Source organism: Podarcis tiliguerta, assembly GCF_965153285.1.
Source record: "Podarcis tiliguerta genome assembly, chromosome: 7".
NCBI lineage: Eukaryota > Metazoa > Chordata > Lepidosauria > Squamata > Lacertidae > Podarcis > Podarcis tiliguerta.
Window position 1 is genome coordinate 45523972 of NC_139540.1, and position 66984 is coordinate 45590955.

The 66984-nt window shown below is 40.4% G+C and overlaps 1 long non-coding RNA gene across 1 annotated transcript; it reads left to right on the forward strand.

Moving 5' to 3' along the window:
- Positions 1 to 32512: 32512 nt before the first annotated feature.
- On the forward strand, positions 32513 to 58446 carry LOC310682015. Its single transcript, XR_014513729.1, has 3 exons — positions 32513 to 32616; positions 43826 to 43948; positions 58172 to 58446. It is a non-coding gene; the product is annotated as an uncharacterized lncRNA (long non-coding RNA).
- The last annotated feature ends 8538 nt before the right edge of the window (positions 58447 to 66984 follow it).

A 66984-nucleotide genomic window follows, 5' to 3' on the forward strand; every position in this document is an offset into this window, starting at 1 on the left:
TTCATAACTGTGATACGTTTACTTTAACGGTATGATGGTGCACTCTGCATTTGTTCCCTGAGGAGACTTGGATACTTTCTAAAAAGGCTGTCAAGCTCTGACATATCTATGAGAGATCTACACTATCTGCAGGGAACTGCTTTCCCATCATAAGGCTGTCAGGGAACATTATCGGTTGCTCCTTTGTTTGTTACCCACCTCAAGGCAAAGACATCCCTGATGGGACCGTGTGTGGTCCCAAGATTGGGGGAGCGGGAAATACGCCACAAAAGGTTTGTTTGTTTTCATTTTAGCTGTAACCACAAGCAAATCTTTCTTGCTAATGCGAATTGAAGTTGACTACTATTCTCAAAGGGATCAGACCTGTGTCTTCTCAAAGCCGGCTAAGAAATGTATAGCATAAGTGGCAGACTTACTGTGTGATTCAGGAATATTATTTCTTTCTTAACTCTGTCATGGTATCAAGTGATGCTATGTGGGGGATGCTGGCAGGCAGGCAGGCAAAAGAAATGCCCAAAAGTCACTGCTTTGGGAGCCTAAGCTGAAAAGTGGTTTCTAAATCTCCTAAATAAAAAAATAAAAAAATTAGGCATTGGACACTGAAGTGAAGGGTCATAGTCACTTTTTAAATAAGTAAATAAATAAACCCACTATCATTCACTTCAGGTTTTCGCTTTGGGCTGTGTATCAGTTGTCCTTAACCCAGGTTCCTCTCAGACACTCTATGAGACAGAACTGATTTGTGCTAGACACTGACTCTGTTTGCACACCATAGTAAAACCACAGTTAATAGCCATGTACAAAAGATGGCTGCTTCTTTGATCCCCCCCCCCCCCTTATAATGCAAGCAGGAGCAACAAACCATTGCAGAATTCCTGCTTAGGAACAGCCTCTTCCTGTTGTTCTCTGGCTGGAACATCAATATCTTCCTTTTCAGGACATTTTTTGACTTTTAAATGTTTGACTGTACAGCTTGGCCTTAGCATATAGTACTTCTGGAAATGTGAATCTCTCTCATGAATCTCTAAAATATACCTATACCTATACCTATTCTTGCTGATCTTAATTGTTTTTACTTACTAGCCGGTTTTCTTTTGTTGGTAGGTTTTTGGGTGGTTGGTGTTCCTTTTTCCAATTCTTATCTTAGCCACCTTCAACTGTGCAAAGTAAGGCAGTAAATGCTGCACAAAGTATTTAAATAACCAAATCTCACTGAAGCCTACATTACCGCTCATAATTCCTGTTTTTAAGAACACACTTAAATGTTTTGCAGTAACAAGGTTGAAAAGTTAATGTACGGCAAGATGATAGTTACAGAAGCAATGCGTAAAATGCATCCTGAACAAGTCATTTTCAGTTGTAACACTATAATATTTGCCTTTAAAAATATGAATAGGAATTATTGTGCTACTTATAGTACTGAATATAAGCTTTGCTTATAGTACTGATTGTGCTACACTAGTATATGCTGGGCCAGATTCCCTCTAACTGTAGATCATGTGAATAAAACCTGTAAAAAAGAAAGAAAGGTGGCTGTCTAATTTTTAGTGCACCAGTATCAATTGACTAAAATGGAAAAGGTCAGTGGTATTCATGCGAGTGATTAAGGATGAGTGCCAAGTAACTGCATTCTAAATGTAAGCTCCGTGAGGTTGTTTCAGAATCAAGCCTCTCAGTGCAGGGGAAGCTGCGGCAATGGGGAGGGGATAAAGTGCATTCCTGCCAGCCCCATACCCGACTACAGTGCTGTAAAGCAGAGAACATGCAGTTCTGGAGATGGCAAAGGCATCTCCCCATCCTTATTCCACCCTCCAATGCTCCCCCCCCCCGTTCCATGTTACTTAGAGGTTTCAGCAGGTCAGTTGCCTCTCTTCCTCTATCTTCCATTTTTAATGCTTCTTAAGAACATAACAACAGCCCTCCTGAATTGGACCAAAGGCCCATGTTGAGCTCAACAACCTGTTCTTACAGCCAGCCAGATACCTATGAGAAGTCTACTTGGTTGGTAAACTCACAAACTTGGTTGGTAAACTCACACACAGGGCCGTCTTACTCATAGGCGCTAGGAGTGTGGGGCACCCGGGCACCGGGCTTTCAGGGGCACCAGGCTGATAGTCTGGGGCCCAAGAGTTGAGCCCGGGGAAGAGCCCACCCGTCGGTCGAAGCGCTGTGGTGGGCTCTTCTGCTGTGGGCAGCTCTCCACCCCAACCCCCCACCCTCCTGCCCAGCGTCGTCAAAGTCTTAAGGTGCCGCAGTGCTGCAGGACCAAAGTGAGCGGGCACTCCGGGTCCCCCGCAGAGGCTCGCCACTTGGGTGCCTGGCGGCTGCCAGTCTTAACTTTCCTCCTTCCCTTTCTCTGCCTCCAAATTTTAGGTGCCTTGCTGGAGACAGAGGGCACATGTGAGCAGAGAGGGCAACAGAGGCGACAAAGAAATCGGCTCGGCAGAGTCCCTGGCCATTTTATTTGATTTGTAACCCCCTCCCTGTTGCCAACACCTGGCATCCAACTGAGCTCTGTCTGCAGAAGCTCCATCCACAAGGCGGGGGGGGGGCGCAAGAAGGATTTTTGCATCCTGGCACTGTTAAGTGAACATATCAGACGACACAGCGATTCTTCAAACAGCTCTTGTTTATTCAGAGGCCAGAACAGAACTGAGCTGAAGGACTCAGTCAGCCTGCTTATATAGAGCTCTAGTACAACGTTACTGTAGCAACTTTCTAAAACTATCCAATCACTGAACGTCACTTTCGATCCTTCATTTGCATAACTATCTATAGTATCCCCCTGCTGGCCCAGGGTGAGAACTTCAGTACATAACAGGCACCGCATATGCTTAAGACAGCCCTGCTCACACAAGCTCTCCCTTCATGCATCACCTCAATGAAGGTGGCCCACTCATCAAAAGGGTCATCGCACCACTGCTCCCAACCCTGACATTACACAGCTTCCCCCTATCCCATGTAAAAGCATACTGATTCCTGGACCGTCTGCGGGCCGGATTTAGAAGGCAATTGGGCCGGATCCGGGCCCCAGGCCTTCGTTTGCCTACCCATGATCTAGAACACCCCTCAAGCAGAACCCTCTGCCATTTTTTTTAATGTGGTCTCATTTTGCTTCCAAATCAGTCAGCACTAAGCCACCTAAATCGAATATGGAGAGAATAATTAAAACAATATTTACAATTTTTTTCATTTTCTTTATGGTCAAACTAAAGTTTCATGAGAGCATAAAGTAATTAAATCTCCTTTCCGTTTTAAAATGCCATTTATTTCACTTCAAAGATGTGTGCCTAAAATATTCATTTGTTTTCCTTTTACATGCTTCACAATGCATTTTGTGACTGCAAACATCTGTTTTTAAAACTTTTCTCAAGAAGTCCAAACACTTTAGAACAGCATTTAAAACTACTGCTGGATATAGATAAAGACGTATTGTTCCTTTGACATTCTAATCACCCTAAGAAAAAATACTCATTACAAGGCAGTCAATTAGCACCTGTTTCTATAAATACAGCTATTTTCATGGTTGTCAACTCTTGTGAATTTTTTTTTTGTGTGTGTGTGTCTCTAAATAATGTGATGTTATACAGCTTATTAAACTGGTAGGAAACGTGCAAGCCTTACTCTGTGCTCTAAGTTGTTAAACCTAAAAGATAAATAACAGAAATCCAGGAAGGCCATAATTTCACTTAGCAGATTACAAGCACTTAACTAAAACACTTAATAAGTCTACAGGTGTGTGTGCGCGTGCGTGCGTACACACACACACACACACACACTAGGTTTGGCTGAGGAAACATCCAGTTTCCTCTTCAATTTTGCATTCATTTTACTGGTAATCAGTGCTATTTTTCTAGAAAAAGAGGTGCCAGAACTCACCTTGTTCTCTTAGAGGTGCCAGAACTGAGCAAAACCATCCTAGCTCTGGGTTGTATTGCATTTACACTACAGTGGTACCTCTGGTTAAGAACTTAATTCGTTCCAGAGGTCCGTTCTTAACCTGAAACTGTTCTTAACCTGAGGTACCACTTTAGCTAATGGGGCCTCACACTGCCGCACAATTTCTGTTCTCATCCTGAAGTAAAGTTCTTAACCCGAGGTACTACTTCCGGGTTAGCGGAGTCTGTAACATGAAGTGTTTGTAACCCGAGGTACCACTGTGCTGTTAATATGCCCAGCCCTAAGTATTTCTATCACTGCATAGCAAGGTTTAGCAGCTAGTCATCCTAATTTCAGATAAATGATTGGATATGCCAAACAAAAATATAATTAGACTAGCCCTCAAACCAAGTATGATTGAAATTGGACTCATGGGATAGGAAAAAATCCTGTTACTATGAAAGTGATGATAACACTATCTTGATTCTTTTTCATGTTACCTGCAAGTGGCAAAATTGAATCTCCAAAATAATGGATGAGGTGTCTTTCCTGGAAACAAGTATTTCATTTTTCAATAAAAATGTCCTCCCACTAACTTCACCCACATCAAACAATCAATTGGAATGAAACCCCAAGCTGTAAAAGCTAAAAATGCAGTAGGCAGGTCTGCATGAAGTAAAAAAAAGTGGCAGGAGAAAGAGTGATAAAGGCTAGCTGGAATCTTAGTAGGAAAAAGGTTTCTTTTTGTATTTTTAATGTATATGCTCATTAGTAATTAGCAATACAGAGAGAGAGCGCGCAAATATTAAGAATAACATTAAAATGTTTTAATTTCCAGCTTTCAACCCATAGTTGTAAAATGTAAAATAATGAAAGCTTTTTTTTAAAAAGCATAAATTACCATGCTGCTGTTATTACCTCCCGCAATCTATTATACACTGGCATTGCTTTCCTGCTGATAAAGTAGATATCCTATTTGTGGATGAGTTGAGCATTACAATGGAGCATGGAGGCAAGGGAAAGGAGGAGCTAAAAATAGGACTGGGGCAATTTTGGGACCTTTCAGTAAAATTGGTCAATTTTTTTATTTTTTTTTTAAAAAGCTGTGTTCATAAAATAAGCAGAAATTGGGAGTTATCAGGGGGCATACAAAAATTGTACATTATTTATTCTCAAAGGGCAAGGGGAGTGTTACTGCTCAGTCAATATATACTTCCCAGCAATCAGCATGACCTGAGTGGCAAATACCCAGCAGAAAACCATGTGGTTGGCATCTGAGATGTCTTGAAGGGAACCTGGACACATCTAAAGGAAGCAAATGGCAGGAAGCTTAAAGGTTAATTTATGGAACAGAAAAGGGAAAAACATTTGCACAAATTTGCTGCAAACAGAGAGTGGCTGCAGGAGAGGGCAAAGGGGGTTGGCACAGCAGGTCCAGCATGATTGTCCCAAAACGATGCATAAAATACAATAAAAACAACAAAAAACAGTCACGAAACAGCAAAAAATAAACGACAAATTTAAAAGCAATACAAACTGAAAAACATTTCATCCAATTGGTAACACTTGTCTGAACAAAAATGCCTTCAATTTCTTTCTAGAAATTGCAGGTGGTGGGTGCCTGTCGTATCTCAGCAGGGTTCCACAGAATAGAGGTAGCCACACAGAAAGAGCTGCTCTAAGTTTCCGTAAAGTGGGCTTCTGATCTCTTGGAATAAAGGTGAAACTCTTCTGCAGAATGCAATCACCTACGGAGTATACAAGGCATAAGGTGCTCTCTCATGTTCCCTGGTTCTGAGCTGTGTTGGGCTTTCGTACCAGAACCCTGAGCTCAGCGCAGTAGCTGATTGGCAGCCAGTGCAAATCTGTCCAGACCAACTTCAAGGGGGTGCATTGCCATAATCGAACCTTGAGGTTACCAGTGCACAGAAAACTGTTGTGAAGCTACTCCAGTTCCTTCACATGACATCCTTCTTCAAAAACAATGTGAAATAATGTTGCGATCCTTTTACTGAGTTGATACTCATGCGCAGGGCGAGGAGAGTGGCTGAGTGCAAAGATCTATCCTAATGTGCTGACTACATTCACTGGGAGATTTTGAGCTCTTGTGTTCTTTGGGTTAGTGCCATCCCCTAAGTGAATGTCTGTATTGGCGTTCTGCCGGTTCTTGAAGATGCACCAATTTACACAAGCATCCCCTTGATCTCTTGACCCAGGTCTTCTGTTTTCATTGCTTTGTTTTAATGGGATTGTTTCATTGCATATTTTAATTACAAGTGATTACATTTTAAAGTTGAAATGAGATTGTTTTATTGTGTGCTTTTATTACAGTATAGTTTTTATATTGTGTGCTTTTATTATAGTATAGTTTTTAATTATGGTGAATTTTTAATAATGCAATAGGCTATTATGATTTGTAAGCGGCTTGGAAACTTATTTTGGCATTAAGTGGTATATAACATTTTAACAAGCTGTAGCACTCCAGTGACATGCTCCTAAGTAGGCTGAATTCTCCTAGTATTTTTCTTTTGCCCACTAGAGGAAATTAATTATGCTTTTCACACTAATAGGATGAATCTGCTATAACAGTATGATTATATTCTGTGAACAAGCACAAGAGATTAAGCAAGATAGCAGCCCCCCATTCCATGAAATCCGTTGTGCTTAGAATTTCAAGCACTGCAATATTAATGCCTGTCTAATTGGATAATTTATCAGTACTGCCTTGCCAGTAAACAGCCAGCCATCTGGACACAAGAGGTTTATGTGATCACTGTTGATTGTCAAAACAGTGGCATTTTACTGACCTTAAGAAATTTAATTTTAAAAATACTGTATTCCTTACTGCACAGTATGAGACACACAGAATATTCTAAGTGAGATTCCTTAGCAGGCTGCTGCTAACAGAATGTTAACAGAATGTGTTAACCAAATTTCATTTTAGATGCACTGATGTCAATATATATCTTAAACAGGATGTGCAACACTAAGAACATGGGTATTCAGCTGGTGGATCAGGACTCAGGCTAAGATCATAGAATCATAGAATTGTAGAGTTGGAAGGGATTGGCTAAAGATGGGCCAGGCCAAATACAAAACCATCCTTTTGTCTCCACCGCCCCTCCCCTCAAAATAAATACAGAGAAACTAAATGTTCAAACAAAAAGATGGTGGTACATGGAGAGAGAGAAGCAGAGAGGCAACTCCTGTTTGCTATGCTTGCCAAGCAGTCCTCCCTTCCCACTACTCTCCCTCATTTCTGCATTCATGGTAGCTCTTTGGACCTTCCCTATGCCACCTCTTGCCACTGCTGCCACTGCTATTCCAAGTGGTCCAGAGGATGGCTGTCACATCTGGGCGCCTTCCTCCTCCTCCTCCTCCTCCTCCTCCTCATGATGCTCTTACAGCTGCTCTTCATGTTAAGCAGAAGGGCTGGTCAGCTAATGGCCTCTAACTTGTGTAATATAGCTTTCAATCTGCTGCAGAGAGCAAGAAGATTTGTTAACATAAACTGAACTTCATTTCACTACCACTAATACTGCTCTCTCTTACTACCTTCATGCCCTAAAACTCAAGTAAATTGGTCTTATAAACAGGGTTCAGTGGAGGATAGATACACTGTTGATAATGAAATGAGAATTCAGTTATATGTCACCTAGAGCATTCCAACCAGCAATCTACTAAAACCTGAAACATATGAAGTCCCCTGTAGATTCCAATAAACTCCTGCTGTTGTCCTGTGCAAAGTGTCACCATTTGCACAACACTGAAGGTTATCGGTAGTTTTGCCTATGGTTGATAAAGATCCCCATATATACTCAACTGTCTCTTGTCTTACTGCCCAGGTGAAATGGAGCAATGCTACACCAATAGTCACTTTGCTGGCACTATATCTTGGGATCAGGCTGCTAGTTTTAAAAAAAGGATTCTCAGAAGATAATGAAGAATGTCCTGTTTGTGCTAATTGACTACTAGAATATAACTAATGGTGACATTTGGCTTCCCCCACCCTGATGTGACCAATTTGTACTTGCTACTCTTGACTGGCCAAGATCCGGAGCTCAACTAGGCTGGATGTACAAGCTTTACGTGAGCAGGAAATATTATATCCTTTTAAATACTGGAGATGCTTCATATATGAGCCACATCCTCACCTTCCCAAGTCACAGAGACATAAAATTGAATGAATGAAAAACTGAACAATTTAGAGAAACCAAAGAGTGATGAACATTTCTAGGATGACAATTCAGACTATGAAAATCAGATTTAAAAACCAGTTCATTTATGTAGTAGAGCAGTGGTGGAGAGCAGACACAGAAGGGATCTGTAGGGATCCTCTCCAGGGTTCATTCTGACCTCCTATCTTTGATTTTGTTTGATTTTGCTTACTACTAATGATCAAGAGAAAACATGTTTCTGCTGGCATTTTATATTTTCTTTCATCAAGTCATATTGATTTTGTGGCTTTATTTATAAAGCAAGGGCATTTTCAGTGATTCAGAAAGCTTCTGTGGTGCTTTCTAGCCTAAAACAAATCACACATTACTGATGGAACGTCCCCAAAATCAGGATGTCAGGAGGGGCACACTTTCTGGTCCGGCACTCCAGCGCTTGTCAGCAGGGTGGCACCAGAGTGAGCGTCTTTTGGTCTTTTGGACGGACTAAAAAAATGGGACATTCCAGGATCCAAACAGAAGAAGAAGAAGAGTTTGGATTTGATATCCCGCTTTATCACTACCCGAAGGAGTCTCAAAGCAGCTAACATTCTCCTCTCCCTTCCTCCCCCACAACAAACACTCTGTGAGGTGAGTGGGGCTGAGAGACTTCAAGGAAGTGTGACTAGCCCAAGGTCACCCAGCAGCTGCATGTGGAGGAGCGGAGACGCGAACCCGGTTCCCCAGATTACGAATCTACCGCTCTTAACCACTACACCACACTGGCTCTCGCACTGGCCAGGATTGGCTTCTATGATCCAGGATGTCCCACTTAAAATGGAACACTTGGAGGGTATAGAACAGGGGTGAGGAACCTCTGGTCCTTGGTCCGAATTATGCCTGCCAGGCTTCCCCATTTGGCCAGCAAGGCCGTTTTAACCATGCCACACTCAGCTGCCCCACATCTAATATATATGATGTCAAGTGTGAGACAAGTAAAGGCATGGCTGGGCCAAAGGGCTCCTGCAAACCCCTGCAAAAAGCCTTAGAGCTCACTTTCTGTCTGCGTCCAACCATCCTCTCTTTTTGCATTCTAAGCCTTTTGGTCTCCTTCACTGAGCAGTTCCAGGCACCTTTAATTGTCTTCTCACTTTTTTTACCCAGTAGCAATTATGCAGCTAACACTCTGTCTGAACCACAGAAGACATGAGATGTGGGAAAGGATATTTTATGGAACAGATGCAATAAACAAGAAAATTCTTAGAAGGAAGAAAAGTACTTAGTGAAAGAGCCACAACTTTCAGCAATGGGTCTCTGGAGGGTGATGTTCTGAAGGAAGCCTCTTGTGATGTAAAGTATTTATGTCCATCTAACTGGCATAATTTTCTTCCACAGAACTGAAAATATATTGTTTATGGAAACAGAACCTACTTATGCAGCTCCACTGGTAGCTTATAGGATACGAATGAATAAATAAATAGCTATTCTGGGATGACAGAGAATATTCACATACAGGAGTAGAAAATCATGGAACTGGTAATAGGGCCATCATACAGAATAGGGTGAGCAAGAGGCCGGGGGGGGGGGGGAGAGAGAGTAGAACCATATACCCAATGCATTTAAATCACAAGGGTCAATGCAATCTGGAATGGAGAAATAGCAGGCAAAGCTGTAGAAACAGGGTTAAGCCAAAGAGGGAACAGCCCAATGGAAGGTGAATCACCACATTTTTAAAATAATAATAATCATCATCATCAGAATACAGGATGATTTTGTCTTTGTTCATGGATGAGGGAAACTCCAAACCTTCAGACGTGGTACCTATGAGAGTGGAGAAGATCTGGGATCCTGGAGAACAGAAAGCTGGGCAGAAGTTTCTGAGAAAGACAGAAACTGTCAGATCTATTCCAAATGTCTAATTCAGATTTATACTACAATTAATATTGGCATGTTTACTGCAGTTTATCTGCCTGCAGGTTTATTGTAACATGACTGCCATACCACAGTACTGCATGTGTGACAGGATTCCAGAAATTCAGCAGCAGAGAAGCTAAATGTGCACTTACAAAAATGAATTCATGGAAAAGGAAGTCATTATACGCCATGTGTTACCTAAATGTCATGATAATGAAAATATTGATGTTAAAAGGGGAGAAATATAATTGATGCTTGGAATAAAACATGCCAATATTCTACCATCAACCTCTGCTATTGATATTTAGGATGACTAAAAAAACTGGCACAAAAGTAGGAACTCAACTACTTTAAATAAATTATGCAGTGATTTGCATATTCAGATGAAATCTACAGCCAAAAGCAAAATCTGATTTATGATTCTGTTTTCTTTAGCATTATTTTACTGTATGGCTGTATAAATATAAGCAAGATTTTTCCAACACTGCCATGTGAATGACATATTGTAAAATTAGATTTGTTCAGGGCTTGGAAAGCCAGTGAGACCAGAAGCAAATTAACTGGTGCTACTGTACAGACACATCAACTGCACTCAGTGCTATAATTAAAGATCTCAAGTTTACAGAAGTGTACTGGATTTTAAAATAAAAGAGACCCATCTTTGAAACCTCGCTCTAGAACAAGCACCCCAGGCATTCACTGTGTCCCTATCATTCAACTTCCATTCTCTGTCTAAAAAAATAAGAAATAATATTAATACTGGCTTCCTTGTGAGGGGTAAGAAGACAATGACAGTGATTTTTCAACCTCATTCACATGTAAGTAAAACATAAAGTAAAGTAAAAGCACTCCTGAGACAGAAAGAGAGTGAGCATGCACACACATAATTCTTTTTTCCAAGGAATCTGGGTAAAAATCAGATCCAGTAAATTTAATCTAAGACTCGAAAAGCACATAAAAATGCAAGAGGATGCATACAGATGCAAGATGCAATCAAGTCATTCTTCCACCTTCCTCATTGAGCTATATGTTCTTTTCAGGAGCAAAAGTACGTTTCTGAGCACAATTCAAAGTGCTGACCTTTAAAGCCCTAAACAGCCTTGGCCCAGTATACCTGAAAGAGTGTCTCCACCCCCATTGTTCTGCCCAGACACTGAGGTCCAGCGCCGAGGGCCTTCTGATGGTTCCCTCACTGCAAGAAGCCAAGTTACAGGGAGCCACGCAGAGGGCCTTCTCGGTAGTGGTGCCCGCCCTGTGGAACACCCTCCCATCAGATGTCAAGGAAATAGACAACTATTTGACATTTAGAAGACATTTAGGGAAGTTTTTAATGACTGATGTCGTATTTTTAATCTTTTGCTGGAAGATGCCCAGAGTGGCTGGGGAAACCCAGCCAGATGGGCAGGGTATAAACAATAAAATTATTATTATTGTTATTGTTATTATTGGTCTTCACCACCTCATGACTGAGGTGCCTCAGGGGCTTTGTAGCCACTAGAAGACGAGTTCAAGGGTACCATAGTGCCAAAGGACACCTTGTTGGTGGCTCGTGAGCTAGAGGAGCATTATATTTTCCTGCCACTGGCATACTGTCAGGCAACTGGGGGAAAAGGGATTTTAAGAAGCCTTTTGACACCAGTAACACACAGGATGAACCACCAGAAGTGTAATGCTTTACACCTGAAGGCCAATGTTTGGGATTGTCTCTTTGACTGCAGAGGTTAGGAAGACTGCAGGCATTGCCGGGATTCAGCCATCCGAAGCAGTGTCCGGGTGGAAATTGCTTAAATGTCCAGGGGAAAACCCACGTCGGAAGTAGCTCAGAAACTTAGATCAACAACTTTGACCAAAAAAAGTTCAACACAACAACTTTTGTGTCTGGATTTTCACTTTTTGAAATATGGCAACGCTAATTTAACACTGGTATGAGTTCTGATGGCCATTGGATGGATGCCTGGGCAGCAATCATCAGACTATAGGCTGGATTTAACTAACTGAGCCCTAGCAGAAGCCAGCACAAGGACTCCCAGCAGCAGAATGGACTTTCCCCCCTTCCTCCCTCAATCCACTCTGGAGGGTCCAGAGAACAGTACACAGGGAGAAGAAAGGGAGTGACACTTTGTCTAGCAAACAGAAATGCTTGCACTGGTGGAACAATCCTACTGGCACAATATTGCTGGCTTTATTCCATTTCCCTTTCAGTTCTCTACTGAGCAGACTGGCTAGGCAGTCCCACACTCATGGCCAAGCCATCTGCTATGACAACCCTTTTTGTGATTGCTTGGGGAGAGGAATGTTGGGTGTTGTTCTTTGTCTTCTCAAGCAATTCTTGAATCCAGAGAAATGATTCCCTTGCTCCAGTTTTCCCCTGCTGCCTATTCCTAGCACAGTAAGCCAACCAGCTTGTCTTTTCATATCGTGAGCAGCTTCAGAAACACAAACTGATATAACCTTTATTTTGGAAGTAGTAATAGAGAGAGTGATGGGAACGATATATATAGTTTATGAATATTGAGAATAACACAACCATGCAACATATTTGATTTTCTGTTATACAGTCTCAAATTAAATTGCTGTGATTCTAGATGCCTTTACTAATTTACTATAGGAAAACAGCAATACGCATTTTCTCTTTTCTACCATTTAAAGGGCAGTTAAAAATACTCTTCAGCTAGGATCCTAAATTGTTCTTCTGTTTGCTTAAAGCGAGGGGGAACAGACAATCCCACCAACTTCTTCCTTTATCTGCAGCTTCCCCTGCCTCCAATATCCCACACTATTCCCAAAGGCTCTCCAATCGCCCAGGGAAGACTTTCAATGATTGCAGAGGGAAAGGGGAGGAAGTAATGCTATGTTATCCGAAAGAAAGGAAGTTATGATCCAGGCCTATGTGTGTTTTTCCTCCCAACTTTTCAAAATAGATTCATGAGCTTTGCATGCCATTATAACCCTTCTATTTTTCAGGCCACTACAATGAATTATGGATACACTGCCACCGCCATGACAGCTGCAGCTCTGGAGTCTCCCTGCTGAAGCAACTCCATTGTTCATTTCAACTGAACATGCATTCGTCTGAATGTCCATGTTGCATACTATCTTTAAAATTAGTAGGGGAGCCCATGCATGTAAGAACTCCAGCACGGCCAATGGTCAGAGGTGATTTTATTCATATTTTAGGTTAACTTGTTTTTAACATCTCATTTGCATCTAAAATTTTATGTATATCTTATATATAATATGAGCTGATTAGAGGTTTTGATGATCAAGCAGCATAGGCTTTATATTAAGTAAATAAATTAAAAAACAGCCTTCAAAAGTAACAAAGGGTACTTTATCAAAGCTAAAACCTAAGGGTGACCCCCCTTAATTATTTTACATTGAGAACAGCCTCCCTCCCCGAACTCATCCTATGAAGAAATAATAATCCATTTTCACTCCGTGCCTCAGAGGCTGAGTGAAAAACATTGTTAATCTTTTGGCATAAGAAATGAAAACAAGCCTTGGGCATTTGCATGAAGTCTCCGTTCCTCAGAGTTTCCCATCCCACACAAGTTCATAATTCTAGCCAAGCAGCTCCAATTACTACCATATTCCAGAGAAAGGCTACATTTCTTCCAAATAATGTATCCGGTGGGTTTCTATTCATACTCCTAGTTGATTCCTAAAATAGCATCATATATGTGTGTCTCTGTGTGATGTTCTCCGAGTTGCTAATAAACAATAGCCAATGTACTGAATGCTAATATGAATCCCATTAACTCTTTGCAAGCAAGGTTTTGAAGAAGAGCTCATTGGTTTGAGTTTTTAATATTTCAAGGAACTAGATTAACATGGGTATTAGAGATCTAAAACAGACTTTGAAAACCACTGATAGAGAAATAGGTAGCAAAACAAAGTATTTTGCCGATGTGTGTTTTTGCTAGCTTTGATTGACTGTTCTAACTATGCTTTTTCAAAATCTGAGGCTTTAAACCACCGAGACTGTATCTGATATATTTCGAAAAATTGTTGCTTTGTTCATACACATTTGGACACTTCTTAAAATATTGTAACCAAATTTTGCATGATTGCTGAGACCAGGGGGCAGGTTTTTGTCTATGTTTGGACCTGAACACCATTTTGTATCATGATAGCAGACTGAACCTTTCAAAAGAACACTGTTTTTAACCACTGGTTTCAAAACTGCACTGTTTTTATCAGCTTCTTAGAATCCCTGAGCAACACTGGGTATGAGGCACCCAATGATTTATATACAGAGAATGAAAAGGCATTGTTACGCACCAACCTTATCTCTGAGCACTGAGAGATTCCAGGGGTTCCTATCGCTTACCCCGGGGTTTGTGTTTCCTTTGGCAATAAGTCACAGTGACTTATTTCACTGTGGTGTTTTTATGATGTATGGTTTATTTACACATATTCACAACCTGAGCCTATAATGGAGGGGTTCAAAGCATTATATACTCCCAGAGAGTCCCGTTTCTCCCACTGCTGCAGCTTTGGCTGAACACTTGGATAAACTTCCTAAGGACAGCTTGACAATGGAACCAGTAACTCGAGGTCTTCAAGCAGAGTTTGGACAGACCTGTTGAAGATGCACAAATGGAAGTTGAAAAGCAGCAGAGAAAAAGGTAATACAGCGCTAGGGTGTTTTATTCCCCATGTCCTCTTTTCCTTTCCTTTGTGGGATTTCCATTGTATGTTTCTTGCCCTTTTCCTTTATTGCAGCTGGGTCTTGCCCTCAGTTTGGCAGATCATGACACAGCTTTTCTGCTGAAATTACATTTATCATTGCACCAGCACTACCACTATATATCTTAGCAACTATGTACACATGGGCTTAAGTGAAACTGTCTTATATGCCTCCAAGTGAGATTTATTACAGCAAGCCTTTGAAATGCCTGTCTGTCTGTATTTCAATCACCCCATGTAAGACCAGGATAGTCTCTTATATTGAAGTGGCCAGTTAGTAAAAAAAATTCCTTTGAATTGAAGAAGTAACCACACAGCATACTTTCCCTCTCTCTCTCTCTTTCACACTCCTATATAATCCTAATAATGCCACTTGCTGATGGATCTATACCAAATAGGGCAGACATATTCAAAAGAGGGCAGGGCTCCTACACTTTATAACTTTATGACAAGCTACAGTATATCTGCTGAAATTCCCCTTTTTCATAACTATTTGTTGCACCTGGACACCCTAACACCACATGCCACTCTATGATTTTTTTTAAAAAGTGTAAGAAAATCTATATCTAAATATGTATTGTATTACAAAATATGAATTTAAATACATGTTTTATCTCAACATACCCATTATAAATATTTTTTTATCATGAAATACCTATTTTTATGCATTTTCATACATTACTGAGACGAAAATTGTATTGCAAAATTCAGGGAAATGTGAAATCTGAATGATAATTACATTCCAAACTGCATAGGATGGTCTGCTTAAAAATGTGGACTGATCAAAATTTTCCTTCTTATGTAGGTGGAAGCAACCTGTTGTTTCTAGGATGTTGCCAAGGCTCAGATCTCCATACGCTTAGAGCTCAGGGAAATATATGCTCAGGTCTCTACTTGACACTTGAAGGTTCCATGCTCAGAACTTTCCATAGACTACAGCGATGACAATATTCTAGAGAAAAGGGGTCACATTTTTTTTTAAGACTTCATTAAATTGTTCTATCTAAGTTATGCCTACTTATAAAATGAAAATATCCTGATTGCTATAAAACTGACATTATATATTGCTATAGAATAAAGATATAGCAAGTTCACAAGCACGGATACATTTTCCACAGAAGAGTTGGTGACAGCTGTCTGTATACTTGGACATGGAGAGTTATTATGCATCCATTATTTACAATAGACTCAAACTAATAATGTTAACTGTATAAAGAATACTGAGGAAATATTTACAATGCAATTGCTCTTCGCAAAATTAACTGTAACTGAAAGTGCTACACACTGAATTACAAAGTAAATCCTTTGGAAAACATCCCTTCCGTGTAATTTATATCATAGATAAAGTGGTTTATATTTCTTCATAAATATCACATTTATGCTACAATGGATGAAGAACATTCATGCAGCTGTCAAAGGGAGAAGAGTCAATCTTAATGGGTTAGGGTTTTATCCAAGTAACTTCTACTCAGGGTAGACCCAGTACAATTAATGGTCATTACTAACTTAGGCCTATTAATCATCAAAATCTTTATCATTTGTATGCCATCTTTCATTAGCTAAAACAATGCTCAATGAGGCTTATAACACAAAAGTTATACATATTTACAATATAAACAAAAGTAGTCATAAGCAAGAAAGAAAACATATCATGATGTCTGCAACTTGGTCGAATTCTAGTACAATGGTACCTCGGGTTACAGACGCTTCAGGTTACAGATGCTTCAGGTTACAGACTCCGCTAACCCAGAAATAGTACCTCGGGTTAAGAACTTTGCTTCAGGATGAGAACAGAAATCGCATGGCGGTGCGGCGGCCCCATTAGGTAAAGTGGTACCTCAGGTTAAGAACAGTTTCAGGTTAAGAACGGACCTCCAGAACGAATTAAGTTCTTAACCTGACGTACCACTGTATTTGGGTAGGAGTCAATTAAGTTCCACCCACTAAAATTAATGAACATGACTAAGTTAGGTTCATTAATTTTAATAGGTCTACTCTGAGTAAAACTTTGTTGAGTACCACCTTTTGTTTTGCTTGTTGCAAGATGTAGGATTTTGCTCAAAAGGCTCCGACTTCATAATTCATCTGATTTCCCACTACTATTTATGATCATGATTTAAACCAGGCAAAAAGTTATGTGAATTAGCTGTAAGCTAATTTAGAATGTAAAAAACAGTTGGTTTTGAGGACTTCTCCTGAAAGTTCAAAGGACATTTGTGAAATTCATATTCTGAGTCCCCTGCAATGCACAATAATGTGATACTGAATGATGACAACAGCTGCTTCCTCTGTTTTTGAGCAGATGGTTCCTTGAGTCCTTAGAACATTGAAGGCCAAACCTTTCCCTGAGGCTGGTGTTTGTGGGAGAAGCAATGGTCTTGTCTGCTCAACATTAATCATGAGGGCACACCAATGGAAATATTACTTTGTTCGTTCAAACAAAAAAGCAGGGCAGATCTACCACCCTTTGCTTTGAATTTTTTTACATTTCAGTTACAGAATTCTGCTCCTGTCTTGACCCTATAGTGTGGTGAATGGGGTAGTTTTGTGCCCCACTCCAAGGACAAAACAAGGCATTGGGGTTGGTTGAACTAAGCTTGAGCAGGGCAGCCAATAAAGCTAAAAGGCCAATCACCCCATGTCATTCTTCAGACATTCAAAACCCCTCCATACCTTCCTGTCCAGCTGCACCAGCTTTAAAAATCAGCCCCCCGACAGGAGGATGTGCAGGGATAGGGAGAGCTATTTTCAGCGGGTAATGGCTCCTTGCGTGCTGTGCTCCTGATAGCAACTGCCCTCTACCTTTGTAATTAAAGAAAATACACAGATGCACCCTTTACATTAAGTGTAACTTGTAGCTTGGTCCTTAAGAAAGCGAAGATGTCTCCCTTGCGGCTCCAGAGGAAAGGGCATCAGAACCCTCTTGGAGGTCTGCCACATTCACCCACCCAAAACATAGAGGACTGGAGTTCATGATCGGTGCAGGATTCCTTTGGCATATTATTGGATGCACAGGCCATGAGCAGGAAGGTGCACCTGCCAGTGCTGAGCTGAAAGTTCTCAAATGAGATATTACAGCCAAATTTAGTGGGGTTGAAGCAAAGCTGCCTCCACATTTCAGGGTGCAAAATTCAGTTACACAGATTTTGATGGAACTTACTGATACGTAAATCACAGCATGAGCAGCCTTCATGAATTACCGGTAGTTAAATGGATGTAACACACTGGCTTTACAAGCTCTGACCAGGACATGGGAGCATGCACATGTGTGAAAGCAACAGAGCCTGTACTGTTGGAGTTTTTCTTCCTCAATTCACTGTGGGTAACTGTCCTGATTTCGGACTTGACAAAGGCACAAATCACTGTTCAGTGCCAATAGCAGCCAGTCCCTTCTGAAGCAGGAACTGCTAAATAAAGGAGACAGTACCATTTCAGCAGTAGCCATGGTAAGTCTCCCACATGCACATAGTTGTTTCGCTAAAGCCCCAAGACCTAGATTTTGCTGTGGTCTGAAACTGTCATCATCCCTGACCATTGGGGATGCCTGACTGGAGCTGGAGTGTAATGAAGTCTAGAGGTTCACAGCTTCCTTACCCCCCCACCCAATGTTATTTCTGGACACACAACAGTAGTCAGACATCTGAATTGCACTGAAAGCATAGCTGTTAAAAAGTTTTCCTACAAAAGTCCCCTCTCAAAACCACAGGACTTCATGTAATTCATTGTAGTAGGAGTATGAGCCCAAACGTCTCGTACAAAGGACTGATTAAAACAGCATTAGACTTCTTACTTTGTGACTGTTGTTTTTTAATTGGAGAATGCTAGTTGTTATCTCCAGCTGCCCTTTTCAGCCACTGCCAGTGGTAAATATCAGCATCGATTGGTTGAAAACCTGTTAATTCTCCAAATCGATACTTCATTCACCCCAGGAATTTACTTGCTGCTATTCATTTAAATAAATGTCACTCAAGCCTTACTTTGAAAAGATCTGGAGAGTGCTGCAATGCTAAGGAAATACTACTAGGAGAAACTCCTCCAGACTTTCATTTTATGCTGTACACATAGCAGTAAAGGGATTGCAGTCTCTGTAAGTTACAACTACAGAACAGCAGCTAACATCTGCTCTATGGATTATGCATAAGAGTATTTGCCAGCTGAGATTTGGAAGTACTCTGTATTTTAAAACAAATGCTATATACTTAGATATTTAGTGTGTGCACACACACCATCCCAGGAGGTTGGCATGTGTAATAATACAAACCACAAATGATATGTATCAACTATGAAATCAAATATGAATGAAATATAAATTATGAACTAAAGCCATCGAGTGCCATTGTAAAACCCACCACAATTGTGTGTGGTTATTTAAATGCCATTTCCCTCCCACCCCACAGAGGTATCTTGTTTGCATCCATTACATTATTTACATGTACACCAACTCAGAACCTATTTATTGTGCAGCGCAGAAGGAAAGCTTCATAAACCATAGCAGTGTAAAGAAAAAAACCCTATATGGAGATCTTTTAAGCAAAAAGATGTCAACCTACATGAATGCTGAACAAATAATGGGTCACGTCATACTTTCATACTTAGAAAGAAGGCCATAAGGTCTGACCTACTAATGCCAATTCGAGTATTAGTATTTTTTAAAGAACCAAAAGCACTCTGGTTTTGACAAGCAAAGAAATCTACTTTACAGAATTGAGCATTGAATTTAGTTCATGCATTACATATGAATTAGAATATGCACTAGGACAAATTGGCTAAAGTAGGGTGCAATTTCCATCACCTATGATCTTTAAGAGCAGATTTGAGCAGCTTTTCCTTGGATTGGTTGAATTTACTGATCAGTCACTCTGGTCTGAGAACCAAGTTCATTTTGCCATGTATTCAAAGATAACCATAAGTCAAAATGAAGGTGGATTGTCCTTTAACAAAAATAGCTTTAGATACAGTTCTAACTTCAGATAGGGAATTGGGCTTGATACTGCATGGATTTCTCTTTCTACTTGATGCTGTGGTGCTACTGTTGTGGCAAGTACTACTGATGTCAGATACTCCTCTCCCTCCTCCCACTGGACCCAGATGTGTCTCCTAAAAAGGTGTCAATGTTGCTTTGTAACTGGGCCAATGTAATTGAACTATCTTAAATTGCCCAAAATGCAATGCTGTCATCACCCAAGCCTCTCACTTCTCAACCTCAGGGGGAAGGGGGCATGGATTAAACCTGGGCCCTGCTTCTGTAGAAGTTCCAGCACCAGAGAAGTCCATAATGCCAGATCCTCTCTGACCTAAAGAGGTCATATTACTTTCTTCGGACTATGAAGATTCCAGCTTAGAGACTGGAACCACAGAACCACAGTCATCCACTCCCTGCTGAAGTTAGAGCCATTTGGTGTTCTCCATGATGCTACCTACTCTGATTGTCTTTTGGATGCTGACCTCCGCCTTGCTGGTTTGGACTTTCCTTTGGCTTTATGTGACCTTGCATTGCTGGAACTTGACCCTTGCTCAGCATGATTCTGTTTCCTGGATCTGGAACTTGCACTAAAAGAATACAACCTATTTGGACTCTGCGCAGCTTAAGTCCCCACTTGAACTTGAGCAGTCCCCAGCTGGGACTACTACCTGGGACAGAACAATTGGCTGGTGTCAATTCCAAGCATTGCGTTTTGAGCAATGCAAGATGGCGGCTAGCCACTGTGTTTAAGAGTTGAGCACTGATTCTGTTTCCATTCAGAAGTGCTGCTGTCACTGCCACCACAGTTCAGGGCTACTTCCAAGGGGAGGTGAATACCTGCTGATGTCAGCATCAGGTGACAACCTTCAATGCAGTGCTGATAACAACAGCAGCAACACCAAACAGAAGCTCTGGTAACAGTGGCAGGGGTCTGAGCTCTGGGGTGTTGTCAGGTGGCTGACGCCTTCAAGGCCTGGCATGAACTTTTGCTCTGAATCTGTGTAAAGTTGATGCTTGCACTTGCAGCAAACAAAAACAAAGATGGGTAGAATATTCAGGTTCTGGTTTGATCAGATGCTGACAAGCAGAGGCATAGGAAGATCAGGTGGTACCTGGTGTGGAAAATTTCTTGTCACACCCCCCCCCAAACACACACACCTTGTTTTTATTTATTTATTTATTTTGCCTGCAAAAATGTATTTACGTTATTTCATATTTTCTTACAAAGGAATGTGTATTCTGAGCCTCCGATAACAAGCAGGCGACTATGGACAGATACTTAAATCTACAGGATGGATTGTGTTTCAGCTTGTGTTATTTTATTTATATTTATTGTTTATTTATTTAATAAAATTTATTTTAAAAAACCTGCAAAGTGGTGTACCAAAACAAAAAACAAAAAAACACCACAGCAGTAAAATCAAGAAAAATTAACAATCCTACTTTAAAACATACAAAAGCTAAAATATTAAGATTAAAATTTCTTCAACTTCCTAAGCATCTAGGTATGCTTACCTAAAGAAGAATGCTTTTAGCAGGTGACCGAAAAGAGTCTAGCAAAGGCATGCGCTTTGTTGAAATTTCAGCCTTCACGACATAGGAAAACAGGTGAGTAAACAGCTATTTTCGTGGAGGAGGGTCAAGATATTAACAGATATGCATGAAATTTCATATGTAGCTATATAATCCGTAGTGTAGTAAGATAGGACCTTTGGAGCAGGCATTTTTTTAAAAAAAGTTTTTTATGAACCACCCTAGTAGGGCAGTAATTGTTCCTTGATTATTTGTCACCTCCTCCATGATGGTACCTGGGGCAACCCGCCCCCCGCCCCCCTTTCCTATGCCCCTGCTGACAAGTTGAAATTTGAACCAAACTCAGAAAGATCATGTGGAGTTGAGATGAAGTTGGGAGAAACCAATTTTTCTGAAGCTTAGTAGATGGGGAATTTTAGCATAAGGAGAAAGGGGGAATAGAAAAAGGAGGGGAAAGCAGATGGCAATTGAGTTATGAACATCTAACATAATTTGCTACAGTTTTGTCAATTAAAGATTAGGCCTTGATGAGGAACTCCCTGGACAACAGGGCAGGTTTGCATGTTCAGTTGCTGAAGCCACAGCTTGAAATGACCAGAAAAGGCCTACTATTTGCTTTTGCCTGAAGAACTGGCCTGCCCCTTTTGCTGAAGGTGTAACTTTAGGTTGCAGTGAACCATCTTTGATTGGTATAATTATATCTTCTGTTGTGGTTGAAGCCATTCAGGCATTTGTTTTGAAGTGCCTGGTAGACTTGTGGGCATTCATAATTGCATTTGTAATCAATAAAACTGAGCTGTATCTTTTCATTTTGTGGTCTAGATTTCTGTTTATAATTACAAGGTCAGTATATAACCCTTGTTAATGCTGACCTGTATCACACGAGCCTGTGTCAATGCTTGCACTCTGACACCAGCGCTGTGTATTTTATTGGTGAAATGCAGTATGTGGTCAGAATCCCAGGAGATACTGCTATAAATAGCACATGTTTCTAGCTGTTCAATAATATTGTATTCTTTTCTATTGTATTATTATGGCTTAAAGCCTTTATCCCATTTATATGACTGCAGACTCTCATTCCTTTCACTCATTCTAGCCTGATTGGTGAGATGGAATCCACAGTTAGATACAAGGAGAATCAGTGGAGTCTGCAACTGGGTCATCTCTTTTTTTTTTTTAAGTTTTTTATTTATACAACAAGAAAGACAAACAAACAAACACCGAACACGAATACCAAACCATACACTAATCACAAAAACAACCATAGACACACAATACTCCTAGCAGACAATAAAACATCTATTGGTCTTAACACTAGTAATAGGGTTGTCAAATTTGCAGATGACACAACCGTGATTGGGCTCATCTCTGGAAGGGAGGGTGAAATGGATTATAGAGATGAGGTGGAGCGGCTGACAGAGTGGTGCAGAGCTAACAACTTGCTCATAAATACAAGGAAGACAAAGGAACTTGTGGTGGACTTTAGGAGACAGAAGAGCAATGTCCAGCCACTTTTGATTGATGGGGTCTGTGTGGAGAGGGTAACAACGTTCAGATTTTTGGGCATTGAGTTACAAGAGGATCTGTCCTGGAGTGTCAACACAAGGGGGCTTGTGAAGAAGGCGCAGCAGAGACTGTATTTTTTGAGAATACTAAGGAAAAACCATCTTCCGCAGAAACTGCTGCTTGCCTTCTATCACTGTGCCATTGAGAGCGTGCTTACTTATGGCTTATGTGTGTGGTACGGAAGCTGTACTACCCAGGACAGGATGGGGTTGCACAGGGTTGTGAAGGCAGCAGAGAGCATTGTTGGCTGCCCACTCTCCACCTTAGAGCGGATTTACGCCACAAGGTGCCATAGGAAGGCACTGGACATAGTAAAAGATCCATCGCATCCTGGTCACTGTCTCTTCGAGCTCTTGCCGTCGGGACGGAGATACAGGACGATGAAGACAAGAACAAGCCGTCTTAAGAACAGCTTCTTCTCCAGAGCGATCTCGGCCCTGAATGGGAAGCCCGGACTTTGAAAGTCATCAAATCTCCTTTGCTGTATTTTACTATATTTTTTTAATTGGTGTTTTATGTATTTTACTATATTTCTTTTAATTAGTGTTTTTATGGAGCAGCCAAGTAATTTCGTTGTCCCCGAAGGGGGCAATGACAATAAAGATATTATTATTATTATTATTATTATTATTATTAAAGACCCGACCTCCCGTCCATTCCATACTTCAAATTCATATTACTTATTGCCCATACACATTTTTTCTTATAATTAAACTTATTCTCATTAAATCCAATTTCTTATATCTACCTTACTACTATTACTGAAGTTCCTCGAATGCTGCAACAGAATTTAAACTACTATATTTATTTTTCAAATATTCTTTGAAAACCTCCCATTTAGAAACAAATTCCTGTTTTGATTTATTCTTTATTTTTTCTGATAAACCATCTAATTCAGCATATTCTGGATCCAATCTTGAATAGAGGGGATTTCATTACTCTTCCATTTTGCTGCGATCAAAACTCTTGCTGCCGCCGTGGCATATAAAAAGATACCCTTCCTCTTTTGTGGAATATCCAAATCTGTTATTCCTAGGAGGTAGGCCTCTGGTTTTTTATTGAAAGAGATCTTTAGCATTTTTTGCAGCTCTGCATGTATACTCTCCCAGAATGCCTGTATTTTCCTACATATCCACCACATATGGAAGAATGTTCCTGAGTCTCCGCATCTCCAACAATTACTTGATACATTTTTATACATTTTTGAAAGCTTCCAGGGTGTTAGATACCATCGATGTTGCATTTTTTGAAAGTTCTCTCTAATCGTGTAACAATTTGTGAATTTCCAATTGATCTTCCATAAATTTTCTAACTGGGTCATCTCTATGGCTGCACACAAACCTTACATTTAAAGCTCATCTCCGCTACCAAACAAGGAACCCTAGGTTCTGTCATTTACCTTACACAGAGCTACAATTCCCAGCATCTTTCACAAACTACAGTTCCCATGATACTTTTAGGGAACTGCTTTAACTGTCTAAACTTTTAAGTGCATATATTTTACAGCAGGTCTGCAGAGTTTGTAAATCACCAAGCCAAATAAAGTCCCCAAAGAGAAACTTTTAAAACCCTGTGATGGGCTTTATATGTGATTGGTGGACTGCATTAAGATTTGTGGGTCAAACATATTGCCTTCTGTAATCAGAGATCAATACCACCACCACAACTACCAGTGCTTTGTTGGCTGAAAAAAAATGTAGTACCTATACAAAATGGCTGATCACTACCATATATGTTTACCTACCAAGTTGATCAAATTTGGGCAATGGCCTTTTATTATTTATGTCCAAATCATGCCATAAATATTTCAAGGCATAGTCTGAAGATACAGATACAGCAGAAGACACAGATGCTTTTCTGGATCTGAATAGGATATCACCAATGAACCCTGTACATGTCGCCTTGAGTTTCACGATGAAACAAAGTTGGGATAGAAAAGTAATACAGTAAAGAGATTAATGTTTGGAAGGTAAACTCTAATATGATTTAATAGCTTCTTTTGATTAACTACAGGCCATTCTACAGGTGTGGGTTGTGTGCAATGAAGTTCTACTCAGAGTAGAGCCACTGAAATTAATGGAACTAAGTTAGTCATATTAATTAATTTCAATGGTTTTGCTCTTAGTATGATGGACATTGGATCCAACCCTTTGATTTTATAGCTGGCCATGATGTCCATATCAACTGAACTACTGAGAATACCAAAGCATACTCCATAAATCCGATTACTCTTCCATGCAATACAAATTCATAACCAACATTTGCTAAACCTCCTTGTCCAGATTTAATTTACAAATTTCACTTTCGCTATTTATATTATCATCTATGAATGAAACACATCTGTGGTGTTACACACATCCTTGGGATGAGACATACCATCTTTCCAGGTCTGATCACACCTCTGCTGGCTCCTCAGTAGTTTTCCTCCTGGCAACTATTATCACCTCAGCAAGCTTGAGAAAGTTGTATTTCAGCTAGTTTCCTCCATTTTCTCCTAGCAGGAATACAACACAGTCAATGTTTGCTGAGAAGTATGTCTGGCATGCCATATTGGGAGGAGTGGTGGATGAATAGCAGATTCCCTTGACTGATTGCTTCCTTATGTCATAAATAATGCTTTACATGCCTAGAATTTGTGGGTCTCTGAATTCATCACTTTCTAAAATGTCATTCAAAGTTAAGAGTAGATTACAAAAGCATAAACAGACAGATCAGTTCAGAAAGAAAGAGAGATGCAGCTTCCAAGTAAAGTCATGATAAATAACGGTTTCACAGGTCTTGAAGAAAGTGAATCATTTCCAGTTTTCACTCAGTATAACTTTTTTCACACTGAGAAAAGATAACTTTAAGAGGTGAAAAATGGTCCTTTTCACACGTGAACACTGAAAAGGGTTGAGGAAAATCCTTCACCATTTCATACCAACACTTTCAAATCGTACTCACATAATATAAAATTACTCCCTGCCTATTAACACACATAGGTCAAAGGTCTGAATCAATGAGGTTATAACCCTTTATATATTTACAGTGGTACCTCGGGTTAAGTACTTAATTCATTCGGGGGTCTGTTCTTAACCTGAAACTGTTCTTAACAGTTACCACTGTAGTTTAGGTACCACTGTAGTTCCTAAATATGGCTATTTTTCCTCTTGTTTATTTATTCATCCACATGTTACAACAATTATCTGCCAGTGTGGTGTAGTGGTTAAGAGCGGTAGTCTCATAATCTGGTGAACCAGATTCAATTCCCCGCTCTCCACATGCAGCTGTTGGGTGACCTTGGGCCAGTCACACTCCTCTGAAGTCTCTCAGCCCCACTCACCTCACAGAGTGTTTGTTGTGGGGGAGGAAGGGAAATGAGATTGTTAGCCACTTTGAGACTCCTTCGGGTAGTGATAAAGCGGGATATCAAATCCAAACTCTTCTAATTTGCATTTATTCCACTGGATCAGGAGGAAATAATTAAGATCAGGGATTTTTTTAGGTGCCTCTGCTGATTATATATATATATATATATATATATTTGTCTAATTCCTTTACTTGCAGCAATTACAATATTTTGAAAGCTACCTGTGTTTCTCAGATAATTTAACAAGCATGCCATTATTATATTTCCTTACAAGTGTAATTGCAATCATTTTAATTATATTTAATTATAATTCTACACATTTTAAACTCCAAAATATCAAGTGATTTTGAAATTATAAATAATTTAATTATGCCATTAAATCTGACTGCTTTATTGCACTGGGTTCATTATTGAGCAACTGCAGCAGCTGAGTAACTAAGGTGTCCTGTACTTTCGTAGTTCAACCAATGCACATACATGCCTCCTCAGAAATAAGCTGCAATGAAATAGATTGGGGCTATAACATTCTATCATTATAAAGCAGGGGTCAGCAAACTTTTTCAGCAGGGGGCCGGTCCACTGTCCCTCAGACCTTGTGGGGGGGCCTTTTTTTGGGGGGGGAATGAACGAATTCCTATGCCCCACAAATAACCCAGAGATGCATTTTAAATAAAAGGACACATTCTACTCAGGTAAAAACACGCTGATTCCCGGACTGTCCATGGGCCGGATTTAGAAGGCGATTGGGCCAGATCCGATGTTATAAAGCATAGATTTGATTCCATGCAAAGCTGATAGAAAAAGGGATAGCAAAAAGTAAACTTTCCTACCTTTACAGTGCATAATTATGGGAGTGACGATTATAGCACTGGTGTGTGTGCCACAGTTTGCGGTTTAAAGAATGCAAAGTAGAAGAACTTGATCCTGCACACGTAGTATTTGATAGTGTGCATGTTGAGAGATCAAACATGGATTCTAGTCCCTGCCACTTCTCTCCTGTCTGAGTGCATTAATTACAGGACTTTGGGGAATGTTCCAGGAAGCATGAAAAGAAACTAATGTACCAGATTTGATTAGTTATCAGGACAGAGATGCCACCTACTTTGGCTCGTTAATTGGAATATGTCTTGAGTTTGTCTGCTGGATGTTTTAAACTTCAGTGTAAGTGTTTTGTCAGCTTCAAAAATGTATCTCGTTAAATCATTACCTGGCTAGCAATTACTTCAGCACTTCATGTACAACAAAAGAGGGTGGTATTTATTTATTTTAATAAGGTGGATACAGTTAATGGAAATGTAGAGAACACAATCTTTTGAAGAAAAACATTATGCCATACCTGTTGACCTAATAGTGAATGTATTGAGTATATTGAGTAGAGTCAATTTTATATACACTGATGATTTATTTATTTATTTTGCAGCAAACCATTTACACAAAGCAGTGATGATGAACCTTTGTGCCCCCCAAGCATAGAGATCTTTCAAAGCTTAGCCCCCCCCCCCAGGCATTAAATGTGCCCAGCTTCCCCCTGGCACCGGCAGAAATGAATTTTTCCCCCTGTCAGCAAAGCATTATGTTCTGCAAGCATAAGGGGCTATAGGAGTGGTTTTATCTCAGCAAGTGGTTGTAACTCAACAGCAGGAGGCTTTGATGCTAAGGACACTGTCATTGAAGTATACAGTGTATTTAGGACACTTAAAATAAGCGTAGAATTGCCAACTCTAATTAAATTATGTTATTACCCACCTCAATTACAGCAGTTAAAATCTATGGCAATATATATTCAACATTTAAATACTAAATTATAGTGATTTATGGTTGTTTTGGGTTACAACAATAGTAGGTAGAATATGATAACAACAAATATGAGTCATGAGTTGGATCCTGCAGTTCATACGCAGGCAATATACTCATTGATCTCAACAGGATACTTGCTTGCGTAAAAGCTACAGGATCAAACTCATTATGAACAGTGAGTCACCCCAGGATTGTAAAACCAATCAGTATATAAGAAGGAAAGGATATTCAAAAACTATTTTTCATATCAGAATATTTCTAGTGGATGCATAGAGCATTTCTTGATATGATGCCAACTTGACAAAATGTTGCAAGCTGACAAACAACTTATCAGTTCCATATAGATATAGGTGATTTCTCCTTGGGTTAACTTGGAAATGATCCAAGTTTCCTTGAAAAAAAATTAAGGAGTATCATTTTTTTTCCTGAGCCAACATGAGTGGCACAATGGGTCAGTGCATCTGCCTGTTAACCAGAAGGTTGGTGGTTTGAGCCCAGTCATGGACAGCTTTGGGCAGGATTCTTGCATGGCAGGAGGTTGAACTAGATGACGCTCAGGGTACATAAATGAATGAATATAAGAATAGGCACACACAAACAAAACAGACAACTGAGAAATGTATCATGTAATTCTGCACACTCTCTAATGAGAATGGAGATTGCATTTTTCCCTGAATTACTTTACAAATGTTTTAGAACCTGTTATATCATTAAGCATCTAACAGCTTACTGATTTAAATCAGATTTGTAAAGTCATCAACTTAAATTTATAATTGCCAAAACCTGCTACTGTTGCACCACAAAATTAAGAAAATGTAAGTAGTTGCTTGCAGATTGACAGTACTTTATAAGCAGGACAAAGCTAATGTAATTTTAGAAATATAACTTTTAAAATAGCAAATTCTATCAGGATAGCCATGTTAACAGCAAAACAACAGAATGTTTAAGTTGCTACAGGACTGTTCTTCTTCTTAATATAACAGCACACTTATAAGACATCAAAAAATCAATGATAATATGTGATCGATTACCTTGCAGTTCTTTTGTGTGACTATCCAAAGGAAATAATTTGCTTACAGTGCCATTGTGCTTGGTTGCTGCTTATGCCTTCACTTCTTGCTAAGCGGTTCCCACTGCTAAGACAGAAAGCAAGTGTTGAATGGCGTTTCCAGGGACAGTCCCCAGATTTGCAAATCTGTCCCTGGACAAATTCCGTCCCCGGAATGTCCCCAGATTTGCAAATCTGTCCCCAGGAAACGTGGCAGTGGCAGCCTCAGCAGCCTGGTAGCGCAGTTGGCTCTGGCTGGCTTCAGGAGCTGCTCGCTGCCACCGCCACGACCAAAGGGGAACCAGGGACATCTGGCGGTACAGATCTCCTTCCCCCTTCCCCCTTTGTTTTGACAGATTGGGGCAGGCTCGGGAGTCATGGGGGGGCGGGCGCTGCTCAGGAGGGGTACAAGATGCATGGTTTCTCTGCAAGGCAAGGTGCAAAGCCCTTCTTTTGCACCCTGTGAAACATAAATGCGCAGAGGTTTTTTTTTTAAAAAAACTGGGCAACAGCTGCCCACCCATGATTCCCAAGCCTCCCCCAATCTGTCAAAACAAAGGGGGCAGGGGGCAGGAGATCGGAGGAGGCTCAGGAGTTACGGGTGGGCGGCTGTTGCCCAGTTTTAAAAAAAATCTGTGCATTTATGTTTCACAGGGTGCAAAAGAAGGGCTTTGCACCTTTTTTACAATATGCATGTGTGCTTGGGCCCAGGGTCTTTTGCCTCACCATCCCCATTACTGACTCCCTGTTGCTACTCAGCTTAAAAAAAAAAGTGTCACTGGATTCATTGAAAAAAATCTGCTAACCATAGTGTAGAACTCAGGGCCTAACCACATGCTAATTGTGTGGTTTGCAGTTCATGTCAGGAGATTTAAATAATCTAATCCTAGACGCCCACACCCAACCCCCAATTTCCATCAGGAGTGTAGTTCAGAGGGAACTTTTTTCTATTATTAATTACAGTAAGAGAAGGGGGATTTCCTCTGGGAGCGTGTCTGGGTAGGGTGGCCATTTATAATCACCCCCAGAGGAAGACAGCCTGCATAAATCGAATATAGTAATGTATGTGATGTCTCCTTCTCCCACTCCTCTCCTGGCCATATGTTTCATTAGGCTCTTTTTATTATTATTAAAAAAACCATAATTAAAAGTTAGCCCTGCCCCAACATAATTTGGAAGAAATTGGCCATGGGTGGGTTGGCTGGTGTCCTTCCAGATTTGAGCCACAGGCTGGATCAAGGGGCTGTGCACAACCCTAGCCAGTTTGTTCAGCCTTGATGTTAATGTCTCATGGACTGGAAAACACAACTTTCTTCACTTATTGATATATGGCTGTCGATTTATTTTAGATTGACATGTACTGTGATCCTGCAACCTGGCAGGATTGGCAGGGGAGAAGGAAAGGGCTCTCCCTTACACTTCCTGCAAATGCATTAACATTAATGATAATATACTATTCCTATTTTTTTATGCTCAGCCTATGGTACACATGGGTTTGTCAAATTTTATAAAAATTTAATGGAGACACCATAAAATATTGATAGTACCACAGAAAGCCCCCAAGACCAACATGTTTAATTAATCAGGCATTCAAATAAATAGATAAAGCCACATTAAGATAAATTTAGATAAAACCACGTTTACAGAAGAACATGGTAGAAGTCATCACGGACCCAGATAATGAACAGACTATATTTTTAAATGATGGGTGTTTTACTGCAGGATATATACAAGACTGTGTCTATATACAGAAAGCTCAGTTCACCCTTTAATATGAAAACTGCTGCCACTGTTGCACAATATATGAACATGTCATACAATCAGACACTCATATACTTTTAAAATGCTTGATACCAAAAGAAGGTGAGGTTTCTCTTTAAAAGAATGGCAGATTCCGCTCTAACATTAATAAAACTTGCAGTTTTCTGTTACACATTTTCATAGGTTTATTAGTTTATGTAATATTTCCTTATAAAATTTGCATGTGGAAATGTGGAAGACATTCTAAATAAACATGCCTGCGTGAATTTTTCAAATAAATCAAGTTACTATGTAGGCTGAAATGTCAATATGTTTTTGTTTGAGATTACTTTCCATTTCTGTTTCTTTCTCTGCTATACATGTATGTTTGTATACAAAATTTGTCTCTTAAAAATCTGGCTATAACTGGAGTAGGTGTGAGGGTGCTATTAATTCCACACTTAAATGCTGCAGGCTAGTTTCAAAGATTCAAATTTTTTCATCTTGTGACCTCAAGAAATGAAAGTGGTGTTTAAGCACCATCATACTTTAAGCATGATCATATTTTTCTACTTCTGATTTTTCTGCACTGGTTACTTTTTCCATGTTGCATTCAGTGTAAGCATATGCTATTACTTAAAATGTTTCATCCTTTTGTTCTTACTTATTTTTCATCTTTGGTCTCTACATATTTGCCTTCTTGAACTTTGTTTCTGCTGTTTCTTTGGTTGCATTCAGACACAACTCTAAACTATGATTTATTATTACAATAACAGGTTTAGCCCGCCTGCCCTGGGCTTATATATTCTCCCCCTCCCCTCTTTCAACATAGCTGCAAGTAGACTGAAGTTTCTGCTTCTAGTTTAGATTAACCACAGTTTAGCGGTTGTCTAATTAACTGTAGTTAATGTCGACTATGGTTAGTGAAAATTCATTTAAAATGCTTTGAAACTGGCTTGTTGATGAAGTGAAGGACATGAGGCAGGAGTTGATAATGCAGGTGAGCTGTACACAAGCAAGCTGCCAGCTAGCTCTGTGGATGCTCCTTTTATTGACACAAAATGCAAACCCAGGCAGATACATTTTGGGCTGTGACCTTTACACATCTTCCAGTCCCGAGATTGTGGGGTAGTACAAAGTTATTTTGGCACCTGTCTCCACCGCATCATTTTCCCGTTCCACAATGTATGACGAAAGAGACAAAGGTCTCAGAGACAAAGGTCACAGACAGGACACGGCAGACTACTGAGACCGCAAAAGGTTAGACAGAGGGCAAGATGTTCAAACAGCTGTGGGCTTATCTGTGAGGGGCAGTGTGCTCCGCTCCGCACCCCAAGGTGCACACAGCTAAGGCTGTCCGTGGGCGGGAGTGTGCTCCACAACCCAGCGATCATTCCTGCAGTTTCCATTAACCATAGTTGAGATTGATCAATTTGTCCATCTATGGAAAACACAGGAAGCTGTGGTTGTTTAATAATAATAATAATAAACTAACCCCAGGAGCAAAATCTTCCATGTTGGAAGAGAGGGGAAAGCCTGGGTTGAAGTTAGACTTACTCTTGCAACACTAATTTACTGTATGTTTGTACATTATATCCAATCCAGACCTCTCCTTTTGTTTCTTCTACTTCCTCTTATTGCTCCGTATTCATGGAATTTGTAGCCAGCTGATATTTGTTTAGCTAGTTCTCTTCAATTGCTTGCAAAAATTCCTCATCTATTTATGCTAAGCCTATACTGAAGCTGCTGTTGTTTAATTTAGCATTAATCTTATCATCATCTGGTTTTTAATTATTTTTCATTTTCTTCTTGTCTAGAAGACTACAAGCCTATCTGGGTAGCAGATTAAAACAAGATCTAAGATATAATTGAAAAGTTTTTGGATGACGTGCTTCCCGCCTTGCAGGCCTTTTCTATCTGGTCTGGGACCCTTATTGACTCCAGCTACCAAAGCTGAGGCTTCCAAACAAACTCTTTGGCTAAGGTATTGTTTGGGGGTTTTGGGTTTCCTTTTTGCTGTTATTGATATTATTGTTTTGTGTCTTTTAAAATATGTGGATTTATGTGGAAATGATTCATTTTGATGTTTTATTTATTCTTTATGACTACTCTTGTTAAATTTTCAATTAAGTCCCCTCCCCATGTTGTAAGCGGCCTTGAACATGGATTTAACTATGGAAAGGTGGCTTACAAATAATATTTTGTAAGGATGGATAGATAGCAATTCAACAGAAGCCATCAAGATAAGTCTGGTTTGCAAGTTGCTGTTCGAGAATTGCATATTGTATCTTATTTAACCTTTTGTTTCCCTTAATCCCAACAACATGTGAACTTGTGCAGTGGTGGAGGAAATTAGAATTGGTCAATTAATGTCAAAATCCATATTTGAGGTCTAAAACTTCATTGTAAACAGCTTTATTTTAGTTTAGTTTTGCTTGCCTGTGTCCTATACAAGCCATTTCCTTTGTGGATTAACAGACATCACCCCTTTCCTGTTTTCCATTGTGAGCTAGAGTGTGTGTATGCATGTTCAGTTTCCTGTGGAAGAATCTTCTTTCCCACAGGGACTCAGGTCACGTATTAACAGAAAGGGCAGTGACTTCCCTACTTGCTGTGGTCAACAGGGATTTGCTCATGTCCAAACCTGGGTTGATTCTTTCCTCTTCAGCTGAGCCATTTCTTATTTTTAAAAGGCAGAGACAGGAGGGATGAAAATAGAGAGAGCTCCATTATATGTCAGAGAGAAATTCAACCCCAGGCTACAGTGTCCAGAAAACCACAAATCAATTTCCTCCTCCTCCTGGTCTTTGTCGTCTAACGGCATGTGCTTGCAGCCATCTTTATCATCGAGAGAAAAGGACTGTTTCCCCCAGTATATTGATGGACTCACCTGGTCTGATAAACAATGTAGGTTAGGTATAGAAAAGTCTTGCATTGTTAGTATTTTCCTTGCAACCTTTTATTCCTATCTGTTTTTAAAAGATTCAGTGGGTGGGTGTAGCTATCCCCTCCTGCCTGCTTGTGACTAACACTGCTTTGCCCGCTAGCCCATTCAAAGAAAAAGCCAGGTGCCACCCAGTTGTAGCTCCCTTTGCCTTCCAGCTCCAGCTGTGGGAAGAGTGGACTCAATGGAACAATGGCAACAGATGGCGGCAGCTACTGGAATAAGGCTGGGTTATGTTTCAGTGCAATTTAGGCTGCTTTCTGGCTGTCACTGTTTTGTGGGAGGGATTCAGTTGCATGCTGGCAAGTACACATTGTGCAACTGCTGTGAGTTTTGTGGTCATGTGCAGAGAATTCGTTCCCAAAAATATTAGCAAACATTTTGCAGTAAGGAAAGAGACAGGATACTGCACTGGAAAGTGTGGGATAATGACATAGTATAACCTCCCCACAAAACAAATAGGAATGAATACTTAATGAATAGTAGATGCCATATAACCTCCCCCAAAACTTTATGGTGGGGGGAAATCAGGTTGTTTGAAAGTGACCTTAGAGAAGGCTAGTTGCCAACTGCAGAAAATGTTGTCTGGTGGGGCTTTAGTAAACAAGACTACAATACAATCAGGCCACCATGGCTTTAAAAACAAAACAAAACATATGCGTACAGACTGTTCTTCAGGCATTTCCCAAGCAGAATTAACCATGGAAAAATGGCATGCAATACATTTATACTGTTAAAATGCATCATCATCACCTGACATGAATCAGCCTATAGCCTGTGACTACTCCCTAAAGCAAAAATTATAAATACAGACCTCTCAGGCTAACATTTTAAGGAAATACTAATAGCCAGGCTTCTTCTTATCTTGTCTTTCTCTTGCTATCTTAAGCATAATTAGTAAACAAAGCGTAACTTAACAGAAAGTAACATTCTACCTACAAATCCAAACCATTATATTTTAAGAGCATTTGTTGTGATTATTTTCTTTTTTATACCTCATATTAATTATTTCACAAGACTCTCTCTCTCTTTCTCTGTCTCTCTCTGGGTGTGTGTGTGTGTGAGAGAGAGAGAGAGAGAGAGAGAGAGAGAGAGAGAGAGAGAGATTTATTGGGGCTAAATCCAGTCAGGGAGGAGATTTTTTCCACAGTGCTGTTTTCCCAGTATAAATCCACTCATCATTCCAAGCTAGGAGTTGCCCCATATTGTGCCTGTATGCTTTTCCTTCAGAAGGTAAATAGCAGCTTCAGTGGTCAATTTGGATTACGAAAATGGCACAGGGGAAAACCTTAACTCCCACCTCTCCTGTATTCCCACTTTAAGCTTTAAGAAAATCAGATCAGCTCATAGATCTCCCATTGCCTTTTCTAGTTTGACATTCAGTATGTGCACAAATAGTGAGTTGGCTTGAAATATATAATAGCCAGTAAATTTGTTTGCTTCCATTTTCTGTATTAATATATAGCATACTGATCTGGGGTACTGTTGGGTCCAGTTTATGTCCTAGTTATGCAATAGCAAGAAAGGACTATCACTCCTCTTTACTAAAGAAAGCTACCGACTGTAGGGTTCTGCCTCAGATCATTAATTAATACAGAAACAAAGTTGTAAATCTCAGCTAGACAATGAAACTAGAATGTGCCACATGCAGAAAGTGAAATATGCAATAAAACAGCAGGTATAAAATGGAAATATCTGTGCTAATTAGCGTACCACTTTTGGGCCGCAGGTGGTGCTGTGGGTAAAACCTCAGCGCCTAGGACTTGCCGATCATCAGGTTGGTGGTTCGAATCCCCACGGCAGGGTGCACTCCCGTTGCTCGGTCCCAGCGCCTGCCAACCTAGCAGTTCGAAAGCACCCCCGGGTGCAAGTAGATAAATAGGGACCGCTTACTAGCAGGAAGGTAAACGGCGTTTCCGTGTGCTGCGCTGGCTTGCCAGATGCAGCTTGTCACACTGGCCACATGACCCAGAAGTGTCTTCAGACAGCGCTGGCCCCCGGCCTCTTAAGCGAGATGGGTGCGCAACCCCAGAGTCGGACATGACTGGCCCGTACGGGCAGGGGTACCTTTACCTTTACTTTGGGCCAGCGCGTTAAATTTAAAGAACAAAGCTTTTCATAAAAAGAGGCTAAACTCAGTGGTTTGTGGATCTGGGGGGTTACTCTCCATTTGCAGTATTCATATCATTGATATTTAAAGCTGTCGGGTCTCTCACTTAAAGTTAAGGTGCCACAGGATATTTTAAGAAATGTAATGCGGATGTATTATGTGATTTACTTAGCCAATGGTTTCCTTCATTATTTCTCATTCACACTTGATTATTGGCCATGCTGGCTAGGGCTGATGGAAGTTTGAAAACATCTGTAGGCCATCACATTGGCTACTTCTGGTTTAGTCCAAGGCAATTGTTAAGACTTCGTGGGCATAATTTTACTTTATGCAATATAGGGCATAATCTGTAATTTTCAGTTTCACCAAAATGCTATCATGGTGATATTGATGCTGTTTGTTACAAAGCAGAGGAGATAAATCCTGCAGTGTTTAATTTTTGAAATTCTGATAAATAGATTGTGTGGTGGTCTCTGAAAACACTGGGGATCCCACGTCTTGCGGCAAACATGCAACAAAAATCTATTCAATCTGTTGAATATGTTTGCCCAGGATTCACTTTCCTAAAACTTAACTGCTGCAAGTAGTCAGAAAAAGAAGCAGTTTTCAAATATTCACCATCATGAATTGCAAAGTGCATATTGCAAAAGAGCCCAAATTATTAACAGACATGTTGTTAATGGAGAATATCCCCCAACAAATAATATTCCAATGACTCAGAGATCAAAAGCTTTTCAATTACTAATGTGCAATTTATGATAATGCAGAGTTACTATATTTATTTGCATACTCTTCAGCCTATAAAAGTCAAACACTATGCACATTATAAATCATTTCCTGAAAGCTATTCTAGATGCAGAGACAGAAATGCCCCTTCCATTGAATCATTCCTTGAGACAGCTTCATATAAGATTATAAATGAGCCTGAATAAAAGCAGAATCCTCAAAGTAATATTTGTTCTATTCCTGGAGGTTATCACAAAGATAAACTATCCATGTCTGGTGCAAATGATATCACTTCTTGGTACTGATTTCTCTGACAGTGTATACATTTTTAAAAATGTCATGGGAAGAATGTGGAAGAAGAGCGAATCTCCTGCATGTGCTCAAAAATAGCAATGTGCTCAAGATAAGTGTTGCAGTGTGTGGGCCTAAGATTGTGACAAGAATAATGTGTAGTTTAGTATCTTTTACTAGACCACCTATAGATGCAGCAGTAAGCTTTGCAAATGTTTCCAACTTACCAGTTGGATGTTAAGGACGGTTGATGTTAAGGACAGTGTGTAGCAAAAGGTGTACAATTCTAAACAAAAGAGTATTAGAACACAGGAGGGAGCTGTCTTAGATCAAATCAGGCTATTTATTGATCAATACCTGTTTCTCAGGCAGATGGCTTCCCCATCACCAGTACAGTGGTACCTCAGGTTACATATGCTTCAGGTTACATACGCTTCAGGTCACACACTCCACTAAGCCAGAAATAGTGCTTCAGGTTAAGAACTTTGCTTCAGGATAAGAACAGAAATCTTTTTCCGGTGGCGTGGCAGCAGCAGGAGGCCCCATTAGCTAAAGTGGTGCTTCAGGTTAAGAACAGTTTCAGGTTAAGAACGGACCTCCGGAACGAATTAAGTACTTAACCCAAGGTACCACTGTAATGCCTAAACAAAAATTTGCAACATATTCAACTAAAAATAATCAACAGGAACTGTCTGTTTTCAATCTCAACTGTGAAAGAAGTCTGCAATTTTCCTTATCATGCATCAACTAGCAGCTTTGCATATGTGGAGATATATATACACGATGCAGTCATATATACATGTTTACTCAGAAGTAAGTTCTATTGTTGCCAGTGGAGCTTATGCCTATATGCATTACATGGAGACTAAGCCTCACTAAAAACAGCAGAACATACTTCTGAGTAGACATATATATTGTTATAGATTTGGGGAGGAACCCTCCCAAACCCTAGAAATTAATAGAAGGTAGAATTTTGATTATTTGGAGTATTAAAGGGAAGATTGCAGGCCAGCAGGAAAATACAGACTTAGCTCCCTTTCCAAGCCAGTTCCTCACCTGGAACAGAGGCATTCACAGAGGCAAAAGGTATTGATGGTCCATCTAAGAGGAATCCTTGGGCCTGAGCAGACAGAGGTTGCCAAGGTGATGGGCGTGTGTGAGAGAGGTGACAGGAAAAGAGTGTCTTCCACAATGTGTGCTGGGAAGAAGGCAGAGAACAAAGGTTGAGATCCATCTTTGGCAGGCTGACTGAAGGCTGGTTGGGAGAGATGCCTTTGACTCCAATACTGCACTACTGTGGGGAACAAGCCCCTCTTGAAATCATAAAGCTGTAAGATCTGTACTCCCTCCATGCAGACTGAAGGTGTAAATATGGGAACAAATCATATTTCTTAAAGCTGTGGCAGTCTCCGCCGCATCTTCAATTCTCCAAAGGAGAACAGATCCTGGGTGAGTGCTTTGGCAGAGAATGGTGGTAGCACCCAACTTTTGTAAACAGATGATTACATGATTAATTCTGTTTCTACCACTAAGCAGTCTGGTGGACTTACTGAACTGTAGGGATAAATCCTTCATAGGCAGCTTGCTGGATATGTGAAGAAATAAATCTAAGGCATTAAAAGGAAGTTTTGGGACCTCGCTTAGCTCAGATAGGCAATTTAATCAAAGCAATGTATTAGCATTTTCTAGTTGCTAGGGAATGGCACCTCTGTACATCTGACTACAAGCTGCTGACTGAGGCGAGAGGCATATTAGGGAGAGGTTAATATGATTCCATCCATCTTTCATTAAAAGGTGAAGCTATTTGTACTCTTGTGACCAGTGACAATAATTCAGACACTGCTCTGGATGGTACCTCTCAGGCTCAGGACTTTGATGTCTCTAATTATTTGATAAATGCATGGACCAGTTAATAGCCAAGTGCCGTTTCAGTCGCTATGCAAATAAAAGTGGACACAGGTTGAGTCATTATTTAATCTGGGTGAAACATTGATATGGTCACTGATGGCTAATCTACTTTTGCAGCTAAAATTATAGTTTAATAATAATTATTCAACATTACATTATCAGGCAGCACTCTGAAAAGAAGATGCCTGATGAAAACATAAGAATAGTCCATTACATTATTTTCAGCAATTATTGTGAAATTGCTTTCAAAGCAATAATGTATTTATTAGCCTGTGCTAACAGAGACAGAGCTTTGAGATATGAAAGATTCTGACAGTCTCATCGTAAAGGATGCTTTCGATGCAGTTTGTGCTGCAAAAACTAAGCTTATTTCCTTCAGAAGGATTCTCCAACCCTCATTCAGCTTTGCTTCACTTGCCCTAGCAAAATCTGTGAGCCAATGAATAGGATATTGCGCAAAAGTTCAACAACAAATTCCATGCCTGTTTTGATAAGTTGGGGCTAAGCTATATACGTACAGCTGCTTGAGGTGAGCCTGGAGCTGGCAACTGTATAGTTGCAAAAAGAGAGAGAGGGAGAGGGAAGGAGGAGGAAGGAATGAATGACAAAACCAGGAGACAGAATTGAAGAACAAGCCAAGAAGTCAAGGCCAAAAGACAATTCCATCAGGGCCAAAGGACAAGATGAAGGCAAGATGAAGGACCAATAAACAGATACAGGCACACACAAATGTTCCTGAAGTCACGTTTCTTGGGCAAGGCTGAACTAGAAGGATCCATTAGGCATCCTGAATGAGCAGAGTCAGTTCAGGGCCTGAGAGTCCGGTACTTCATTGCCTATGTAGGTGGCTGCACCCTGCAGTTTGATGCCTCGTTGAACAAGGCAGCAGCACCTAACTCCAAAGCCTATTTGAGTCTCAGCAGCTCCTGCCAGGCATCTGCACTTGAGCCATGCAGGTGAGGAGAACTTGGGGGTAGTGGCCATACTGGAACTGTGGTGGAGGTCAGGTGCTTTCACCAATGTAGGAGTGCATATGAACATCCCCATCTGAAAAAGAGGGTACAAATTTGCATATGACATAAAAGTATTGGCTAATTTTATGCAAATTTGTATCTTTTGCAGGTGCAGCAGAGGGCCCAATCCACATACTGTTTACTAAGCCCAACAAAATCCTATAGGCACCCCAAGTAGAGCCGCAATCTATGGGTGCATAGCAACAAAAAGTACCTGCCCAGAACTGTTTTCTGCCAAACTAAGACGTTTTGCAGAAATATATTAATTCTTCATGTGCTCCAAAGGAAGCCCTATGAAATACCTTCCTGCTGTTTGTCAATCGTACTGAAGTCTTTCTCAGGTAATTAATGCTGCTGGTGAACAGACAGCCTGGATGATATTGCAAAGAATTAACAGATTTTTTATTACCTTGGGGTAGAAGCTAATTCTGAATCTTTCTAAAGGGGAAGATGGACAGTGATAATGAAAGTAGCCAAAAGGAAATTTGGAGCTTATTAAGCAATTCCCTCTTCAGCAAATGCCATAGAATATCTTAATATTCACGTCAGAAAAGCAAGCAGCTTTTTGAGAAGTACTGAGTTGATCCTCTCTCAGGAGAAGCTTTCACACATTTGACCCTTCTCCATATAATAAACCAGAAAATTTAGAGGGATACAGGGAGGAATAGCAATGAACCTTCTGGAAAACATTCTATTTCAGAACAAAATACAATAAACAGCCTTGCTGATGCTTCTGGGAGCTCAGCCACCATGTGGGAATGCTTCTAACCCAACATGAGCATGGGACTGTAAATGCTCAAGCACAGTTGGTCAAAACTGAGAACAACGTTGTCAAGAAACACGCTGATATTCCACAGTTTTGATCTTACAATGACAGTTCTGATTAGTTTATGATTATGATTTTTAGCCTGCAAAATTGTTCCTTTACAAATTAACTAACAAAACAGAACCTGGGGAAGTGAGGTTCTTGTTGCATTTGATAATTCCCAGTTCCAACATCTCATCTCAGTCTTCACCTTATTCTTCTTATTTTATTAATTCATTGCTTGCAATATTTATATCGTGCTCAGCAGCGAAGGTAGTTTTTACGTGAAAGATTAAAAATCACAACAAAGGTCTGTGAATAACTTTGATCACAAAAAGCCTCATCCAGGAAACCTTCACACAGACCAGAGCTTTGATGGACCACTGAGCTACTCCACATATATAACTTATCTGCTATGGTGATGAAAGAGCACCTTCTTTTTCCATACAGATGAATGTCCCTCTGCTCCTAATATTTAAATCTAGGAGGACATCCACTCAGTTAGAAGCTCTATACTCACTAGGGCACATACAGAGCTTTAGATCAGAGCCACCATATTCATAATAAGTACAGTGGTACCTCGGGTTAAGTACTTAATTCGTTCTGGAGGTCCGTTCTTAACCTGAAACTGTTCCTAACCTGAAGCACCACTTTAGTTAATGGGGCCTCCTGCTGCTGCCGCACCGATAGAGCACGATTTCTGCTCTCATCCTGAAGCAAAGTTCTTAACCTGAAGCACTATTTCTGGGTTAACAGAGTCTGTAACCTGAAGCGTACATAACCCGAGGTACCACTGTAGTATTATCAACTGATTAGAGAGGTGGCATAAGGTCAAATTTATGAACTGTGACACTTCAGGCAAAAGTTATGCCCAGCATTAAAGCTGAAAGTCGTGTTTTTCCCCCTGTCTTCCTTTTGCTGGGTAGTCAACTCCCCATCCCATCTCGTTTTCACCCCCACGCTGAAGCTAGAGCCAGCCCACCCATGAGTCAGGGTGAAGCACTCACCTCAGGCAGCAGGTGGAGTAGTTTCGGCTACATAAATGTGAACACTCAGTATTAGTATGTAGGTAGCAGTGTTCCCATATTTCACCCCTCCACAAACAGCTTGAAAATTGCTGATGGCCTTAGTGGACCACTTAATATTATTTTCTTCCTGTTGTAGCAATTGTAATGCTCTGTGCTAGATGCTGTATGATTTTAAATTGTACTTATATTTAAATTGTATTTAAATTGCTTATTGTTCTTATTTCTTATGTTGCATTTCTTATGTTTCTTATGTTGCATTTAATTGTACTGCATACAATAACATGCAGAGTAAGAAATAAATGAAGCAATAAAAATACAATTAAAAATAAGTAAGAATACTTAATAAAGACATTCCACAGACCACCTGAATGAAGCTCGTGGACCTCAGCTAATATTTTATGTGCCAGGAGCCACATTGACTCATGGTCAACCCAGTGGCAAACTTTGAGCTCTCAAATTTCAGTGGCGCCCTGGGTGACAGCAAAATTCCGCCTTTCTCACTCCATTCTACAGCATTGTTGTGGCACTTAGTGCAGCCAAACCGGTCGCACTACCCTAAACCTGCCTCTGGTCAACCCTCTAGGTGTGGCTGAAGAGTAAAAGTGGGTGTGGTGAAAATTGACATTTCAAATTGATTGACATCCTATACCCTTTTAAATTTTTCTTTGGGGGGGGGTGGTTATTGGGTTGTTGTTTTTATTTTGATTATCTATATTGTGGTTTTATATTTTAATTTGTTCTGTGAACCATCCTGAGATCTCCGTGTATAGGGCAGTATATACCGTAAATTCCCCTAATAATAATAAAAAGAAAATGTGGGGAAGGTGGGTGCTGATGGCCAGGCAATCAGGAATGTCTACAGAATCTACAGCAACTACTGACTTCTCTTATCAAAATAAATGTGTGACAGCCCCCCTTTTAATCAAAGGAAAATACCGGTAAATAAACAGCTGGGCCCCAGGAACTTCTGCCTTTATTTATTTATATGATTTATAATATAATTAGGTGCCTTGTTTTAATGCATACTACACAGCCTGCAGAGTCCTAATGAGACTTTTATAATGTTCCTAGATCAGGGCAAAGATCTGCATTGCAAATTTAAAACCTTTTTACAAGTCGAAAACATTTGTGAATGGACATTAATTTAAATATAGTACACATATGTGTCAGCATATCCGAATGCTTTTAACAGAACTAGTGTTTCTAAATTAATTTGACATGATTGTCAATCTCACTGTATTCAGTCCTGCAGCTTTTAGGTCAGCTGAGAAACCTATATACTCATCATTTGGACTGCTAAATTTGAGAAGTACATAATCTATAACTCAGTTTTCCTAAAATGGCACAGCACTGAGAGCTCAGAGTTGTAGATTTAAATTTTAACTGGAACATTGGCAGTACAAGCAGAAAATCAAATTCTACACAATAGCTCAATTCTTGACCCTATCTATAACCTCTTCTGCTTATTACCAAGCTGAGAGGAGGGGGAAGAGTGCTATATAACATTTAGTAATGGAACTGTAACCACTGCAAATATAATTTGATTAGCCATACTTGAAACACCTCCAATTTCTTGCTGCAGCTGCAAAGTCTGCCAGTCTTTTAAGGTATATTCCAGAGAAAATAAAAGCAGCATTATCTAAAAACTGGGGCTACTTGTGAAAATTAAGAACAGAACAACAAAAGGACTGTGGATACCGCCAATATTTATTTCACGTTAGTGAATACTAGGGGACTCTACCCTGATATCAAAGACCATTTGGAATGAGAGAACTCAATGGGTGAGGTTAAGAGGGGCAGAAAAAAAGCAAATCATTGTTATAGGCATATAAATTAAAAGGAGTTCAGGCCTTGCTTCTGAGAGGAAAGCATTTTGTTCTCTTACAGGAAAATCATCAATGCAGTCAACTGCGTGTATAAAAAATAAACTTGGTAGAGATTCATTGAGTCCAATATACTGTACATGGCATTCTTTTGATGCAATCCAATGAATTTCAGTAGGGTAGAGGTCAGCCGCTAGAGGTCCCATGGCCAAATCTGGCTCCCAATGGCGTGCCACTTGCCCCTCATCCACTTGCTAATGCGAGGTCAAAAATGCCCAACAAGCCATTTAGAGGGAATGAAGGTTGAAGATGTATGACCATCTTCAATAAAATGAGTCCTATTGGATCATTCCCAATGGATCCTTGAATCCATCAACGGTTGGTTGGTTGGTTGGTTGGTTGGTTGGTTACCGTAGTTAGTTAAAAACATTTTAAGGTTGCTATTCTGAAGAAATGCCCATCCAAAGTGGCTTACAATAAAAGCAGAAGATAAAAAAGTACATTTAAAACTAAAAACCTAACACTACACTTTTTCTTCTTCAAAGAACTAGGGAGAGCATAGCTGAGAACGATCAGGACCTAGCTAATGAACATAACACCTGGAAGGCCAGCTGGGGGAAAAGTGGACAGTGGACTACGTTTGGCTCAATAGGTCACATATTACAAAGGTCAGCTATGAATAAATATACCAGTCATGCCTTTATTCAAGGATCTTGGGTATATCCTTAATAATTCCCCCAATTTCTCTCTCAATATATTGTAAGCTGGGGGAGCTGAGATGGTAAAGGTTGGATTTCTAGGCCTTCCCTGCAAAAAAAGCCATGCAAGATATAATGAGGAGGTCTTGTTCTCTGCATGAAATAATATAATTGCTGGGAAAAGATTAATGGCACCATATGTCTTCAAGTAGTAGTTCAAGCCGTATTTTTAAAGAACACAAAATATTAATGTCCCTGCTTTTCATATAATATGTAGTGCTTATAAACTCAGCATCTTTTAAAATGTTATTTCTTCAAACAGCTGTGCAAAATATACAGAAGACATTAAAGGGAATATTCCTTAACGCAGCATTTATTGAAAGCTCTATGTGATTAATCAGGAGCACAGCAAGGTAGCTTAAGCACCTAGGAAGTACTCCTTTCCCCCACTTCAAAGCCCATGTGCCGATATTAAGTATGTAACAGTGACATTTTCAACAGACAGCTACATGATTTAGGGCCTAACATCTAGTAAAAATCAAATGATCTAGCAACCTACCACTGCAATCAGTTCACTTTACATGAGCATATGTCTTTATTCACAGTAGACATTCATAGATTGGGCTATGTGTGTATGAGTCAGTTTTCAAAAAGGGAACTTACAGTGCACAGGTTTGCACAGAAGTAAGTCACGCTGTAAGGTCCATATAGTTCAAGCTATGGTTTTCCCAGTAGTGATGTATGGAAGTGAGAGCTGGACCATAAAGAAGGCTGATTGCCAAAGAATTGATGCTTTTGAATTATGGTGCTGGAGGTGACTCTTGATAGTCCCATGGACTGCAGAAGATCAGACCTCTCCATTCTTAAGGAAATCAGCCCATAGTGCTCACTGGAAGGACAGATCCTGAAGCTGAGACTCCAATATTTTGGCCACCTCATGAGAAGAGATGACTCCCTGGAAAAGACCCTGATGTTGGGAAAGATGGAGGGCACAAGGAGAAGGGGACAACAGAGGATGAGATGGTTGGATAGTGTTCTCGAAGCTACCAGCATGAGTTTGACCGAACTGCGGGAGGCAGTGGAAGACAGAAGTGCCTGGCATGCTCTGGTCCATGGGGTCACGAAGAGTTGGACATGACTAAACAACCAAACAACAACAAAGTCACGCTGTGGACAGATCCACACCATACAACAAAAGTATAGCCCAGTGGGGGGGAACTACAGTTCCCATGGGTCTTTGTGCTTTAAATGTATGCTTGCCTGCTTACTTGCATGTTGTGTGATGGGGCTCTGAGAAGGCAATTGTTAGCAATGTTCTCTTCCTACTACCTTTGACCTGAGGATGTGCACCTTTTATCAACATATATGTCAATGCTTTGTAACCAGTCAGCATGTAAGACAATATATGCTCATGATGGCTTGATGTAAGCAACATGGATAAAAATATTTCCTGGGCACCCAGGCTGTACCTGGGTCTAAATAAAATATATTCTTCCCCACCCTGGTGTGATTTATTAGCTCAGGTCTCCCCAGCATCAGACTCTAATCTATTAGAGTACAGTGGTACCTCGAGTTACATACACTTCAGGTTACATACGCTTCAGGTTACAGACTCCGCTAACCCAGAAATAGTGCTTCAGGTTAGGAACTTTGCTTCAGGATGAGAACAGAAATCGGGCTCCGGCAGCACAGCGGCAGTGGGAGGCCCCATTAGCTAAAGTGGTGCTCCAGGTTAAGAACAGTTTCAGGTTAAGAACAGACCTCCGGAATGAATTAAGTACTTAAACCGAGGTACCACTGTACTTCACATAGAGCAGCAGTTGTTACAATACCCCAGTGTGGAAGGCCAGTATTGTTCTTGAACTGCAGAAAGGCAAGTATTTGGCTGAGTTCACATACTGAATACATGGCTGAGATGGGATTTGAACGAGAGATTGACCAGCTTGTAGTTGTCAGCTAATCCACTTCATTACTTCACAAAAGCCTGTGCAGAAAGTTCAATTAATAAGCAATGCTCACGTGGAGGGGAAACAGGGATCACGGTTGTTGGCCCCAATTCTGATCCTGTTTAAAGAATAAAGCCCAACTCATCAACAGTCCCATTTTCAAGGGGGCCAGATTTAAGCAAGACCTCTCAGATTCACTAGGAGCATTATTCCCTCCATGATTGACTTTATGATTGACTCCATGATTGACTTTATAATTCTTTTTAAACCGATGCATTATTTTGCTGAAAGCTGGTGTCTGAATTCTCTTACTACTACTTTCATTGTGGGTATCATTTTAAGAGTCTCTCTCTCTCTCTCTCTCTCTCTCTCTGTGTGTGTGTGTGTGTGTGTGTGTGTTTTAAACTGATTTTTATCCTGGATATGTTACCTCCACAACATGTAGCCTTTTAAGATTCTGAGTAGGACCTTGCTCTTTTCAGAGCTCCCCCACTTTGATCCGTCTCTTCCCCTGTGTAATCACCTCTTCCTGTACATATAATTGGCTCCTTGTTTGTCACAGTGAACTTTTACAATGTCAAATTAATTTCCTGAAATGTGCATGGTTTCCTTGACAGCTCTATAGCCTGTGCAGATTGGGATGAATTCCATATCAGGTGGTATCTCTCTCTCTCCACCCCCGCAATTTCCCACTGAAAGGATGTTGGTCTTAACAGTGAGCTGGATAAGCAACATTGCAAGATACTTAACATTAAACCAGCTAACCCCTGAATAGTAGCCTCCAGCCTTCAAAGAATGACGTTACATCGTACATTTATCATGTGTATAGCCTCAAGCCAATAGAGCACTAATGCCCCTGTGAAATTTTAGTGAATAGAGGCACAAATCAGTACTAACATGAGAGTCACTGCCTATGTTCATAATAACACTGCCTACTTTGGGTTTTATAAAATATTGTTTAGTACGTATTAGCACTTTTAACAGATGCTTCTTTGATAGTAGAGTGTGAATGTTCCAAAACATCCAAAGACAGAGATTGTTCGGAACCATTTTGGAGATATGGAAGGAAAACAAGGACCAAATGAAAACCTTCCCACTAGCTCCCCAGATGCAGTTAGACCGAGAAGAGGGAACCGCTCAGAAGATTTCCCTTGCCTTTATCTCCCCCTTGCTTGAAGAGACAAAATGGCGACAGCAGTCTTGAAGAGATAATTCAGTTCCTCTGGGAGTGGCGCCATCTTGAATAAGATGGGGCTTCCCTAAATCAATCCAACAGCACCTTCTAGGGTAGGCAGCCTCAGTGGCAGAGGAACCCTCTCTGGCACCCAGGGTGGGACACCGAGGGGCGGGTTGAACTGCCCAGCGACACACGTGCAACATCCATACAGACTATGGTCACTGTGCAAGAGGCAGCCCGTATGGATGGTGCACGAGAGCGGCAGCCCGTACGGATTGTACGTGCCCTCGGCCGCTCTACAGCTGAGGGGAGGCAGGGGCCATCCTGTCACACACACCCCAGAGTGGCACCCGGGGTGACCTGTCCCCTCCACCCCCCACTTCGTACGCCCCTGGGCAGCCTGTGGCTTTAGAACACCCACGTTACCTAACCATTGGCCATGTTGGCTGGGGCTGATATGAGCTGGAGTTCAACAACATTTGGAAAGTTGTAGACTTCCCCTCCTCTTCTCAGTGTTCTGCACAGTGTGCTTTACATAAGAGACAAGCAGGTAGGGCTTGATCAAAGAGAAGAGCTGCAGCAAGGGAAGAGAAAAGAAGCACCGTTTAAGTGTTTTTGGCGCCATGGTCTAAAGCACTGAGCCTCTCAGGCTTGCCGATCAGGAGGTCTGTGGTTCGAATCCCAGCGATGGGGTGAGCTCCTGTTGCTCGGTCCCAGCTCTTGCCAACCTAGCAGTTCGAAAGCACCCCAAAAAAATGCAAGTAGATAAATAGGCACCCCTCTGGCAGGAAGGTAAACAGTGTTTCCATTCGCTGCTCTGGTTGCAGTGTTCTGGTGTGCCGGAAGTGGCTTAGTCATGCTGGCCACACGACCCAGAAAAACTGTCTGTGGACAAACGCCAGCTCCCTCAGCCTTTAAAGCAAGATGAGCGCCGCAACCCCAGAGTCATTCGTGACTGGACCTAACTGTCATGGGTCCTTTACCCTTAAGTTTTTAATATTTCCTTAGACAATAATGATGCCTGGATGGAGGAAGAGTCTCTGAGTATGTGTGGAAACTAACCTATGGTACAAAGGTAACATATACATGTGTCATTCTGCCTACTTTGCATCTGACCTCACCCAGCCCTGGCATGTGGACCCCCTAGGAGTTGCTTAGAAGGAAATGTGGTCCTTGGGCTTAAAAAATCCCCCTGAAATCTTGCTGCCACTTGCTAGAGATTGGGGGTCATGTGTAACAATAGAAATGTGATGTGGGGAAAATTTAAGTCCTCCTGACCCTTCTTAGTATTTCGTTTTAAACTTAGGCAGCCACTGAATCTGTTAACCTTCATTAATAACCAAGCAGCAATAATATTTATCTGAGGCCTATTTATTCCTCCAAGATTCTAGGTAAATATAATTCTGACTTTATGCTTGGATAAATAAATGGGAGCTCCTCACCAAAATAGTAAATGAATTTTGAGTGCTTATGTGGAGGAAAACCAATTTAGGGGTTTAGAAGGTGAGCACAAATTGTTCTAAGATTGATTTCAGAAGCTAACATGCTCGATAATACTTTTTTAAAAAACAAACAAACACCATATAGCACTTGTTTTAAAATGGCTTCATATTTCTCACCATGTTTTCCAAATAAAACCTTCTTGTTAGAATCTTAAAATATATCACTGTATTTCCTCTGCAGCCTTAGTATGTGATTTCAGGACCACAACTCATTTACTGCTGACAATAAAATTCTGTCATTAAACTACACAGGTAACAACAATCTTCCTGTTCCAAGAAACTAGTTGAAAATGTTTAATCAGTTCCATGAATCTCTTTTAAAAACAAAAGTGAGGGTTTCTACACAGTCAAAGTTTGCAGCAGCAGGACAGGAATGGAACAATGCATACCTTATTTCCAGTATTCACAAAACTAAACTACCTCTTTGCAAATCCTCTTGACTAGTATTCAGCAGCCTAGTGCCATCCAGATGTTTTGGACTACAACTCACATCAGCATGGTGATGGTGGCTGGGGGCTGATGAGAGTAGCCCAGCACACCTGGAGGGCACCAGGTTGGAGAAGGCTGTTTTTGATCAGCCCAAGATCCATGGTGCATGGTGAAATGTATTGTGTTACCCTTTCCTCATCTTTCATCCTTGGACTGGGGACATGAGAGCAGGGGCAGGAGTAAGACAGGTTTCTCAGTACAGTAGAATGGAGACCACAGGAGACAAGAATCGAGAATCACATAAACCCTATTCAGGCATTGTACTCACGGTTAAAATGTGACAGGGAGTAGGGCCACATTGGCGTAGCTCCTCTTTCTGGCACCCATGTGAAGAACACAAATATCTCAAGTGGGGGCTTTTCATCTACAGGTTTCCATGCATTCTGGAATGTTGAATGATCAGAGTTCTGGATCACAAGGAAGTCTGTATATGCCCCCTTCAAACATATGCATGGGCAGCAGGGTGCCCTTTCCTGCTCACACGTTGGTGTAGCTGTGACTAATACATCCAAACAGCGCTATATAAAATAGAGGTTAAAGCCAGTGTGTAATTTATGTAGCTCAGAAACAATCTGAAATAGATATGGCAGAAAGCAGATATCCAAAAGCCCTTTGTACAGATAATTTAAGGAAATACTGCAAAGAACCTAAGCAAAGTATGACTTAAAGAAGAAAATATTAAGGACATGGTAAAGTTATGAAATATGTAATCAGCTGTCATGAAGATAAAGAATAATTAATGCAAGGCCCTCTCAGGGTAGCACAGGAGGGAATGTCTTCAAACTGCAGCAATTCAGAAGTAAAAATAAACTGATAGGCAATGGAATAAGTATCCCTCGAAAGATTTTCAATGGCAATTTTAAAAGGTAATTTAAGCATCATCTTCCAGAGTAAGGGAGCCATGTCGCTGCAGAAGGGTGGGCTAGATGGGGCTCAATACTTTTTCAGTCTCACCTGTATGAATTGTGCACACAATATTTTATTTCCCATGTTTTCCCAAGAACTGACAATAATTTAGCATTTGTTTCAACTGATATTCAGGGTGTGGGTTCCCCCCCAGCCAGAACTTGCTGGAATTTAGTTCTGGCACCTCTCAGGTGGGCACCATTGCCATTCCAAGAGAACGAAGGAGGTGCTCGTGGTGAGTTCTGGCACCTCTTTTTTCTAGCAAATAGCACTGCTGATATTACTAGTGGCACTATTACCCACCCCTCACCAGCAGGTCCTAGGGTGGGTTGCTGCAATTTACAATTCAGAAATTCAGAACAGCTGAAACAGACTAGCCCCAGGAATAGGTTGGGTCCTGTGAAGTCTTAGCAATGGCTTTCCAGGTCCTGGCCTGCTGAAGATGAAGGCAAGGGAATGCATCAGAGTTCTATAGGCCAAGAATTTTACCTCTCAGGCTGGGTCTGGAGGACTTCTGTCTGATCCTTCACTTTGACTCTCAGTTTGAGAGACATGGAGACACCGGGACCATTGTGTGTAACTTGAAGACAGTCAGAGTAGAGTAAATAGCTGGAAGAGTCAGGGTTTCCCTTCCAGCTGGGAAAAGACCAAGATCTTTGATGCTAAATAGGTGGCCGAAAAGCTATTCCACGGGCAGCAACTTAAGTTCCGAAATCGGCGGCACTGAAAACGATTGAGTGCCTCTGTAGCTAATACTGTATCTCCCCCACAAGGATTTGTAACAGCCATTTTCCTGACTGAAGTGAGAAAGGGAAAAATAGTTTCCTGTAACAGTACTGCTAGAGAGGAGGAAGGTCTATAAACTCCTGCTGAAGCTGAATGAGTCTCAACTTGAAGGTCATCTTTTTATCCAGTAGTGTACAATTGTTGAATGTTTCTCTACATTATTCACCGTTAGCACAAAACACCTCAAATCCAGCATAGGATGTGAATAATAAACTCTGCAAAAGTCAGGTACTTGGTATGATGGTAATCAAGGTCAACAATGTATTCTCAGAGTATTCTAGTCATGAGAAATTTGAATGTCAAGGGTAATGAAAAGAAATGCGTTATTACCTAGCTATAAAGGCTGCATTTCCACCAGAACAGTTTGATAAGACCAGGAATTAACCCCAGACACGTTCCAAGATCTATGTTGCAAAGTATTGCCTGAACCTGATGTGGGGAACCAGGTGTCAGCCTTGGAAGCTGTTCCATCCTGAGACTTCCCTCAGTCTGGATAACTATAAACAAAACACCACAAAACTCTCAAACATGTATTTTGTTGAAGTTCACAAGGCACGTTTACTCACATTCCAGTAGGCTGTTCTTTTGGCTCTGAGTGAATGTGATTAGGAGGCTCTTTATGAACTTCTGTAGGAATGAGTGAATTTACTCTTCTTCCTGGGCTTGCAAGAACTAAAACAGAACTAGGCTACAAAGGAGAGAGAGAGGTTTTCCCCACTCTAGGCAGAGACAATAGAAACTAGAATATTATTGAGCCTTCATTTCCCAGTCTGCCTGGAGGTCTGGAAACGGGAAGGGCACTTCTTAAAGGAGCACCATTATTATTTCTTCTACCCAATACTAAAACACAGATTTGCTGTCACTAAATAACTGAACCCTGTGGGGGCAGAACAAAAGCTGTCTTACACCAAGTCAGATCATTGCATTGGTCCATTAGTTTAGTATTATCATCAGTGACTCTCCAGGGTTTCAAACAGGGATATTCCCCCCACTCTATGCAGAGATGCCAGGGGTTCAACTTCAGACCTTTTACATGCAAAGCATGTTCACTGTCACCAAGTCCCAGCCCTTCTCATCATGCACAATTATAAAGAAGCTTACCTCTAAACTAGCACAGACCGAACAAGCCATAACAACCCTGAATATAGCTTGGGGAGGGAGAGATAAGGAGCAGGATTGCCCACTTAGAGAGTATGCATGATCCCTGTGGCAAATCTCTTTGAAGATTACCCAGAAATGGTAATCTTCTGCACCTGTCAAAAGCACTGGTATTTAAGAAGCAATTGTCAGCAGTGTGTTCCACCCATGTAAACCAGCATAGAGCCCCAAGTGGATAATTACAGGGAAGTGCTGTCCATGGATTAGTTGGATCCTAAGATGGTCCATATTCAAGACAGAGACAAGTAAAACAAAACACAAAACAAACCAAGCTCCCCATCTTCTGCCCAGAACAGCAGGAGCTGGCAGAGCTGCAGATACCTCACAGGAGCTACTGCTCCCCTCCTGGCCAGTCACTCTTAGGATTTCTCTGCAGAGAACTTTTAATGGGTCTACCTCAACTAGGATCTGTAGCAGAAGTGGATAGGAGACTCATAAGTGGGACACATCCATACTTTTTCCACTGCAAAATTTTGATTCCATATCAAATCATGAATGCCATCTTGGTGAAACACTAACATCTGAAAAATGTTCATAAGTATGACAAATTTTCTGTTCTTAAACATTTCCAGCATAAACTTGGAATATGTATGGGAAATGATTCCAGATTATAAAGCTTGGCATCTAAACTCCTTTCCCACATATGATTGCTAAATCAGTTCCCTCCCTTACTAGGGATGAGATTCACTGTTCTGTACCTGATTGTCTTTTGAATCACATTTTCTTAACTCAAATTTGGTCTGTTGCAATTCACATTTCATTAGATTGCTTGATCCAAGCCCAGGCAGGGCCGGATTTAGGTTTGATGACACCCTAAGCTACTGAAGGTAATGGGGCACTTTATATGTCCAGCTGTCCTTTGTCAACAACAAATTGTCACTGTTTTTGTGTTGAATATATGCTATATGGTAATTTATGGATCTACACAACACAACACTGTTTGCTGTATGTAGGTTTTACTTTGTTTTTATCTTACATTTTGGAAATGTACATCCAGGTTTTTTTTCCTTTAAATTTTTTGGGGGGCCCCAAGAGAGTGGGGCCTTAAGCTATAACTTGTTTAGCTTATACGTAAATCCAGCACTGAGCCCATGGCTGGCAATTTGCAAAAAAACACACAAAACTACTGTTTTTGATTCTCCTAACAGGTGTTGCAGTTGTCGCTTAGTAGTCAATATCACACTTGACAGTACTGCTACTGTTATTGATTGCCCATTATCAAGCAGCCATTTGGATGCCTCCAGGGGTGTTGTAATTTGTCCATCAATGAGTTTAATTGATAATATGTGATCCTTGTATGTTGTTGAAAGAAGATGCTGCCCAAAGAAAGTGGGGGTGGGGGTGGGACAGGACAGGACAAAGCATTAGATGTATTTTATCGTAACAAGACATAGAAATATCAAATTTTATAAAATGGTTCATTAAAATATTAATTGATTTGGTGGGCATGGAGACAGAATTCTATATATTAACTTCAGGAGTTGTGGAACCTCTGTCACTAGCAATACAGGTCTGCTGTGCACCTGATTTCCTCAGGGAACAGGAAAGAAACAAAAGACTTAAAACCATTGTCTGTGTGCGAATGGTGCAGACATTATTAGGCAGCAAGATATCCCCTCCTCCAGCAGGTAAGGGGTAAGGGACATTACAACATAGCAAAGAACAACAATCCAATAATCCTCCCCACTCTCTCATTCCCACCTTCTTGCAAAGCCAAGAATGGCCACATGCAGTAACAAAGTTGGCAAAGGCCTTTGCTTAAAATTGCAGGGAAAGCTGTAGTATTTTAAATGTAACTAATGTATTTTGAATTATGCCATGTATATGTGAGTGGGACACAGCATGATAGCAAAGCAAAGACACAAAGTACCTGGTTCTGTGAATGAACAACTGTTGCTCAGGGCACTGAATTTTTCCTTAAGCATTGTGCAGTAGTGAAATTTACAGAACACAGGAAAGGACATAACTGATATTATTCTTATTATCAGCTATTAAGAGAAGCAATGCCACTGCCATTTTCTACTGGATGGTGAATTCTGTATGTGTGTGTGCATGATTTTCATGCAACAAATACATGTTTAGCGCAATGGAACATGACCAAACAGGGTATGGTTTGTACTCTTGAATCTATGCACTGTACTGCTGCTTAGTCCTTTATTTTAAAATACATTTCCCTATATTTGCAAAGCTGCTAGTACCATTAAGCATTTACCCACCTTGGAGAGGAGATAAAAGATGAAAAAAAAATAGCAATGAATGTTAATGCCAACTATCATCACCTCAATAAAATTGAGTTAAAGGGAATACACATTTCAGCACTTCATATAGCAGTATAACTCCAAAACAATGGCAATTAACAGAGTATCAGTTTAATGGCTGTGGCTCAAAAATGTTGCTTGTGCTGTTTTTAAACATATAAATTAAATATTTAAATTTAAATTAAATAGTGCTAGCACTCACATGAAATACTATTGGCTCACACTGTGTACGAGCGAACAGTGCAGAGCTCTCATTAAAGTTCAGTTATTGTGAAATTCTCCATACCCCTCATCCACCTGTCCTGCTGACCCAAATATCTACCTTACTGCATGCTTGCAACCACCAATTGATGCTCAGTAATTCAGTCCAGTAATTTATATGAAGCAATACAGTTTTCTAGGATTCATTGGAGACCCCTAAAGGCCATGATAAGGCTTCATGCCTTATATTTGACACTCATCTCCAGTGAGATATAATTAGGTAAGCCAGGATTTGAACTTAGATCTACATAAATGGATGGCCACATGTGGGTGAACCTGAGCTCCTTTGCAGAACTGAAAACTAAATAATTACTGCCACTGGACCACAACATAATATGCATACTAGTATAAACCTGGTAGATCTAGTTCATACAGTGAAATCATGCTAGTATAAGCCTATTGGATGTAACTCATACAATAAAATACTCTGATACTGATCACCGAATATTCTTTAACATAGGGCTTTACGATGATCCTCTTTTCTAAGAAAAAGTCGCAAGATTATAACACTCGTCAGTCATCTCAGGAGAAAAAGCAGTGGTACCATGTGTTACTGGAGACTGCTTTCTTCTTTCCTAACAGCAATTACATACTGCTCAGAACACTGACAGCAATTAAATAGGATCTCTATTCCTGAACACCTTTTCTCTTCTTTATGTGTGTGAGAAAGAGAAAGAGGAGAGAGAAAGAGAGAATTTCAGCAAACTGAAGAGCAAAATTAGATATTGCACAAAATAATGAAGAATGGGGAAACTTTACATTTGGAAAAGAAGTAATTTGACAGTCTTTTGGCTATAATGAAAGGGCTAGCAAGCCTAATCAATTTCTTTTGTTGGAGATCTTCTTTGAGTCAGTGTGTTATTGTTTAAAATACATCTCAAAAGTGCTGAACTGCATGCACTTTCCCTGTGATAATACTTTTTTCCAGATCAGCTAGTATAATGGTAAAAATATGCTAACAAATGTTACTTTTGCATGTGGCTTGACAGCATTTTAAAATTATTACAGATCCCTTTTGTTCAATGCAGGTAAAATTAGCATGCATGGGGAACAGCAGAATTGTGGCAACAGGCTGTGTTCCCATACCCTCCAACATGAAAATAAGAATGTCCCATTCCATAATGATAATTTTACTATTTACCGTATACCCCATGCATATTACTGGGTTGCCCCAGCATTCTGGGCAGCTTCCAACATATCTAAAAACATAATAAAACATTAAACATTTTTTTTTAAACTGTCCTACACAGGATTGCCTTCAGACAGCTCAGGTGCTGGATACCCTCCCACATTTCTCCAATGAAAATAGGGACATCCTAAGGAAAAGCAGGACATTCTGGGATCAAGTCAGAAACTAGGACGGCTTATCTAAATCAGGGGCGTCGCTGGAAAATAGGGACACTTGGAGGGGCTGCATTCCTGCCTAGACACATTCATTAGAACATCAATAGAGAACCTCCCTGCATACAGTTGTGTTAGACTTCCAAGAAAAGGAAGGTTGTCAGTTGTATGAAAAGGTCCTGTGACCATCCTGGACTCCATTAAAAGGACCAGTCGTTGGATGGTCACTTGCTGAGCCCCTCTAATACTCAGCTGAGATCCGGCTTCCTTTAAGATACTTGCTGCTGCCACTACCTTCTGAGTGGCTGCCCAAGCCCCTCTGTTTGGCCCCCAATACTCTACCCAGATCATCTCCTAAAACAACAACCCTCACCACTCCTGCGCACTACTCTCCTTGAAGGCTTTTGCCTGGCTGGGGTGTATCAGTGAATTGTAATAATGCCTCCTGCTCACCTGTAAGAAGCTGAAAAATAGGAGGTGAAGAGCGTAGATAGCAGTGACCAGAGGAGACATGACCACTGGAAGGTGAACAGAAGGAAGCAGTTTAGTCATGCTGGCCTCATGACCTGGAAAGCTGTGGACAAACGCTGGCTCCCTCAGCCTGAAAGCGAAATGAGCGCCGCAACCCCATAGTTGCCTTTGACTAGACTTAACCACCCAGGGGTCCTTTGCCTTTGCATCTGTAGCAACACAACCAAACACCTTCATCTACCCCAGCTGCAATAAGACACATTTCTCCCATATCAGAACACAGATTTGTAATACCTCTAAGAATTCCCCATCCTTGCCAAAAACAAGAATAAAATTTCTCAATTTAGTGATTTTATATAGACAGCCTAACCACATATTTTATCTGCTGGCACAATTCTGAAAGTTTTGAAGTACTGATTTCTTACAATTGCTTGGAAATTATATTATTTTTTTGTATAAGGTCGATATTCAGTATATTTATTTAACATTGTCCCACCACAATCATACACACACATGAATCTTTGTTAATTTTCCCTTGATGTTTTCTACAGCAATTAAGCTATTATCACTGAAAGCTTTTCTCATAGAAACTATGTTGCTTCTGTTTTCAGAGCACTGAAATCAAATATTAGGCTTGTTTTTTTAAAAAAAAATCTAGGAAATCTACCTGACTCTGTATCCAAGGCAACAAATCTCTGGTTAATGATCAACTAGAATTTCTCTGTGGAGGTGGTTATTAGTTTTATTAGTTTTACCAAGCACTGAAGTAAGAAGCTCCCACTGAAATGTCTCCTTACGCCCATCTGCAACATAGGTTAAGGCAGAGAAATGCAGAACAGGAAATTTGGCAAACAGTTTTTGCATGGAAAATGTTCAAATTTTGAACATATATTCAGGGGGAAAATGGATTTAATATTTTTCAGAATGAATGTTTAAACATTTGAACTACATCCGTCAATGCATGTGGTACAATATCACGGGAAAGCTCCTGCCTTCTCCACCAACAGCACTGGGGGGGGGCTCACATTGGATTAATAAATTGAACAGATAAAATCTGAACAATGGCTTTCCCATGACAAACCAAATTGTAGCAGCTTGGGGGTGGGCTGGGGAATAATACTTTGGCCCTATTCCTGCTGGGCAGAGTATATCCTTTGAAAACTGTCCTTTCCCAAAACTGATGTAAATGTTTTTGAAATAATTATTTGAAACACTTTTCACATACTAATAAATCCTACTATGTTAGTTTCACTTTAAACTTGTAATTTTCTTTCCAAAGTTGGCTAGCTGAAATGAACTGAGCTGTCTACATCACTTCCGACACAAGCACACTGGGGGCATTCTTTGTTCACCAACTCATCCTGTCATTCTAAGCAATGGCTCAGTCATTTACTAAACAAACAAACAAACAGTGACTATTGCTATTGCTTCTGACAATTTTCAAAAATTCTCAGTTGAGTAATGAATTTTTTCTCAGCACCGTGGAATTAAAGACCATCAAAATTATGAAAAATAAGAGCCACAAAGTGAGATAGGCTCAATAATTCACGAAAAATGGATGAAATGGAACAACATTGTGAATTACATGGGAGGTATGCAAGAGCTGGGCAATTACATCCTTGAGTAATTAACCATTATTACCACACTGCTTGCAACAGGCTACAGTGCTGCACAGTTTCAAGCATGCCTTGAAAGGAAGTCTCAAGCTTTTCCACTTCCAGCTTTTTCTATAGGCTTCTTCACACGCCGAGCACAGGCGCAAGCTGTGTGCAAGTGTTTGCGTGAATGAGTATACACTTCATTTGTACAGCTCAACTATTGCACACTGATCATACACTTGTTGAATGATAAACGCAACTAACTGCATCAGTTTACTGCTCAGCCATTTGTGTTCACAGGTGCACCGACTACATTCATCGAACGGGTGAACACTCCTTATGGGAAACCACTTCCAGAGTTCCAATCTGAGATGTGTACTGTTCCTTGGAAGTGCATCACCATATAAAGCACTCTCAGTCTTGATCTATATGGCTATAGGGTCCATAAGATGGTGTTCAAAAGCCATATCATGTATCTTCCTCCTGCCTGCTGCTGTGGCTAGAAAACTGCTTTGCAGAGCAGTGAATGTGTGTTATAGTCCTGCCTTATCCTGCCTTGTTTAAAATATACTGTGCGGACCAAGTACACAAGCATTGTCGCTAGATGCATGGTAAAACCATTCCCTGCATTCCCATTTATTTTGGTTCTGAAAAGCAATTTAGTTGTACAGTAAAACAAACAGCCAAGAATTTCATCATGCGCTTAGCAGCAACATGCATCACTTCAAAGCCACCATGTACAAAGTAGTGTGTGAATTGGAGGTTTTCTTTCAAGTATCCTTTGGATTTACTGATCTGCTATAAAGGGTTATCTGTACAATTGTGGAAGACAAACATCCTTGATCCAAAGCAGTGGTCTTCACACTGACACCAAGACTACAGTGAATTGCACTTTGGTAACAAAAGCTATAAATCTTCAATATTAGGAAATAAACAAAAGAATGATTTGAAGCCAAGCGAAATGTTCCATGCTATTGGTATCTGATAAATCCTTTTCTTTGATAGTGTAAGATAGCTTCTACTATTAGAACTCGGATCTCCAACAAATTAAAGGGGTTATATGAAATAAATTCTCAATCTGTAACATGCTTTCCTTTTTCCTTAGATGAAACATGATCTGCTCTTTGAACAAGGCTCAGGATGCTCTAGGGAATTAAAACGTTTTCTCCATCAATCTTGTCTGGCATGTCCAAAGGCTGTCCAAGTATCATCCCTCTCAGATCACAATAGGTTCTCATAGTGAATCTTAATTACGGTTTTAGTTATTGGATACAATGGTTTAGAGTGGTGTAACTTGTTCCGGAAAAGCAGTGAACAGATAAAGCCTTCAAATGCTATACATTTATATTGCATGTCACCCCAGTCTCTGTGCAGTGAGAGATTCCAGGGTGCTTACCCAGAGTTCATGTTTCCTTTGGAACAAGGCACAGTGAAGACTGTGGTGTCTATATGATATATGGTTTATTGATACATATATACAATTTGAGTCTCCGATGGAGGGGCTCACAGCATTAGAATCCCGAAAGGGACTTGCTTCTCCCATAGCCGCAGCCTTGGATTCAAGCAGAAATCAGGCATGGCGCTCTCTCTCTGGCTTCCCAGCCTGTAGCTTTGCTTCTACCTTCTAGCTCACATAACTCAACTCTCAACTCTGGTCTATGGCTTTCTAACTATCAATGAGTGGCACACAACCACTTCATTTGTTACCATAATGGCCCATACTTAGACTCAGAGTTAGAAGGAACCCCAAGGTCATCTAGTAAAAAACCCCTGCAATCATTACTTCACCTGGTAAGGTGAGGGTCATTACCTCACCAAGAAGCTCACCTGGCTATTCCAGGAATTCAATTCATGCTGGATCCAGCATATAGCCACAACTCATAACAATGCTCCTAGGGCTTTTGTAACCCCTCTTGTTGTCGTGAATTTTTATTTGTTCTTCACTCCCATCTTTCTCTGGCCTTCATGACAATTACAGAATGTAGGAGATAACAAATCCATATGATCATGAACATAAATCATGCATCCCGTAGCAAAGTAAATTGACTGCAAAGGTGAACATTATTATTAGAAGGTGGGAGATCAAAATATAAATTGCATATCATTTGACTTTTCTGCTGATAGGTTGAAATGAATTGGGAATTGGATGTTGGAATTAATTCATCAAGAAATATATCATTTGCTGAAAGTATAATGAAATAAGTGAGTGGCTAGGTCTGTATGTTAATTGCTTCACAATTATAGAATCTGTGTTGCATAGCTCAGATTGAAGATAAACATCCTAGCACCATTGCAGTCAAATATTTTCCCCATTTGCAGCCAACATTTTCTTGCACAGTTCCTGACCGCCCATAAACCATGCAGCGTGGCACCTGTTTTTGCAGCCAACTGGGAGAATGCAAGGTCTTAAAACAGAGTCTTTAGTAAATGCATGTATTAACAGAAAAGTTTCAATGATTTGCAAAATATAAATTTTATTTAAAGATCTGTTATCCAAATGTAACTAATAATACAACATATCTAATTATTTAACAGCAACATGCTTTCTCAGGTCTTAATGCCTGTACATCCCAACTACATCCTAAGAATGTTGTCCTGGGATCTGTCTTCAGTACAAAGGATCAATGCTTAAATAACTCAATAATAAAATAGAAAACACACACACATAAACACACACATATATACACAGTAGATTGTTTCCTTAGTAAATGCATTGTGTTTTGGGGCCGCAACCACATCTGAGTAAGCACAGCCAACCACAGCACATCTGGAATTAGAGCCAAGGACTTCAAGATAGGCTTGATTCCCTACACAGCTAGGGATGGATGGAGCTGTCAATTTCAGTTCTCTCCGTTTCTTATTTTTCCAATCTTAAATTCGGTTCTCCACATTTCTGCAGCAACACATCCTCATTAAAATTCATCAGCATTTTAGTGTGACTTTTTCTTAATAAGCACATTTTAGAATGGTGTTGGGGGAACCCGTCATCACCACATTTCTGCTTTAAGAATAATAAAATCAGGGACCTACACTATGGCTCTTATGGAGATCAAATTATTAATTTATTTTAAATGTATCCTGGACTGTTGGAAGAAATGAATGTTGCACCATTGTTGCTTTGATTTGAGAAGTTGGGTCTATGGCGAATATTTCAGCATTATTAGATTATCTCTGAAACTGGGGACTTTCCGTTGAGGGGAGGGGTGATTCTCATTCCTACCATAATAATTATTAGGGACAACAGTAGAGAAAGTGTTTTCCTCAAAACAAATAACTTAATTTCCCAAGCTGCATCTCATTATGCCTATTTGCGTTACTTACAAGGCATTAAGTTTCACAACGGATTGTAACACTTGGTGACTAATGCCTAAGCCTCTGATACACTCATTTCTCAGTTGGGTCTCATTACTTGGTATTCAGCCACTTTTAGACCAAACTTTGCGTCCACCCACATAGCCTTGTCATTACTTTGCTGTTCATTACAGTATGTTTGTGATAACTTAAAGAAGAAGCTATGAGCAAAACAGAAGACCTAATTTTGGGTGAAACTTCAACTACCGTTATCTGTGAATTCACTGTTTAAAGCATTTATTGTTGTCTGTTTTTAAACACTTTCTAAGTTTACCAATCTCAGTATTTTGATATAGAGAATCATACTAGGATGAGGCAATGAGCGATATCTTTTTATGGAGCATTTGTACCCCATCTTTCAGCCAAAAAGACTTTCAAAGTGGCTTACATGCAATATATCTAAAAGACTGCACAAAAAGAAGAGAGGAAGGGGAGGGAAGAGGGGGAAAGCTAACTAAGACACCATTTCTCAAGCTCAGGGAAATTCCAAGGTTTGCAAACGTACAGAAGGAAAACTTTTTAAATGAAACCTATGCAGGACTGAACGCACACACCAGTTATGGAATGTTGAGTGTCAGTTGGTGGTGGGAAGGAAAAGGGGAGAATGAAATGGAGTATCCTGAAAAAGGGCATGGCTGACTGGAAGGAAGGAGCCCTGCACACTCCCGCTAAGAGTCGATGATTCACTGTGACATTTTGTTGCAGGTTCCACTTGTGATTTGTTGATGCTGAATGTTACAAAGGATTGCACACAATAGTTTGTCAAAATGGTTGCATATTGCAAATCAGATATTTGAATACTGTAATAAGGAAAGAACTGGTGTCAAAGATTTTGGTCTGTATGCCCTTAACCTCTTTGGTCATCAATGCCTTTTACAAGCAAAACTAAAATACTCATCTGACAATATGTTTCAAAGAGACAAGTTCTACACAACCCACTTGAAGGATGAACACAAGAAAGGCCATTGACATAAATTGCCCTCTTGATTAAAAACCAAACACCTGGGTAAATACAAATATTTTTGCCTTGTGCCTAAAAAACAGGCAATGATGACACCAGGCATGCTTCCCTGGGGAGAGCATCCCACAAGTGGGGATTCACCACTGAAAAGACCTGTTCTAGCATCATCCTATGAATTTTTAAGTGCATCCTCACTTACAATTATTACAATCATCCTAAACTAAGAATTATCCTGAAGGACAAAAATCTGATAATTTGTCACCTCAAAATATACCACAGAACGTGTGGGCATTTGTAGGAGTGTTTTTAAAACACATTTGTTGCTTTTCAGTATCTGTGATTTGCACTGAATTAATACTTCATGATTCTAAAAGTAATATTAAAGCCTTTCCCCCTATGGCTGTAGCAAACCTATAAATTTCAGCTACGTCATATAACATGAAATATTAAAGTGATTTCATTATCTTCACTAGCATTCCAAGAACTGTAAAAACAGCAAAAGGAAAGAAAAATGTATGGCATGTTTTTGGAGATAACATCTTTCTTTGGCAATACAAAGCGCAGCAAATAAAGCCATTCATTATTAATGTACAAAGAAATGAAACACACTTAAAGACTACTTTCATAGGCCAGTGCTTTCTTCTCACAAATGTTAAAGAATTCAAACCTCACCTTCTCTGACTGAAGAATCAAGAAGTGTACATCCAGATTTGTAATGGTCGCATATTTTGTAGACCCTTTCAACTAATATATGAAATCAGCAGGGCCCTGGTGGCATAAAAGGCCCCCATTTTTTCCCTTTCCTTTCAGCACCATTGCATTACGGGTTATTTTCTCAGCTGTAGCCAAGCCCATACATTTTTATATGATATTCCCAAGTCCTGTAGATTCTGCCATAGACTAGAGTCTGTTTCATCAGATGCACTAAGTACTGTATATACTAACATATCTAGACTGGCATATCTGAACTTGGGGGTAATGGGGTCAGAGAAGAACAAGGTCGGTGGGAAATGAAATGTATGAAGAACAGTGACAATTACATAAAAGCAAACTAATTACAGTGACCATTGGGCAAGCAGTGTTGGTGATACTACAGACTTGCTGGCATTGGTCAGCTAATTAATACCTATAGTCTAGATTCAAGCCATAAGTGATAGAATTGAATTTCCTTTTTCCTTTTTGCCACTGATGCTACATTCTTATTAGAATCTTTAGCTATACTCATGCCAAAAAGTTAGGATGGATAAAAATAAAATTTAAAACTCTTTGGACCAAATAGAAGTTCTGGTAAAATCTACTGTTCTCTCTTCTACTCCAAAGACAGTAGAATAGTCCAGAATTCCTTCCCAGCTGGGTACAGTCAATGAGCAGAGTATTTTTCTGGCAAAAAGATGTGCCATACTCTTGAAGAGTATATGCAGGTTCCTCCCACCTCCTTTCATATTCTTCCTTTTCATGATAAAGCTCAAGGCAGCATGTGCCCAGCTAGTGTCTTTATCCTTCAATAACTTTGCAAACTAAATTAGATCTGAGAGTGCCTTGCTGAAAAGCTACCCAGTGCGCCTCATGGCTAAACAATGATTTCACCTCCAAAATTCCTTGGCACAAGAGCCCTGTCATGTTTTTACAATGTGTCTAGAGCTCCAGCTTCCTTGGATGATAGGTATTTGTTATATGCATGTTGCTATAGTGTGTGTGTTTATTACTTGCTGAAATATGTAATAAGCCTTTCAGAAGCTGCAGTCTCAAAGGAATCACAAGACAATGTAGATTGTGTTGGTTTGATTCCAGATAATGATTTCTATTATTTTTCTTGATTGAATGAAAAAATGACTGTCAAGGTTGAAGATTTTGTTCTTGCTGGAGATGCCTGTGAGAGAGTACTGTAGTGTACACAACAAAAGTGAAGTTTTAAGCTGGATACATTTCCCCATCTCATTTGGATATGGTTGAATATTCTGAGACATTTGCGATGAAGAGAATCTATAATGAAGGTGAGCATAAGTTATACAAATGCAAAAAAAATAACTGGGGTGGGGAGATATTACTGACAGCAGTGTTTACAAGATCTATAGAAGCACCTCAGTTCAGAAGTTATCTCAGCCCAGTCAAATGCTCCACAGAATTCTTAAGTCCTGAACCCCTGGCCCACCTGACAGGAAGTCACTATGTGAAGTCCAAAGTTCAACGTCTGGGGGTCAAGTCCACACAAGTCCGAAGGCCAGAGGTCAGGAAATGCAGTCCAGGGTGAGCCCAAGGAAGCCAAGTCTCAAGTCCAGCAGTCAGGATACAGTCAAGAGTCAAATCCAAAGCACAGTCCCACGGAAATCCTGGCACATCCACGTCAAGGTCTATCAACATGGGCAGTTGAGCAGACAAAGCACCTCAACTCTGCTTCCCTTTTGTACTTTGCATGCTGATTGCAGCATCTGAGCTTGATGAGACATGTGACCCTCACCCGTTCTAACTCTACTCTGGCTGAGGAATCACACACCTTCTCCCAGAGCTAGCGAGCCCCACCTGCTCTGGTTCCTGTGCATTGACCCCCATCCCCTTGCCATCCTCTGTCACCCTGTGAGTACTTCCTTCCCCAATCCCTGCTTGGCAACGCTCCTCACTGGGATCCTCATCCTTCTGCCAGTTAATGACATCTAATGAGCTTATGGAATTTGGTGCTAGCTGAAGTGGTCATATTCTCTTAGAAATGTGAGATGTTGTGTGATTGCCCACATTACACTTTCCCCCAGGATTGATGCAATTGGTATGGTTGTCAACCATGAGAAGCCTACATATGTTTGGATGGCAGGTATAATGGGGCAATTACTATTTTATTGTTTAGATACAAAGGCTCCAGTTGTTTCATGAATGCTTGAACATTAATAGAAGCAATTGATTCTGGCCACTGCATAGCTCACTCATGGGGTGGGGGGAGAGACTGGGAGGAGGAGAAAGGAGAGCAAGCACATGTAGTGTGAAAGAGTTCATGCTGCAAAACATCTGTTGCTATTTTGGCAGAACAATGCTGCCATACACATAAGAAACCTGAATGATAAGAGCTGGGTAAACCATGCCAGCAAGGGGAAGGGAAAATAAATTGTATGTTCATATTGTCCATCTCATCTCCATTCTATTCACATCCATGGGGGGAGGGGGAAGCTGGGTAAAATCAGGTGATCAAAAATAGCAGGAATTGATGTTCTTTGTGCATTCTCCCAACATAAATTTTTTTTTTGGGGGGGGGGTAATGCAGTGGACAGACAGGCAGAAGTGTTGATTCAATTGAAGATGTGGAAATCTATCAGAAAATGAACAAAAAAAAGTCAAGCCTGAGCAGAAGGAGAATGATATGCCTCTCTTTAATAAAGACTCTCAGTTCTTCAGCCAAAAGAAATCGATGACTTTTATAAAGTCAGATGGGGGCACATAGCTCAAAGTAAGTGCAAAATGAATTATTATATGGCTGAAAAGCAGTTAAGAGGCTCAGCTATGATGAGTCTTCTTGCATCCCCAATCTGTCACTCAAGAAGATTAGACAGCAAATTGGGACCTGGCCTTTCTGGTTTAAGGTCATCCTGATGAGCTTTCCCTGTTTTTCTGGCTTAAATGGCAGAAGTGGACACAAAGGTGCTTTGGGGATCACTTTTCATAATTCTTGGATCTAATTAATGGTTCTCAGTTATTTTGCTTGGGGAGCAGATGCCAGAAAAAGACAGTATTGCAGTAGGAAAGCAAATAACGTATACAACAATCTATAGAAGGTGTATATAAATTAAGCAAGTGGAGCCTAACAGCTGTCCCAGGATTTGAGTTTAAGCGATTTGGTTTGAGCTCATTTCAGCCACATTTTGTTTGTTGGTAGTGTCTTTAGGTTTCCTCCAGGACAACTTTGGTAGATTCCTGCCCCCACTCCCCATGCTTTTATGAGGTTGGTTTCTCAATAAAAAGAAAACTAAATATCAAAGTACATTGAGAGCACTTTGAAAGCACCTGACTCCACCCCCTCATTAAGAGTGCTGGGGATTGTAGCTATGTGAAGGGTAAACTACAGTTCCCATGATTCTTTGGAGGAAGTCATGTGCTTTCAATGCACGGTGGGTGCACAGCCTTACATGTACAGTGGTACCTCGGGTTACAGACGCTTCAGGTTACAGACGCTTCAGGTTACAGATTCCTCTAACCCAGAAATAGTGCCTTGGGTTAAGAACTTTGCTTCAGGATGAGAACAGAAATTGTGCTCTGGTGGCGCGGCAGCAGCGGGAGACCCCATTAGCTAAAGTGGTACCTCAGGTTAAGAACAGTTTCAGGTTAAGAATGGACCTCCAGAACAAATTAAGTTCTTAACCATAGGTACCACTTTATTGTAAAGCTTTTCAGCAATGCTGTGTTTGCTGATGTTGCTGAGGAGGGCCTCCTTTCTTGTTCACCTTGCCATTGAAAGACTCTCAAAGGTGAACTTTCAGAAGCCTCCTAAGAGGCCTGCATGTGTAATGCAAGAACCAGAATATGAGGACATGGATTTGAGAGAAACCCCCTGAGTGTGATTTCAGTGTTTCATTTAAGGAGCTACGTTCGTCTCATCTAAAGTTAGCAGTGACATTGTAGGGAATAAGTAGAAATGAAAACTATTACTTTGTTGTTTTGCTGTGTTGGTTCCATTGATATAAACTAAAAACAAAACTAAATAAAGTTCTAATATAAAATAAGTAAATGGAGATATGAATGCAAGTACAAAAACTAGACATGGCAAGGGGAAATGTAAATGTTTTCTTTTTTTTCTGTTTACATGACTTTTAAGAAGCTA